The sequence below is a fragment of the Gopherus evgoodei genome, chromosome 9 (genome assembly GCF_007399415.2).
Source record: "Gopherus evgoodei ecotype Sinaloan lineage chromosome 9, rGopEvg1_v1.p, whole genome shotgun sequence".
Lineage (NCBI taxonomy): Eukaryota > Metazoa > Chordata > Testudines > Testudinidae > Gopherus > Gopherus evgoodei.
This window is the reverse complement of record NC_044330.1, coordinates 87,778,975-87,844,892: the sequence shown is the minus strand read 5'-3', so window position 1 is coordinate 87,844,892 and position 65,918 is coordinate 87,778,975. Positions and strand designations below refer to the sequence as shown.

At 44.4% G+C, this 65,918-nt stretch overlaps 1 protein-coding gene across 1 annotated transcript; it reads right to left on the bottom strand.

Moving 5' to 3' along the window:
- Positions 1–26,197: 26,197 nt before the first annotated feature.
- On the bottom strand, positions 26,198–31,300 carry LOC115658075 (G-protein coupled receptor 12-like). Its single transcript, XM_030576580.1, has 2 exons — positions 27,219–31,300; positions 26,198–26,933 (listed from the first exon to the last, which is right to left on the bottom strand). The coding sequence occupies exon 1, from the start codon at positions 30,630–30,632 to the stop codon at positions 29,547–29,549; it is 1,086 nt and encodes a 361-aa protein (XP_030432440.1). The 5' UTR covers positions 30,633–31,300; the 3' UTR covers positions 26,198–26,933; positions 27,219–29,546.
- Positions 31,301–65,918: the final 34,618 nt, after the last annotated feature.

Below are 65,918 nucleotides of genomic sequence, written 5' to 3'. Positions count from 1 at the left end.
ATCCATCACAGTCTAGTACAGTATACTTCAAGGGTCTGAATACTTGAGACCAGACTTTCAAAGGTGTTTAGGTGCCTTGCTTGCATGGGCGCATTATTTCCTTTCCAGGAGTGTTCATCATCATACTCACTGCTTGGAGTAATAGATTAGATGTAGAGCTAGCTATAGACTCAAAAGATCATAGGTTAATCTTTCCCTCCAAACGATATGAATATTTACACATGGCCAAAGATAAGAAAGTGAAAACCAGATTTCCAAAGGTATTCAAGTATCAGAGGGGTAGCCATGTGAGTCTGGATCTGTAAAAGCAGCAAAGAATCCTGTGGCACGTTATAGACTAACAGACGTTTTGGAGCATGAGCTTTCGTGGATGAATACCCACTACATGCACCTGACAAAGTGAGTATTCACCCACGAAAGCTCATGCTCCAAAACCTCTGTTAGTCTATAAGGTGCCACAGGATTCTTTGCTGCTTTTACAAAGGTATTCAGGCACTTAAAGATGCAGCTAGATGTCAAGTGGGATTTTCAAAAGCACCTAAGCAAGCAAGGCACATAACTACCTTGGAAAACCTGGTCCCAAGTGATAAAATCTGCTTGTTCAGTTACAGAAATGTGTTCCAGCAGTTTGACTACATCAGTGATTCTCAAACTTTTGTACTGGTGACCCCTTTCACTTAGCAAGTCTCTGAGTAAGACACCTCCACTCTTTATCAATTAAAAGCACTTTTTTATATATTTAACACCATTATAAATGCCGGAGGCAAAGCAGAGTTTGGGGTGGAGGCTGACAGCTCAAAACCCCCCACATAATAACCTCACGACCCCCTGAGGGTTCCCAGTTTGCGAACCCCTGGACTAGATGGACCAAGCACATCCTGCATGCCTGCTTCCCTACAGAACTTTCAGAAATGCCTAGTTAGGGGTTTCAGTGGCACACTCAATATATGAACTCCATTGGCATGGTTAATCCCTTCCTACTATGTTTTGCACTGTCTGCTTGGCGTATTGGGGTACTTTGTATAGTATATATAACTCTTAATGAAAAAGAACACTTTGTACATGAGATAATATAAGATAAATGTGGAGAAGAAACATAGTGTTCAGTGCAATTAAATACATGCTTTCTAGCTGGCTTTTTTTTTTTTTAATAAAATACACATATCATGTATTACACAGGCCAGGATTTGATCTCTCTCTCTCTATTTTTTTGGATGGTCAATAACATTAGTATGTTGTGCATGTATCCAGAACATGACCATTTAAATCACATGTTAATTTAATAATCTGAGGAAATTCAAGGATTGTCATGGTCGGATATGTTTAGCTTTTTGAGTCTGACCAGTTGGCTGCAGGATTTCACTCTATAGTTTCTAGACCTATAAATAATGATGATGATGCATTAAATGTATGCAGGGTTACCTATTAAGGTTGTATATCAAGAGGTGAGATTGGTTCTCACCGAGATTCTGTCTGTACATTCATGCTGTGTTCGGTTAGCTCGTAGGGAATGTTTCTCCTGGGGCATTACAGGTAAGGTCAGAGTTGTATATAGCTGACCTCTCATATCTTTATTTAAGATCCAGAAGGGTCTTTAGCCAGGTCTGATTTTCCTTCAGTGAGTTGTCTAGAATTGCCTGTCCAGATTGAGCTTTGCCCAAGTGACTGATCCTGCAGTCATTTGCTGAGGCAAAGTGTTTATTAGTTTTAATGGGCTGTTTTCCCTGAGTAAGCGCTAAAGACTCCAATAGCTTGAGGCTTCAGAGATTCTTCCAAAGTAAACAAGATGAGAGATGATTTGATCTTCCCTAATCGTCTCCTTCTGTGGTGTAGGAGGCTCTGATTGGAGAACCCAGGGCAGAGGAAAATGTGTCACAGGAAGGAAAGGAAGATGAACTGTCACTCCATGAAATATGTGGAGAAAATCTGGCCAGGCAGATGGAACGCAGCGCACCACAATGTCCCTGGGAGGCAAAACTGGCACATTAACTGGTCTAATCTCTTCTCTATTAGTCAGAGTTTCCACAGAGCTCTGAAGATGTAAAGTGTGAATTATTAGTAGATTAGTGAGTTCTCACCCTTTCCCACACAATGCACCTTTCCTTAAGATGGTCATTCTCTCATGGGTACCTTCCCCCAACTGGCCTCCCAGGACTGATACTAAACCTCCTTATGGAAACTTTTGGCAATTAATTGCATGAGAAATTATTAGAAAGACAGAAGTAAAGAGAGAAGATGAAAATACACTTGTCTAATGTATCAGTTTGGTTGCACGTCCTCCCATTTTGTATCTCTCCTTCTTAGTTCCTTTTCCTGGGCATGAAACTTTATATTTATTAGGTCCATATCTCGCTTTGGTGATTGCAACCATAGTCTCTCCCAGTGGCACTGCAGTTTGTTTCTGGCCTCCTTTGTGTTTGCTGCCCCTCTCTGGTTTTGATGTGTTCTGCAAATGTGATAAAGATTGACTTTACCCCCAAAGAAACACCCAACAAAGGAAGATCTGAAGCAGCTGCAGAGAAGTAGAGGTGCTTGGAGATTTTTTTTTTAATTTGATTGGAAATTTTTTTGGAAAGTGGTAGCCCAAAACCAGCGCTGGACGGGCTGCAGTTTGTGAAAAATGCTACCGCTTGGAGCACGAGAGGTCTTTTAATAGGGAGAAGGAAGCACTTCTGTGGACCACTTGGAAGTTCATCACAGACCATCCACAAATCACACTCTATTAGATTAAGGCTAACATTTTCAAAAGTGGCTGCTGATTTGGGGTGACTCAGAGTGGGGTGCCCGGTTTGAGAATTTTCAGCTTCATTTTCAGAAGTACTGAAGATCTGCAGCTCACACTGCCTTCAGCTAGAGATGTGAGTTCTCAGCACCTCTGAAAACCAAGTCTAGTATGTTCTCAAGTTGGCCATCCAAAAACTGGGCTCTCCTAATGAGTGGCCACTTTTGGGAATTGGGCTATAAATAATAGGGAAGCAAGAATTGAGGGAGTTGAGCAGAAACTGTGATTCAGGAGGAAATTCTGTCCATCACCGTGTTAGGAGATGTCTCACTATCTAGAGGCCCTGTTGGGGTTGAACGGTCTCAGTTCCCACTGAAGTTGATGAACACTAACTTTTTGGCCTGTAATCCATGCTAGCATGTACGTGACATCTGTGCTAGGTACTTTTGGTACAAAGAGAGACACTTTTGCCGCAAGACTATTCATAAAAGAACTGGACTAAAAACACTGACTAAGCCTAATGAAGTTACCATGACGGAAAACTGAGGGCATAAAGATTTCTTCTATGGAATGTGGTCTGGTTGTTCAGCAAATGACTGGGAGTCAGAATTCCAGGGTTCTAATTGTGGCTCTGCCACTGATTCACTTGATACTGTTGTAGCTGTAGGCAGCTCATTTCCCTGTGCCTCAGCTTACCCATCTGGAAAATGGGTCTAATGCTTACCTCTCTGACGGAAGTGTTATGAGGATTAATTAATCAATCTTTGAGGTGTTTTGAGATTCTTAGAAGAAAGGTGCTACACAAAGCTCCAAAGTTCTGACGTGAGAAACACTGCAGTATTAAATGCTACCCTTCCCCCCAGCACATTGAGGTAGGCAAAATCCTTTAATAAAGCCCAGCTATTTCTCTTGACTTTTTCTTCTATGCTCTCACAGTGGTGCGATAGCATTTCAGGAGCACTTTACATTTTGTTGTTTTACTACTGATTTTTAAAAAAATCTCTTTTTAATGAACATATTATTTTTCAAAGTGGATAAATACTCACATATGACCATGAGATCGTCAAAAGTTTCGTGCTGCTGCTGCAGCTACTTTGGGAGTAGGTGAGAGCTGGATGAATGAATGTTCAGAGGCAGGTTCCAAAAAAGTGAAACTCACACAAGTTCCTCTGCCCCACTTATGTCCTAGGTAGTCTTAAAAAGAGGGCTTAACTGAGAGTGAAGTGGTGCACAGACTTCATGAATTTCACCTAGTTCCTGCAGTTAGATCCATGCAGCTTTTATGCTGGCTCATCTTCAAAGGGGTAAATTTCATCTAGACCTTGCAATGAGATCCAGGCAAATAGACCCTTGAGCCCTTGTGAAACCCAGTTAAGACAATGGGGCTCCATTAAGGCACGGGGGTGAATTCCATTTCATAATCAGGCCATTGTAAGTAATTGTCCACAGAGAAAGAATGATGGGATTATAAATATGTGGGGAGTAAGTGTCCACCTTGCTTAGGGAAAACTTCCCAGAGCTTTGGGTGACAGGATGAGACCTGCATTGCCGGACAGAAAGGTCACTGTGTATTTGTTCAAGATAGTTTTTCTGAATGTAAGTGACTGAAGGCCTTTCCTTGTCATATAATCATGATTAAAGTAGTGTAAGGGGACAAGTTAATTATCTGCTATTGCAGCGTGTTGACGAGAGCTGTAATCATGAGACTTACTGGATTCCATCTGTGCTTAACTAGACTGAAATGTTTTTCACTGCTCCTTAAAAAAATGTCTTGGCAGCTCTCTCCACATCCTAGTAACTTTTGACCCAGAAACTGACAATTTCAGTGGCTAGGGGGAGAAAACTACACTGTGCTGGCACCAGTTACTACTAACAAGGGTTGATATAAACTGTAGAAAACCAATGGAGAGCGGAGAGCGAATCCAATGAAATGAAGGCAGGGAAACAATGTGAAGCTTTCAAGGCAATACTTGCAAATGATATGGCTCACACTTCCTCCACCTAGAATGAAACTGACAATAAGCTGCCTACATGTTTGACACCTTTGTTAAACGCAGTGTGATACAGCAGAATCCTTGGGTAGCAAGGAATATACGGAGTAAAAGTTTTTATCCCTTTTTCTTATCATGTCTGCATTTTTATGTAGTTATCTATCTCTGTGAGACTCTCACCGGGGTGGGGGAATACATGGTCAGTATCCATACTCCGGTCACTGCGGGTGAAATTCTTTCCTGTGCAGAAGCTCAGCCCAAGGAATCACTTATATCCCACTTCAGCCCAAAAGTTGGAGTTTAAGTGATGCACTAGGGATTGAGCCCTCCCTTTGCACAGGTGTGAAATCCAGCCTCCCTTCATATTTTCCCCAGGAGCATGGCAACAGGCACTCGGTTACATTTCTGTTTCTTGTTAATTCAGTGCTGGGCAGACGGCGGGTGTTTGCTGCTGGTGAGTGCACCTTTGGCACACAGCCTCAGTGTCACTGCAAATAATATCATTGCACTCGCTGGTTTTTTTCAGTAGTTATTTCTATATGGGGAAATTTAAGATTTTCATTCCATTCGGGTCAGATTCATCACGCTTTTTATTTGTCTTTGATTGGATATTAAAATAGCTAAAAACCTTTCCTTGAAACAATTTTTTTAGGAGTGATTTAGACTTCTGCAAGCTAATAACCTTTCTCCATTTTTAAGCAGCTTGATGTGCCCGTGGAGAATTTGGAATGATACACTCACACAGTGCTAGTTTGACCATACTATGAGACTTTTCCCCACTTCCTATTCACAGTATTGAGAGGTTTCACTGTGTGCTATATGTGGTTGCTAGAACTCTTGTTTTATATTCTTTTTGTAACAAGACATTGGAAATGCTGCGTTAGCAAAATTCATTATCAACACAAGTGCCTTTTATGGAAATTGACATTATGTTTCCATGGAGCACGGGGGGCTGAGGTGGGGAGGCGGGTTATATGAAATCATCAGTAACACACCGGACCAGGAAATGACATGCATACAAATAGCATTGTGGGGTTCTCAGCTAGTGTGGGAACTCCACACAGCACCAAGATAGACCCAACACAATCAGTCCAGATTAATTTTCTGCTTTCGCTACCGCAAGGGCTGCTTTTGACTATGCCTACATAGGAGCTCCTCATGCGACTCTTTAAGCAAATAGGAATTTTACCATTTATCTATCTAGTTCTGGGCCCCATCACCTGCCTTGAGCTCAGCTTGCCAGCCTCAGACTTCCTGTTGTTTTTGCTTTGCCCTGGGCCTGTCCCCTTTTGTCCCTGTTAAGCCAGGGTGATGACAGGAACAAACAGAAGCTGGTGGCTGCCTGCTGGCTACTACACAGGGGCCTGTTGGGGCTGGGAAAAGCACTCATTGCTGTGAAGGTGTCTGCAGTTCTGAGTAGGGTGCTGTGTTGCATTAGAAGAGCTGGATGGCTACATGTGGCGTTTGGGCTCTATTTTGATTGCTCCTCAATCTAGCCATTCAGCGTTAGCCCAGTGTAATGACGTCCCTGGATGGGTTGGCTGCAGGGATTGAATTTGGGGTCTCCCTATTTACTAGCATAAACCGTTACTGCTTACGCAAGAGGACCAAGACTCATAATCCATGGTTCATGGTCCAGCAAGTAAGAGTCACACTTTGCTGGTGAGGGTTACACCACAGTCCCCAGAAGCACTAAGATTTGTACCTAAGTGGTAACATTTTCATTTTTGTTTCCAGTGGTTGTTTTCCCAGGATTTAACCTTTCTTTCCAGTACAGACTCCAGGAAAGGGGTGGCTTGGGGGGAAGAAACAGCACCACAGATGGCAGTGAAACCTCAGCTCTCCCCCGCACAAAGAGATCTGTACCTCACAAACTACGACAACACAATATCAACCAGGATTCCGACTGCTCACTGAAAGTGGGTGTAGTTTCCCCCACCAGATGCATGTATATGGCACCAATGTAGCATTGCTCTAAGCCAGTGGTTCCCAAACTTGTTCCGATGCTTGTGCAGGGAAAGTCCCTGGTGGGCCAGGCCAGTTTGTTTACCTGCCACATCTGCAGGTTCGGCCGATCGCAGCTCTCAGTGGCCGCGGTTTGCTGCTCCAGGCCAATGGGAGCTGCTGGAAGTGGCGGCCAGAACGTCCCTTGGCCTGCACCGCTTCCAGCAGCTCCCATTGGCCTGGAGCAGCAAACAGACCGGACCGGCCCATCAGGGGCTTTCCCTACACAAGTGGCGGAACAAGTCTGGGAACCACTGATCTAAGCCTTTATTCTGGTTGTGGCCAACCCAAATCCCTCCCCATATACTCTTCCATCTTGAGGTGGGAATCTATTGCAGAGAGGACTGTGCACAGAGACCATTGTGCAGCTGGCGTGGCCACACATGTATATGCTTATAAGCATGTGTTCCGTGCCCCCTGTACTTTGGGCACACCTTGTTATGAACCTCCAGTATTCCTTTTTCAGCAGCCTTGTGGGGCTTTCTGTCTGCAGACAGTATTTTCAGGGGAGCCAGAAGGGAACCTGCCATCTTCCACTATGTGACTGATACGGATTTGGGCAGTGGTTTTCTGACAGGTGCCCATGCACAAGATGAGCCAGAATTCAGTCCGTGATATTAGTCTGGATTTCTACGTAACACATGCGGGTCCCAAATCAAGCCAATGAATCCATTCACAAATGTTGCTTAGTGCAAACAATTTCTTTCATTATTACTAATCAATGAATTGCGCTTTATGGTAACAAAATCAGAGCGATTAAAGGCAAACTGCAATTTTTTCTTTAGAAAAAAAAAAGTGAAAAATCTAGTAGAGTGTTTTGGCTGCTTAGTGACACACATGGTACGTGGGACAATATACAGACCTGGCTCTGCCCATGTGCTGGCGCCATCATTCCCAAACATCACTGTTCCAGTGAGATGAGTGTTTATGCACAACTATCCACCCACTGCACTTAATAACTACTCATAACATTGACACATCACAGGAATGATGCAGTGACCTCTGGCAACAAAGAGGTGATGACCATAGGCCTAGATGATGCTGCTACCCTTCTTTTCACAAGTAATCTCATTGCCATCTGTCAGGTTATTTGTGTGCCTAAGCACTGCTCAAGTGAGTACAGTCAGGCAGGATTGGGCCCACTAACTCTTCTGCTTCACGGGACAATCTCTTACTATATGCATGTACAATGCCTTGCACAGCGGGGCTGTGAGCTCAGCTGGGCCTGTTGGCACAGCTGTAACAAAACAATCAGTGAGACTAATTAGCTTCTCTGGGGAGGAGCTGGTAAAACCAAATGGGGACTGGCTAAAAAATGAGTAAGGGCCACTCCAGGACTGAACACTTGGAGGGATTCAGCAACTCTGGCAGCGAGACTGTATTTTTTACAGGTACACTGCAAAACTTCAGAAGAGAAGGAAAATCTCTGGTAAAGTCCCCAGATCAGTGCAGTTCTGTGTGTGCAGAGAGGCAAATCCCAAACAAAAGCATATTAACCAGGCCTCTTTCCTGGCCCTGCTTGGGCCCCATTCCCATTCCCCACTGCCCTCTGATGCCATTATGTGTGCACTGCTCTGCTCTGGGGTGTTGAGATGTCACCAGCCCTTGCAAGGGGAGATTGGCTCCTGAGTGGAGTATTTGGAGTGGGGGGTGTTACAGGAAATGACTTGCATGGGGTTTAGTTTCACACTGTAAGGTCACACTTACATCTGCAATCACTGGCTCTTCATGAATTGTTATTGAACACTTATACACAGTCCTCATTTGGGCCAAACTTCGACTGCTGTCGGAGGGAGCTTTCCCTGAGTCAGAGCTCCAATCTGGCCCTTAGTTACAGTCCAGTAGCTTGATCGCTAAGTCAGTTATTAAACTACTACTCTGAATGGTGAATAATGACATATCTTCTAGCTAGTCTGTGTCTCTCCCGGCCACATACTCAGAGACAGCAGAATTGGGAGCATTTCCAGACCTCTGGGCTCTGGAATATAATTCAAGAATCCCTTTTATCCTCTAAGAACTGCTACTAAGGGCTAAATTGTTCTAGTACGCTGGGCCCTGCAGAGGGGGCCAGTGCAAAAGTGCATTGCCGAAGAGGGAGCTCCTGGAGGCCTCAGCATATCCTGGGGCTGGGCGCATCATATGCCCTGTACCTCCTGTGAGAGAGGCTCCTGGCAGCTCAGAGAGGGGCAGGGAGCCTAGGATATATTTGGGGGAGCAGAAGGATGTCCATTGTAGCTGGTCCTTGTGAGGGTGTGCAAAGCGGGGTGGGGGCTTCTAATTGCTCTTCCTACCTCTTGTGCATCTGTGTACACAATGGATATTTGTTTAGCTTTGCCAGGGGAAGCTCAGCATGTAAGTGTGAGTTGTAGCCAAGCTGAATATGAAATGTGACTGTAGATTTTCCATCACAAGCAAGATGCTTCCCTTTTGTTCCATAAGAGTGGTTCTGGGTGGGATATCAGCAAGTTAAGGAATGGGATGGCAGCAAGTAAGGGATGTATTACACACCAGACCAGTGTGTGAGGAAGGCTTGTCTAACTTGACCCGTACAGTTGGCACACTGGTTCTGCAGACATTGGGTTATTGGGACATCCAATAGACTGAGCAAAATGAGAGATCCAGCACAATTATGTTGGCGGCTCGTGGGCTCACATATTGGTTTTTACTTTTTAAAACTTAAGTATTATTTTTTTTTAAATTGAATTTCCGTTTGGTAAAAGTGATTAACAGGAGAAACAGTTATCTCCAACTTGTGAGTTTGCACATGTTTCCAGATACGTCTTGATTACTGATTTGCATTATTATATAGTTGACATAAAAGAGAAGTTCACTGTCCAAAGGGGTCTTTTAACTATGTGCACTTAGTCAATAGCTCAGTATGTGTTGCTGCTTCTATCTATCTACCGTACATAGTGACTAAATGTAAGCAGGTGTATTTTTCCCAGTGTTGTGAATTCTACCTGTCTTGACACTATCAAAGAAAGGTATGAACCATATGGTTGCAAAATGAATTTTCTTCTGTACAATCTATAGAGGAAAACTGTAAAGATTTGAAACCTGCTTGTAACTACATTTGTTAAAAAATGTTGTACAACATAATCCCAGACTGTTGACACTTTATGCATGTGGTAATAAAAAGAAAATAAAGATTTTAAGAAGTTTATGGCTTGTCTGTTTGGGGCTATCTATTGTTTTCACATGCTTGGGTTCTTTCTGGTTGGAAAGAGATTTAAGAGTGTGTTTATTTCTGTTAAAAAATGGATGGATGAACATCTCTGGTGGCTTAAGTCCTCTGTATCCACAGAAAAGCTATGGAATGGGGAGCAAAAAGACATTATATCACCTTACCCCTTAAACAGAGGAACCCCTTTTAAAACATAGGTCTCTTTCCATATTCATTCAGTCCTCGGCCTCTCTGCTGAGAGTAACAGTGAGGTTGCCAATTGGTTCCAGTTGTGGTGGCATTTTAGCAATCTCGACATTTGTCCACTAGGAGACATACCAACTCATTCTGCATAGCCATCAAATAGCCTTCAGTGGCTGTTAGGGTGTGATCACCACCACCCTGATCTGGGATCGCAGCAACACTCTAAAAGCAAAGTGTTCCATAGTCAAACACTTTTATTACGAAAAATAATTTGGTAGCATTGTGGAGGTTTGGATCACATCAACAGAGCTAGGCAGAAAATAGTTTTGCAAAAAGTTTTGAAATGTCAAATTTGGTTTTGTTTCTAAGTGTTTGACGTGGAACCATTTTTTTGTTTTACTCATACCATTTTTGATAGAAATATTGAAAAAATAGTATCAAAATGATTACTGATGCTTTTTGTTCAGCCCGTTTTGGAGTAAATGGGATATTTAGATAACCACTTAGATAGTGGTTTTGATAATATTTTGTATCGAAGTATCAAAACAAAGGCATGGCGTTTTTATTTTATTTTTTGCAAAAAAGTAGAAAATGTCAACTATTTTGCAAAAAAAACCAAACACCACCAGAAAAAGGCCATTTTTTTAAAATGAAAAAAAACCTTCTTATCCTTAGCATTTTGACCAGCATATTAAATGGAGGATCAGACTAACCAATGGCTGAATTATGTTGAAGGCTCGCTAAGCAGAGCTGTGTTGAAGTGAAACATTTTGCAAAGATTTCCCAGAGTTGTCAATAGGCCTGATTTTGCCCCTTTCTGATGTGCATATGGAGTAACTCCACTGAAGTCAGTGGAGTTACCCTAGTGTCTCTCTGGTGCCCAGGAAGTGAGAGGAGAATCTAGCCCAGTCTGCCAAGAATAATATACTAGAGGCTCTTTGCTGCCTTTCTCTTTCATTGGAATTCCTTAGACACCTCTTGACAGTGATGCACATCTCTTCAAGGTAAAAGCACACTCTGCGCACATGCTCCTGGTCAGTGAATTTGCAAGTGAGGTGTACTATAGCCATCACTGGCATGATCCTTACATTGGCAGCATGTATGTCATAAACAGATAGTTAAGGGTTAATGTCTCGTTTACCTGTAAAGGGTTAACAAGCTCAGTGAACCTGGCTGACACCTGACCAGAGGACCAATCGGGGGACAAGATACTTTCAAATCTTGGTGGAGGGAAGTCTTTGTTTGTGCTTTTCGGGTTGTTCTTTGTTCTCTCTTGGGATTAAGAGGAGCCAGACATGCAACCAGTTTCTCCAATCTTTCTAAAACAGTCTCTCATGTTCTAAATAGTAAGTACTAGATAGAAGGTGAATTAGTCTTTATATTTGTTTTCTTGATTTGCAAATGTGTATTTTGCTGGAAGGATATTTTACCTCTGTTTGCTGTAACTTATACTTGGGCTAGGAGGGAGGGAATCCCTCTGGTCTATGTAAAGCTGAGACCCTGTAAATATTTTGCCATCTTGATTTTACAGAGATAATTTTTTACTTTTTTCTTTCTTTAATTAAAAGCTTTCTTTTTTAAGAATCTGATTGATTTTTTCCTTGTGTAAGACAAGGGGATTGAGTCCGAACTCACCAGGGATAGGTGGGGGGAAAGGAGGAGGGGGGAAGGTGAATTCCTCTCTGTTTTAAGATTTAAGGAGTTTGAATCACAGTGATCTCTCAGGATACCCCAGGGAGGGGACAGTCCGGGAGGGGGAAGGAGGGAGAATGGTTTATTCCTCTTTGTTTTAGACCCAAGGGGTTTGGGTCTTGGGTTCCCCAGGGAAGGTTTTTGGGGGACAGAAAGTGTACCAAACACTATATTTTGGTTGGTGGCATCATGATCAGATCTAAGCTAGGAATTAAGTTTAGAGGGGTACATGCAGGTCCCCACTTTCTGGATGCTAAAGTTCAAAGTGGGAATTAGACCTTGACAATGTACATTAACGTTTCATGCTGAACAAAGAATCCTCAAACCAGGCTCATCTCCCCAAGGTGAGGATATAAACCACAGAGGACCAAATTCACACCTGATGTAACTCAATTGACCTCGCTGGAGTTGCAGCAGGGATGAATGACCTAGCTGGAAACTGACACTCCTGTTAATTTGACCAATCAGGTCAGATTGTGATTATTGGCACCTAAAGGAATAAACCTAGATTAAGTTATGTGTTGGGGTAGAGCAGGATGAGTTATGAAACACACAGAGCAACTTACTTCAGGCCTTTCAGGAACTCCTCTGCCTGTTAATGTTAGGGAGCAGTGAATTAATGGGAAAACCACATCTATTTTATACTGGCCCACGCTGTCTTGTAATCGCACGGGCACTGAACAGAGCCCATTCATCTACTGCCCTCATTAAGGACCAAGAAAAAAGAAACCGAATAAAGCAGTGAGGAAGGCCAGGTGTTCTGTTTCTATGTATGAGTGACGGGGTGTGCGAGGTGTATGCAGAACCCGCTTAGTCAGAATGATAGCTGAGTAAAACTCACATAACACCTGCTTTGCAAAAGGATTGGGACCTATCTTTTAGCACCTTCCTCCTACCAGCCCAGACTTCGCTCTTGCTAAGTCCATTCACTCCCTGGCTTAGCTCGGAGCTCTCTCAAGGGACCCAGGGAAGCAGTGTCCAGCAGGATTAGCTCTTATTTTAAGCTAAAATTAACAAACAAATCAAAACCTTGCAAAAATAATAAGAGATATAACAATCTCCTAGAACTAGAAAGGTTATTGAGTCCTGCCTTCACTAGCAGGCCAATTTTTGCCTCAGGTCCCTAAGTGGTCCATTCAAGAATTGAACTCACAACCCCTGGGCTTAGTAGGCTAATGCTCAAACTGCTGAGCTATCCCAGCTGCCTTTTTTAAACTCTGTGCAGGCCATGTAGGCTCCTTCTCAGATATGTCTCTCCCACCAGTAACTTCAGCAACCAAACTTTCCTGGCTCTTACCTCAGAGCCTCCACACAGTCTCCCTTCTGGTTTCTGGCACAATTCGTCTCTGAAGCAGCTCCAATAGCTGTCCATTGGGAGCACAGCCCCATGCCCCTCAACTTTGTGGAGAGAGTTCTCCTGCCAATTCCTGCTGCCCTCTCTTTATAAGGGTCAGCTAACGAAGTTCCGGCTCTTTCTCAGGTGCAGTGCCAGCCAGCTGCAGGCCTCTGACCCCCGAAGAATGGTATCCCTTATGCCTTCACATGCTGCTGCTGCTTTTTTGACTACTACAATATAAAAGGATCAAGCTCTATTTATTTATGCTCAATCCCCTCGTCATGACACAATTGGAATAATAGAAACGGGGGTGGGAAAAGACCTGATCTATTTCACCCATCCTGTGACCAATTATCCTTTCATTCTCCATTGCTTTGCGTGTTCTAGTTTTAAGCATCTCAAGCACTTGGGCTTCTACCAGTTCGCTCGGATAACAGTCAAAAAGCAAACCCATTTGCAGTTTTTTCCTGTTGTTTGGCCAAATTGTTAATTTTCTTCCCGTATCTTCCTAATATTTTCCCATGCATCATCCTATGTATTCCTCTCCCTCCTTGGTGTTTTTGTTCCCACTTAGAGTATGTCTATACTGCAGTTAGACACCCGTGGCCAGCCTGTGCCAGCTGACTTGGGCTCGGGCTAAGAAGTTCTTTAATTGCAGTATAGACGTTTGGGCTTGGGCTGCAGCTTGAGCGCCGAGACCCTGCTACCTCACAGGATCATAGATCCCAGACTCCAGCCTGAGCCCAAACATCTACAATGCAATTAAACAGCCCCTTAGCCTGAGCCCCCTTAGCCTGAGTCAGCTGGCATGGGCTAACCACGGGTTTTTAATTACAGTGTAGACATACCCTTAGTAGCCAAATGAAATAGATTTGGCTCAGAACATAAGAACGGCTATACTGGGTCAGACCAAAGGTCCATCTAGCCCAGTATCCTGTCTTCAGACAATAGCCAATGCCAGAGGGAATGAACAGAACAGGTAATCAACAAGTGATCCCTCTCCTGTCGCCCGTTCCCAGCTTCTGGCAAGCAAAGGTTAGGGACACCATCCCTGCCCATTCTGGCTAATAGCCATTGATGGACCTATCCTCTATGAATTTGTCTATTTCTTTTTTGAACCCTGTTATAGTCTTGGCTTTTACAACTCCTCTGGCAAGGAGTTCCACAGGTTGACTGTGCATTGTGTGAAAAAATACTTCCTTTTGTTGTTTAAAACCTGCTATTAAATTCATTTGGTGGCCCCTAGTTCTTGTGTTATGAGAAGGAGTAAATAATACTTCCTTATTCACCTTCTCTACACCAGTCATGACTTTATAGACCTCTATCATATCCCCCCTTAGTCATCTCTTTTCCAAGCTGAAAAGTCCCAGCCTTATTAATCTCTCCTCATATGGCAGCTGTTCCATACCGCTAATCATTTTTGTTGCCCTTTTCTGAACTTTTTCCAATTACAATATATCTTTTTTTTTAGATGAGGCGACCACATCTGCACACAGTATTCAAGATGTGGGCGTACCATAGATTTATATAGAGGCAATATGATAGTTTCTGTTTTACTGTCTATCCATTTTTTAATGATTCCCAACATTATCTTCGCTTTTTTGACTGCCGCTGCACATCGAGTGGATGTTTTCAGAGAACTATCCACAATCTCTTCTGGACCCCATCATTTTATATGTATGTTTGGGATTATGTTTTCCAGTGTGCATTACTTTGCATTTAATCTTGACTTGTAAATCAGTCCTTTTATCATTTTGATTGCTCCCCTCTGAATTCCCTCCTCTTTGCAGAGCATCCCTTTCTACCACTGAGTAGGCAGAGAAAAGTCAAGACTAGCAAAATGGTGCTTAGATACCAAGGTGATGGACACCTTAGAAATCAGAGGACCTAATACTAAGGCCTTGCAAAGAGCAGAACACACCACTATGAATAGCCAACATGCCAATTTTAGAAAGAATCTTCAGAATTCAGAAACCATGGAGATGGATGCTATAGAAATGTGAAGATTAGAGCAAATCAAATGGCTTAATGGAAGACTGCCTGCTCACATTCTTTGCCACCTGCCAGCACCTTTCAGAAACCCACCAAAGTTGCATAGCAATAGCATATACCATTAGATTCTCTCAGGTACCTGGCAATAGATATCATACCTCCCACGCCTCCTCAAATGAATGCACATAGTGCAAAGCTGGTAATAATGTGCCCTGTATTCAGACTCCCTTCCCACAAGCCAGCTTTTCCAAGTCACAGTAAGAATAATCTGCATAGGCGTGTTGTATCCTAAATCACTGGGAATTTCTTAAAGCAGTGGTTCTCAAACTTTTCTATTTTAATATCAGTAGTCTTACCTTTCTAATGCAATGGATGTGCCCTCTCTCCCCCACCACAGCAGCCCCCGAGCTGGGGCTGGGAAGGAGGGGTGTCTTTTCCCCACCACAGCAGCTCCTGAGCTGAGGCTGGGAAGGAGGGCTGTCTCTCCCCGGCAGCTGCAGCCCTGGAGCTGGGGAAAGACGCTTCTTTCTCTGGCTACCACAGTCCTGCACATCCCAAATTCCTCCCACCCCTTCTTCTCATCGCACTACCCTCTGTTCCACCCAAGGTCACCACCTCACCTTACATGTGCATTTTCTCCAGGGTCCACGCACCTAATTAGTGGAGCCACGCCTACCATGTCAGGCCTCAATTGCTGTGACAGCACACCGAGCAACAGGTGGTTCTCTCAGGTAAGCAGGTCCTATAATATAGGCGGCTTTAAATATTGCAGGGAACACTCTGCAGTGTACTCACTGCGTGACAAGCATTTCCCAGGGTGTGCCCAGGTCAGACTTTCCTCTCATGGTAGTTACACCCACTCCATGCAGTGAAGCTAATGAGAAAGGTCTTTTCCTCTTTGTTATTCCTTTCCACTATCAAGGTTTCAAACACACATGGGTTGGCTCTCTGTTGAACCTATGATATCAATTAATATCAAAGTTCAGTACTGCCAACCTCAGACATTCAAAAACCATTCCCAGAATCAGGAGAATGACTTAAAAATCATGAGTTTTTTTAAATATATTGGATTCTTTTATTTGCTTTCTGTATGTCACATTTTTGAGCTTTTCTCCATAACTTTGAGGGCTAGAAACTTGCTTTTTTTTTTCTAATGGAAGCTGAGATTCTTACACAATCTCTTCAGTCCACAAACTGGTGCTTTCAGTAAAACATTTATTCCCAGACTCAGAATAAAATTGTGAGAGTTGGCAACATTGTCAGATTTATGACATGTCACACATGAAGTCTTGCTTAATGCAAAGTTGAATGTACAGTTTTGTCCAACAGCCATGCCTCCTCGGACTGGGATCTCCACTGAAGATGGGTCCTGGAAAATACTTGGCTAGAAGACCTCCCAGTAAAGATTGGTCCTAATGATGTGATTAAATGTCGGGTGTTCTTCCCTCAGTAGCAAACCTGCGCTGCAGAGGAGGGGTTAGGCAACACAGCTGCAAGTGTCTTTACAAAAACCCCATTGATCCTAACCATTTGTGAACACTGAAAACCTCACGGTCCTTGTGCCAAGAATAGTGGTGTTAGCCCCAGTGTTCAATCTAAATACTAGCTTGAGTTATTATCACTCTCTCGCTGGTATTTTAAGTACTACCTATTACTCTGGGCCAAGATTAAAAAAGAGAGAGAGAGAGAGAGAGAGAGAGAGAGAGAGAGAGGCTACGCACCTAAAAAAATGGCCAGTTTTACAAAAGTGCAGAGCTTCCAGCCTCAATGAGAGATTTTTAAGTACCCAGCACTTTAAAATCTCGCTACTTGCTTAGGTGCCTAAATGGGAGCTCTGGGTAGCTGAGCTCTTTTGAAAATCTGGCCCTAGGAGCCTAATTTTAGGCTTCCAATTCTGAAAAATCTTGGCCTTGATATCTAGGCATCTTCCAAAATCCCCCTGCACTTTCAAATGCATGCGGCATTCTTCTTCACTTTTTGACCTGGGTGCCCATGAAACAGCTGCTGCTCTCCATGCTAGAGGTGATGGCATCACTCCTTCAGAAACCAGAGGACTGAGGTAGAGGAATGGACTCTATGGGCCTGGGCAAGAGAAGCAGATCAGAAGAAGGAGAACTGGCTTTGACACAGTCCTCATCCTTGCTGGATCTGGTGGTGAGCTGGAGATAGGCTTCCCAGTGCAGCAGATAATGTCATGACATAGAATCATAGAATATCAGGGTTGGAAGGGACCGCAGGAGGTCATCTAGTCCAACCTCCAGCTCAAAGCAGGACCAACCCCCAACTAAATCATCCCAGCCAGGGCTTTGTCAAGCCTGACCTTAAAAACCTCTAAGGAAGGAGAGTCCACCACCTCCCTAGGTAACCCATTCCAGTGCGTCACCATCCTCCTAGTGAAAAAGTTTTTCCTAATATCCAACCTAAACCTCCCCCACTTTGACACTTTGACACCATTACTCCTTGTTCTTCCATCTGCTACCACTGAGAACAGTCTAGATCCATACTCTTTGGAGCCCCCTTTCAGGTAGTTGAAAGCAGCTATCAAATCCCCCCTCATCTCTTCTGCAGACTAAACAATCCCTGTTCCCTCAGGCTCTCTTCATAAGTCATGTGCTCCAGCCCCCTAATCATTTTTGTTGCCCTCCGCTGGACTCTTTCCAATTTTTCCACATCCTTCTTGTAATGTGGGGCCCAAAACTGGACACAGTACTCCAGATGAGGCCTTACCAATGTCAAATAGAGGGGAAAGATCACGTCCCTTTCTTGGTCCCTAGTCTGTAGCAGTGCATGGGATTCTTCCATCCTAAGTGCAGGACTCTACACTTGTCCTTGTTGAACCTCATCAGATTTCTTTTGGCCCAATCCTCTAATTTGTCTAGGTCCCTCTGTATTCCTATCCCAACCCTCCAGCATATCTACCACTCCTGCCAGTTTAGTGTCATCTGCAAACTTGCTGAGGGTGCAGTCCACCCCATCCTCTAGATCATTAATGAAGATATTGAATAATGATATTGAACATCCTTTGGTGTTGAGCAATGTTCATAGGCCTGAGCCACCCAGATCCATGCTGTCAAGGTTCCTCCCCTACTCTGAACTTTAGGGTACAGATGTGGGGACCTGCATAAACACTTCTAAGCTTAACTACCAGCTTCGATCTGGTTTCACTGCCACCATCCAGATTCCTCGGTCTGGAACACTCCCTTTCTTCTCAAAACCTTCCCCTCCCTGCGTAGCCTTGAGAGACTTTTTCACCAAGTTCCTGGTGAACACCGATCCAACCCCTTGGATCTTAACACAAGGAGAATTTAATCATCCCCCTCCTTTTCCCCACCAATTCCTGGTGAGTCCAGATCCAATCCCCTTGGATCTTAAAACAAGGAAAAATCAATCAGGTTCTTAAAAAGAAAGCTTTTAATTAAAGAAAGAAAGGTAAAAATCATCTCTGTAAAATCAGGATGGAAAATACTATACAGGGTAATCAGATTCATATAACCCAGAGGAGCCCCCTCTAGCCTTAGGTTCAAAGTTACAGCAAACAGAGGTAAAATCCTCTCAGCAAAAAGGAACATTTACAAGTTGAGAAAACAAAAATAAGACTAACACGCCTTGCCTGGCTGTTACTTACAAGTTTGAAATATGAGAGACTGGTTTAGAAAGATTTGGAGAGCCTGGATTGTTGTCTGGTCCCTCTTAGTCCCAAGAGCGAACAACCCCCAAAACAAAGAGCACAAACAAAAGATGTCCCCCCACCAGGATTTGAAAGTATCTTGTCCCCTTATTGGTCCTTTGGGTCAGGTGTCAGCCAGGTTACCTGAGCTTCTTAACCCTTCACAGGTAAAAGGATGTTGGTGTCTCTGGCCATGAGGGATTTTATAGTATAGTACACAGGAGGGCTGTTCCCTTCCCTTTACACATGCAGAGCTGGCTCAGAACTTCCCCAAAGTCCTGAGATGCTGAAATCCAGATAAGGTTTTGGATGGGCCCATTGGGCTTCATTTCAGTTGCTTTTAACATGTTCCTAGTCTTGCTCTTTCTATGTGAATTCACTGCTGGAGAAAGTCAGTGACTTGACAGTTCTGCAGGCTGAAATGCTCAATTCACTCCCTAATAGGTACAGCTCCAGGAATAACCGTGAAATGGCATTCAATTCCTCCCCACGCCCCCACATTCCTGACCTATCTGTCTGATCCCTGCCCTGGATGGATCACTTCTAGGGAGGAAAGTCTAGTTCAGATTCCATGCCCATTTAATTGTTTGGTTATTTAAAAAAAGGACTATGGTATCATTCAATAATGAGCCCAACCCCTAGGACATAGATTAAAGACACTGCCATATTTTGGACTACTACTATGGAATACTGTTGTGTTTGTTATATAGCGTTTTCTCTTTGGGGAGCCTGCCAAGATAGACAGATAGATAGAGTCTGATTTTCTAAGGCGCTGAACATACTCAGCTCCAGCTGAAGTCAATGGGAGTAGTGGATGCTCAGTATCTCTGAAAATCAGGCCCATAGTGCCCAATCTGGCAACCTTTACTCATTGACTAGAGTCCCAGCATTTCTCAAATGCAGCCACCAGGGGCTTTTCTTGAGGACACAGACTCCTCGGTGGTGATTGTGGGGAGGGGAGGGAAACAACAGGCCCTCCCCCAGGGCCACCAGCAAGGGTTGAGCCCTGTCCCCCTCTGGAGCCAGAAACACTGGAGGAGCGGGCAGCCAGTGTGAATTCCCCACCTTCCTGAGGCTGGTGGAGTTTGGGCTTCTGGCTTCAGCCCTGGGGTGGTGGGTTCTGGTCCCCAGCCACAGGGCTTTGGCCCAGACCCACTGGCCCCAACTCCCTCCCCCAGCCCATTGGCCCTGGCCACACTGCCTCCTCCACAGCCCTGGCCCCTGCTGCCTCGCTACCCACCTCCCCATCCAGGACTTAATTTGTCCTCCAGTTTGCCAGGACTTTGTAAATTTGCTGTGAAATGTGATATTTGTGTGTTTGTTAATATCATTTTTTACTGCCTCCCAGCTAGCTACCAAGTCTGCTGCTGGGAAAAGTGCTATTAACAAACATACAAATATCACTTTTCATAGCAGCAGACTTACTAGCTAGCAAGTCTTGAAAAAGCAACCAAAAAAGCAAAAGAAACAACAACAAAAGACAAGAACATGCAAAGCACCTTATTTTTGTTTCTATTCTGTTTAGGTCCAGTAAAGAACAGAGACAACTGTACATTATATGTACTATTGAATTTTTAAAAAAAAAACCCTTACATAAATAAATTACAATAATTTGGGCATGTCTCTGTGCATACATATTTGTTTTTCCTAAAGTTAATTAAGTATTTTAGGAAAAATTGTCAGCGCAGCCACCAGCAAGAGTTGGTGGCCACACTCTGAGGCCACCAAAAAAATTGTTGTGAGAATCCCTGGATTTAGGGTGACCAGACAACAAGTGTGAAAAATGGAGTGTGTGGGGGGGGGGGTTATAGGAACCTATATAAGAAAAAGACCCCCAGATTGGGACCCTCCCTATAAAATTGCGACATCTGGTCACCCTGCCTGGACTAAGACCTAGAGATTTCAGTGAGACTTCTCATGTAGGTAAATCCTACTTGAGTGAGCAGAGTTTGCAGAATCAGGCCAGTAGGTAGTCTGATCGCCACCAACTCAATTCACATAGGCCACTGAACAGCTGTTTTTAATACCATGCTATATAAGTGATCTTTTCTGGAATCATTTATCTGAAACAATAACACAGACACAAACAAAATGGCACATACCTGGGACAAGAGCCCAGATCTTAAAATGTTTTAATTTTGATTTTTTTTCCATTTTGGCTATTCTCTTGACAAATCACTTTAACATTTTTATTTACAGTAATAAAAATAAATTACTCTTAACCGATGCATGTATAATATACACACTAGAGATACAGTGCAATAACAGCATTGATTTATTGTCACTTGTTCATAAAGTGCATTGCAGGGGCTTTATTTAATCATAACTGAATGGGAGCGATGCACTTTCCTTTGCAATCAACTTACCCATTCAGATTAAAAGGATAATAAAAACAATTACATAAAAATAATTTGCTGTCCTGATTGTTCTGATTTTTTCCTAGTTCCCAGAATAAGGAAAATAGTTCTGAGACAATGTATGCGGCTCTGATCCCACAAGACTCTCTGTGTATGATATTTCCCTTGACTTCTCTGCACACAAAAGGCTTACATTATTGGGGTCTAGATCGGTCAAATGACTTTGGTCCTTCAGAAGGCTTCCCTTTTGTTCACTACTTTCACCAGCACTATACAGACAGACAGCATAAGGGCTAGCCACCAGCCAGGTCCCAGCAAAGCATTTAGGCACATACTTAAGTCCACATTCCTATTCAGCAAAGCACTTTAAGCACACGCTTAACTTTTAGCAAGTGGTTAGGAATGGGCTGCAAATTGGGTACTAGTCCTTCTGAGGGCTTCAGTGGGCCCCCTTAGCTGTGTATAAGCCATCCTCAGTCCAGGGATGACTTTCATGCACAGAGCCTGAACCTGCGTGCACTCGCACCACTCCCCGACTCCACTGGGTGCAGGCTGAAGCACGAAGAGCCCACTTGTGTGAGAGGCCAAGAACCCCCTTGCAAGGTGCTGAATGCCCTTAACCCACTCCTGAAGCCAATGGAATCTGAGGGCAACTCAGCACCTTGCAGGATGAGGCCAAACCCCTGGATCTGGAGCGATGCCCCTGTCTTAAAAAACAATGCGACTCAATCAGATGCTTAGGGCTACATTCTTCCCTAAATCCGTGCCTTTTCCATTGACGTCAGTGGCAGCTGCCGGTGCAGATTTGAGAGCAGAATTTGAATTTGGATCATTGACTTTTAGCTGGGATTGTCCGTGTGCTTCCAAAGGAAAATTTGGCCTTAAGGGCACAAACTGTCCAAAATATAATAAATACCACAAGCCAGATTCTGCTTTCAGTTACATAGTGGCTTAAATTCATTCTCTTCACGAGAGACTCCAGATTTTCACTGGTGTAGCAGAGCAGAATCCAGCCTGTATTTCTTAAATCTGGCTGAGCTTACCAATTTATCTTTAAAGGCTAGATGCACCTTCTGGTTCATAAACAAATCTCTTCTGATGCTGCTGCAGTTGTGCAGCTCCATCCACAAAGTAGAGCTGTTGTTAAAGCCTTATAGCCAGAAACCTGTCCCTGTCCCTCCAAGTTACAGTTGATCTCTATATGCAGGGCAATTTATTCTGCTAGGAGCCTGATTCTGATCTTATGTTGGTGTAAATCAGGAGTAGCTCCACTGATATTAACTGGTTTACACCAGTGTAAAACTGTTGTAGTGGAGAAGTGAAACAGGCCTCAGGTGCTGTCCTACACCAACTTTAAATCTAACATCTCCTTTGCCCATGTATGTCTGCATTCGCTTACAAATTTGTTCATTGCTGAAACTTTGCATTGGGATAAGAACTTTTTCTTAGGCAACCCAGATGTCTTATCACCTTGATCCTGCAATAAAATCATAATACTGCGTTGTGACTGATAATGTGCTGTCAGACATTCAGCCTCCTGACCACTGTAGGATGCATGGATTGTGAAGGGGAAAATCTTTGTCTAAAACACAATTATACTTGACATGAAGCAGAATTTATCAAGGCACCTGTTATTCTCCTTAATGTACCCAGTTAGTGAAAAAGCCGATCTCCTGCCTGATACTTAGCATGTAGCTTCACTTTAGCATTTCTCAAGTGGATCACAACACTTTCCATATTGTTTTTCCAGTTCTAGACTACACCAGTTGCAGCCAGAGATGGTTGGTTTTGAAAAATGTTGCCAGTAGGATTTGGTTTTGCAAAACCCATAGCCAGTTTGGCTCCAGAGCCCATTTTATCCACATCCCCAGAAGTCTGGGATAAAAGATGTTAGAACAGTGATTCTGGATTGTCTCCCCTAGTTATAGACTGTTCCATCTCTCTGCATAATTCACTGTATAGCATTTCAAAAAGTTTTCAACAGGAATTGCCTCTCTTCTCTAGGGTCATGAACAAAAACCAAGGCAACTGTATTAGTTATTTTGTAACAGGCAATTAACCCTTTATCATGATGATTCAAATGAATTTGTAAGAAGATCCCAGCGCTGCCACCTCACCAAGACAGAAAGACTGGCTTTAACGAGAAGAATTAGAGGCAAATACCGTATGCATCATACACTTATTCCTGACAGTTAATTAATGGTATACAAAATACATTTTTATTACTATACATTGATACAATTTAAGTAATTATGAACATCAAAGGCTTATTGTCAAGTAGAGTTAGACCCCAAAATTAGGTGTTTGTAAAAAAAAAAAAAAAAAGATGAACTTTCTAACAATGTGAACAGTAATGTTTTCATGGTTTTTATTCTAAATTCAATGAAAACTATTTGTTTGAGATGTAAAAATTGTCACTGCAGTGTTTTGATTGAGACCCCAAAGGTTGTAACATTCCTGCTAGTGAAGTGAAATTGGTTTGACATAGAAAGTGAAAATGACAAATACCGTTCCATGAACTAAACTGGGGGCCAGGGGAAATAAACAAAAAATAAATATATATATATAAAAAAAATTAAAATGTCAAAAATCTAAGGTATGGTTAGTAACACTGATAAAGGCATATTTTTAAACATATGAGACCAGATCTATTAAGTTCAATGCAGGTGCCCCCATTTGGCTTGTGACAGTGTCCCATTTAGCTGTGCTCCCAAGCTTTTCAAATACTGTGTGTATCTAAGGAATATTTTCCCTTCCCCTCTCCTTCACTTCCACCTCCCCTCCCACCCACCCACCTGCCTCTCAAAAAAAACAACAAAGAGCAACTTAATAAGTGCTTCCTACAACTATGCTGCTGGCTATCAAACATGTAGTTGGAAAGAAAAGGGCAAACAAGACACCCGGATGTGAAAAAACTAAAAAGCAGATTCATGTTTCTCTGGTCACTCTAAAGAACACTGGGGTGGGTTTTGGTGGTGCTAAATATTCTGTGCAATTGCTTGAGGCCAAATTCTTCACTTGCTTGCACTGGTGTAAATCTGGACTAACTCCATTGAAGTCACTGGGAGTTTTATTGGTGTAACTAAGATCAGGATCTGGCTCTTCATTGTCAGTAAAATGCCTTTTGCTTGCATGTGAGAACCTTGCTTTTCCAAGGGGGAGCAATGACTGAGGATCAAGGGTGTCTCAGCTAAAGACACTGGGGCCAATCCACTCTGCCACTTACAGTGGTGAAAGGAGAGGAAGCTGGCTGGAACTGGGCTGGGGCGACAAAGGGAAGATCAATACAGATGGCACTTGATCCGCAAGGAGACTATGTCCCTTTGGGATTTGCCATAGTGATGATGGTAAGTGAAGGGAGGAGCAATAGCTCCACATGGGGCTTCACAGCTTAGGAGAGGCTGGTGCTGGGGAAGTGGCTGCTGGGTGTGCCATGCTACCCATAAACATGGAGCAAAACTCCATGGTAAAATGCTACACAGGTTAGTGCTGATCTGAGTAGTGTTGACTCCCCACACTGAAAGATTTCATCCATGTAGAGGGCAGCAATATGCAGCAGCGGGGGGGGGGAGGAGGGGCAGGGCATAGAACCTGGCTCTGGCATGTCCCTGATTATGTATGTTGCCCATGTTTTCCTACCTGCACTTGGGTTTGCTGGCATTGTTCTTTTTCCTATTCCAAAAAGCAGCCAGCTCTGCTCCAGAGATGGGCATGGGGGCTCCTGCTCATCAGTGATCTTTGGTAGGTAAGTCAGTCACCCCACCCCAGGAGGGAATGACGGGGGGTCGTTTTCACCTATTGTTTCAACGAGACACGGTCCATCTGTCTAAAGCTGAATTAGTTCACTCTGAACAAGGTGGCAACCTAAACAACAGTCAAACAAAATCCATGTGCTACTCAATAAGTGGGAAGGGGGAAGCAAGGATTTGGTCCTAAGGAGAAATCAAAACCTTCCTGATAATAATCATTCGACCTTAATACACATAGCTCTGCAGTATGTTCTTTCTGATATGCAAAGATGCTGAAGATCACTGTTATTAGATGTTTAGTGGATAAATAATCTTGACTACATACTGAGTGGTCCCTCCAAAGTAAGTCAAATCTTCAGATGGTGTGAATCAGTTTAGGTCTGCTGAAGTCAAAGGATTTATGCCAGTTTGCACCAACTAAGGATCTGTCCTTTATGCTCTGTAAAGCTGCTGTTACCGACTTGTATTTTTATTAATATGACAATAATTACAGCAGACTCACTTCTCAATACCTCAGCATTTCAAACAGCTTATGTCAGTTTTGGTTTCTTTATCGGACCAAATCCAACAGGAGGATTCTTGCCAATAAACAATGGCCCACATTCCCCAGTGCACTCCAATTGCTTTGTGCAACTCCCATAATGCAAAGCAGCTGTAAATTTGGCTCAGCTGACTAGTTAAACTGTGTTCATAGCTGCTTGGCATCATTAGAGTGCTGCAAAGCATCCACTGATAAATCAGGCCCTATCTATCTCATATTCCTCTTCCACCAGATATTCTATATTGGTGTATCTTTACTGACTTCAGTGGACTTCTTCCTGATTTAATTGGTGTGAGAGTGAACAGAATCACGCCCAGTGTTCTGTAGCAAAGCATTCCATGGACTCAGCTTTGAAAGACAATAGAACATCAGTGTATCATCATCTTGCATACAGCTTTACTAACTTGGTAAATGTTTCCAATAATGAACCTAGCTCTCCTTAATAAATATTGACAAAGAGTGCTGCAATGTAGAGCTAGTCAGAATATTTAGTTTAAAACTTTTTCCAACAAAAATGGACTGTTTTCATACTGCAAATTTTTGAAGAAATGTTGTGATATTTCCACAACTCAATGAAAAACAAACTTGGAGGGGGGACTTCAGGTTTTTTTCCTTTTCTATCCTCCTTTTTCCTGTCCTTCCCTCGTTTTTTCATTTTTTCCATGGATAAAGGTGGGGTCAGGGAGGGAGAAAGAAAAAAAGGAGTGAAAAGGCAAAAACAAAACAAAACCCAAACCTGATTTTTTTAATTCAAAAATTGAAAACTATGAATTTGAAAACTTGAATTTTTCGGTGAATTTTCAAATGAAGAGTTTTAGAAAGTCTTCATGAAACATACTTAGCCCTTTTTGAACATCTCTTGTTGCTTCTCTGAGACAACCACAAGGAAAGAACTAGATTAAAATGTTTATCCAAAAGACCTGGGTCCAAATTTTCCTCAGGTGTAGTTTCATTGGGCCAGATCCTGATACCCTTATTCTCAAGGAATTGCACAGTGAATTCCATTCACCTATTCCATAATTAGCACCACTGATGCAGGGTAAGATACTATTTAATGTGAGCATCTGAATTTCGTCAAGTGATTTCAGTGGAGTTACACCCGAAATAGATTTGGCCAGGTAACAGTATTTTAGAGGACATGCTCATATAATCTCTGACTTTTACATGACAGTTTATAATCAGTAACTTCCTCATTTTAGCTAATCACATCCCAATGTAACACTCCTCCTTTGAGTGTCTGACACTGAGGGCCATAAAAGAACATTACTTTGCTTTGATTGCTATGCACCTATGTCATATTTAATACACAGATCCCTGGAAAGTGAGTAAATTTCATTCACACCATTAAACGCCTTATGAGGAAAATTCTGAAATCAAAATCCTATATAAAAGGGAATCAGTCGGAAATCCAACAAAATGCAAGATGTTCATTTTAGCTGTATGCCTAGAGCAAACGTTTAAATGCTACATTTGACTTAAAAATACAAAATGAGCTGCCCAGAGAAACAAAAATACCTGCCCTCTAGATCAAGTCGTATAAAAACATTATTTCAAAATGTTTTTAATTAACTCTGCATTGAGTCTTCACATTTAGGAACTGCAGGAGGTTGTCTGCAACCATGGAAACAGAATAATAAATAAATGAACAGCAAAAACCTTAAATAAAATTGTAAAAATATTGACTAGAATTTGTGCATGTTGGACGTTGCTCCTTGTAAAAAAACTGAAAAGCTGGAACACCGTTAGGAGCTAGAAAAGAAGTCCAGGCCCAAAGCACGCATTTGAGAGTCACAAAAATACCTGCCCTCTAGATCAAGTCGTATAAAAACATTATTTCAAAATGTTTTTAATTAACTCTGCATTGAGTCTTCACATTTAGGAACTGCAGGAGGTTGTCTGCAACCATGGAAACAGAATAATAAATAAATGAACAGCAAAAACCTTAAATAAAATTGTAAAAATATTGACTAGAATTTGTGCATGTTGGACGTTGCTCCTTGTAAAAAAACTGAAAAGCTGGAACACCGTTAGGAGCTAGAAAAGAAGTCCAGGCCCAAAGCACGCATTTGAGAGTCACAGTTTGTCATGTGCACTGAACTTTGCTGAACTAGAAAGAGATCTTCATTGCACAGCTCTATAGAGAAATGATTGGTTCACCTGTATTCAGACATAAATGCGAACACTTTGTCCTTCATGGAAATATATTTACAGGTGATGTTCTCTCTTTTGTTGTTATTTTTTATATAATATAAACCTAGGCCAGGTTTTGCAACTGATACTGCCGGAATGGGCTATTGTTTGAAAGAGGGATATGTCTGGCGTTGTAGCACAGATTTCTTTCTAAGGGAAAGCAACACATTTGGAGCATCGATCTCACAGCAAAGCAATTTCCTCGCAGGGCTTTGCGAGAATAGGTGGTAAGACAACCCTCCACCCCCACCTAAGAGGCAACCCTGGACATTTCCCCTATAGAACAGACTCCCTGTCTATCTCTGAAGGCTATTTTGTTTTTAAAGGAATGCACTAGTCCACTTCTTGGCCCAAATAAAGCACAAGATGAAGGACACTTCATCATTTTCTCACTAATACCACAAAGCATGTGATAGAGTAGAGGAGTGTGAGGCTAGTGTAGCTTCTCTATTGAAGCAAATTAATCTAGTAGTTTCGGGAACAAGACGTGTGATGATGTAGGCTTCCCTTTAGAAGAACCAACCACGTGCAGAATATCAGTCTTTGGATCATATACCTCTACCTCACCCCCAGTATAAGAGATCAGCATACTATATTAACAATACTGCTAAAGACAATGTGTTATACCTGCACTGGAATAAGTGAAAGATTAACCTAGGTTTTGATGTCAAAAAAACCTCATCTCTTTCTTTGACTGCTTTCATTGACCTGGCAGGGGGATTAACTAGATAAACTAAAAGGTCCTTTCCTCCCACCTTTAGATTTGATGATGCACCGTAAACAAATATCTTTCAGCAAAGAGTTCTCTTTACTCTCACATTATAATAATAAACAATAATCATACCTTAAAGTGCCTTTCATCTTGCAGGTTCTCAAAGTGCTTCACAGACAAACGAGATATAAATATACAGGCATCACTTCACCCACCACTGAAATGCAGCCTCCTCTGAGGTGCAATCCAGCAGCTGAACAGCACATAGCAACACTATACAATTGTTTAGGACAGCAAGTGAAGGGGAATGGCCTTCATTTGTTCCTGACTCGGGATCGTATTTCCTTTCCCCAGCTTAAAGGGGCCAATGTAAATCTTTGACTTCCATGTGCTTTTTTACAAAAATAAACATAAAATCGTAAGACAGACCACTTGTGCTCCTACCACTGCCCACGGAGCTGTCCAAACCTCGTGATGCTGAACCGGTCTACCATGAAAAATATTGGCAGGTTACCACATCTCACAATGTCCCTTTTATTATTGCATAGCAGAGCAAAACCTGATTATAGTTTTAAAAAAATCACCACCACCACCACCAAAAACCCCTAACCCACCTTTCAGGCAGTGAATCCCCCTTGGATATGGTCATTTTTTTAACCATTCCAAACAAACCCAGACTACCAGCAAGCAATATCGTACACGTTTTTCTCGAGCTTGCCCTGAGCCCTCAGCATCAGAGCTGTGCTCGGCTCTAAACACGTCCCAGGCCTGACTTTCCCCCGCACTTGATAGGAGTTTGACTTGGGGTGACCCCCAGTGACTTCAGTTGTGTGGGGCTGAGGGAGCGCTGGCCCCAGGTTTTTCCCCGTTCCTAACCGGGACCTTCCCAACTGCCTGCCCCTCGCTAGGAGGCTTCAGAAATAAGTAAAGAGTTGCCGTGCTGCTCTCCCTTTCAATTACACCGAGATGAGAAAAAGCATCAGGCGCTGATCATTTTTTTGGTCTTTTGTTTTGTTTTTAAATTAAAAATAAATAAAATGTGTAGGAAAATAAGCATTTTTTAAAGGAGACCACTCTTGGTGGTTGGTTGTGTTTTTTTTCTTGTTGACATCTTTTCCAGGAAAGGAGACGCGTGGGTCTGGGATTCCTCTTGCTGGTGGTAATACATCATAACAACGCGGAGTATGAGCATGAAACCATTTGACAATCCGGGCGGCCAACCACCCTTATACGTCACTGGATGTCCTGGGTCTGGAGGAGAAGGTGGAGGGGATGCACCCGCAGCAGGCCAGCCACAGGGACTTCTGGATGTCCGGGTTTCTGAAGGCATAAATGACCGGGTTGATGAGTGAGTTACAAGCGGCCGGCAGAGCCAGGGAGTAGGTGTAGACGGCGGGGTAGCTGGAATCCGCCACCAGCGAGTAGATGGCGAACGGGATCCAGCAGAGGGCGAAGGTGCCCAGGATGAAGGAGAGGGTGGAGAGCCCCTTGCGGGTGGAGGTGGCCTGCGCCGTGGCGATGAACTGGTGCTGCACGGCGATCTGCTGCGCGTGCCGGAAGGCGATCCGGCAGATCTGCAGGTAGAGCTGCAGCATCAGGGCGAAGAGCAGCAGGAACGTGACCGCCAGCACCGCCGCGTTGTCCTTGGTCACCGGCCGCAGCACGCTGCAGGTGGCCTGGTCCCGCAGGCAGTTCCAGCCCAGCAGGGGCAGCAGCCCCACGCCCAGGCAGAGCAGCCACATGAGCAGCAGCATGGCGCAGGTGAAGCTCAGCGTGCGCTCCGTGTGGTAGGTGAGCGCGTTGTACAGCGACAGGTAGCGGTCGATGGTGATGGCCAGCAGGCTGCAGACCGAGGCGGAGAAGGCGGTGAGCAGCAGCCCGGCGGCGCTGAGCGCCACGGCCGCGTTGGGCGGCTGCAGCAGGTACTGCACGGTGAAGTTGACGACGAGCCCCAGGCCGGCCAGCAGGTCGGCCAGCGCCAGGCTGCCGATGAGCAGGAACATGGGGGCGCGCAGGCTGGGCGTGTAGAAGAGCACGGCCAGCACCAGCGCGTTCTCGCAGGCCACCGCCGTGCCCGTGGCGCACAGGGCGATGTCCCAGGGGCTGACCGCTCCGCCTCCTCCGCCCGCCGCCTCGCCGCCGCCCGCCGCAGCCGCCGCCGTGACCGGCTCCGAGGCAGAGGAGTTGGACGGCCAGATGCTGCTGCTGCTGCTGGGCGAGGGCCTGGAGGAGGCATTGAGGAGGACCCGTAGCTGCTGCTGCCGCAGCTGCTCCTCCATGGCGGCCGCAGCTGCTGCGGGATTGTGGAGCATCGCTAGAGAGGAGGCACAAGGGACACAAGAGAGGAGACAAGGGTGAAAGCAGCATGGAAAGAGCCTGGACTGTCCACCTCCGAGCGCGGGGCCGCAAAAGACACGACCGGACCCGCTGTCCCAGCCTGGCCCCCAGGCAGGCCCCAGTGTCCCCAATGCCAGTTGCACTGGGGACTGATCTGACCCAAACAGGATTAAAACCCCAATACCCTGCCTGGGCCACTCCCCGGTGTCACACTCCCCACCCGCCTCTGGGAGCTGAGCGCCAACGCAGCTGCAGGAACCCCCCTCCCGCCCCAAACCGGTCCATTTTATTTTTAAAAATCAGGCTCGATCTTTGAATAAAATTATTTTCCTCTCCATCTTGGCTGTTCCCTTCCCTTCCCCTGAATGAACAGATGGAGCTTCGTCTGATCCCGAGTTCCTTCCAAAAAGCTGAAGGTGAGCAAAACCGAGTGTCAAATAATTCACCCGTCACAATGCTCTTTGCATTCGTCCCCATTAAAAGGGAGACGGTTGCGGAGCCTGTTACATCAGGCACACGTACAGAGCTGCAGATGCATAGCCTGGGCAGCACGGTTCCAACGCTAACACTTGGGCAAGAGCAAACTGTGGGTTAAACAGAGTAATGGTTGTATCTTCTTGTACCTTGTTTAAAATGTATCTTTCTGACCAAAATAATGTTGCTAGTAATAAATAAAAAATATATTATTTGTGGCCAGGCAAGCCTCGTACTTAAGCGACCCTTCTGGTTAAATTAGAACCCAGTGAAGGCTACAGACTAGAAATATCCTACATTAACTTTGCTTGTTTTTAATACTGGTGCGCTCAGGGGCTGCTGGCTGCAAACAACTGCAGAATCTCAGCTGCATTAAACATGGTCTTGCATAGTAAACCCCTTGCACTAAGTAGGAACCCTTTAACCCCCGCTCCATCACATCACCTCCAACGCCTTGTATATATCGTCTCACATTTCATTGTTATGAAAACAAAAGTTGCAAAGGTCACAAATGGTTTAGTCCGGAATCTCTTCGTCAAGGTTTTTGCTGCTGCTGCTGCTGCCGCCGCTAGTGCTGTTCATAATGCAATTAACCAGAGCGCTAGGATTAAAATATTGAAAGGGCCACCTTCTAACCAGCTTGCTTTCCAAGCTCAGCTCAATACAACGCAAACACCCTTCCCCTTCCTTAGCCCGCAGAAGAGAAGTCAAACACATGCAACAACATAGGCAAACATGTATTTATGTTGTTTTACCTTTGTTTGAGTCTTGCTGATCAGCTTTCCCCTTTTTTTCGTGCTAGTCCTTCCAGTCCTTGGGATTACGCTTCATTCCTTGGTTAACATTGCTAATAACGTTGGCAGATTGCTGGCATTGACTTGCACTTAATATTCTTGCCCCATTGGGTCTGCTGATATATCTCAACTCTGACGTCAAAGTCTTCACTTATATTCATGATCAGCTCCAAGTCTGTGAATCAGGGAAGCTGTGATCAGAATAACAACTAGTCTCCCTCCCTTGTTCCATATACACACGCATACACGAGGAGATACACACATACACATACACAGCGAGAGAGGCACACACACATACAATCCTCTGGAATTTCATTCATAAGATTTCAAAGACACTAGCACACACCTCCCCCAAGGTCAAATCTTTCACACCTGCATCTTGCGGATGTAGATTGGGTTACAGCTTGCTATGCCTGCCTAGGCATCTGGGGCAAGATAAAGACAAAACAAAGGGGAAAGATATATTTTTACTGCTGATTCTGATGAAAATATTTGTGTTGGCTGATGGGCAGTGACTATACTGTGCACCTATCTGTTCTGTAATTTGACCAAGTGCAATGCCCTTCAGACCATTTTTCCCAGAGAGCAATTCAAAGGCAATTCAAAAACCCAAACCAAACCCAAAACAATTTAGTAGCAAGCTATTCAAAAATGTATTCTGGACATTGCTGAAGAAAGAAATTATTATGGATTGTCATCTGGCTGACAAAAATTGATTTCTGAATATACAGTGGATATGAAACCTAAAAGCATATGTAGCTGTGCCTGTGCTTATATGTGTGTGTGTGCGCGTTTGCATATGTATATATGTGTGTGTGTGTAAGAGAGTGGGTTTACTATGCCTTGTATAAGCCAGTCCCAAAAAATCAGTGCTACACCAGCCACAATTATCTATATGTGCAACACATTTGCTCAAAAAGCCTATACATACAGATGCAGATTTGTTTTATTACATAGATAGTAAAAGCTTCAGCCAAGAGCTCAGAAATATGCCTATTTCCTCCCCACCCCCTTTGAGATGGATTGTATTTAAAGTCTAATATTTTTGTGCATGGACAAGAAAGAATGCTGTCAAATTTGACATGCCGCAGTCTGCCACCCTTAGTGCGAGGGAACCTGCAAATGATATTGATGGGCTACAATGACAGATGCATTGTAACGGAGAAATACTATAAGAATATTTACTGTTGCATTTGCTTTTACTGCTCCATTGTATTCCAACCTTATAACCTGGAGGGGTGGGGGATGGGGAAGGAGAGGATGTGATATACTACAACTGCAGTGTCCTCCCTACAAAATATGGCTTCATATCACCGCACTGCTACAATGGAAGGTATAAACAAATTTCCTACCTAGATATTCTATTTGGATGGTACTCATCCTAGAAAGAACACTCCAAAAGGTATAATGATTTTCAATAACATGAGAGGTTTCATAGTCCATAGAGTAGGTAGTATTATTAAAATAGGAATGCCAAATCAACAATATAAGATGAAACAATTCCTTAATATGTTAATGTCACAAATAAAAATCTGGGCTCATTTATGTATATTTTTAAAAGTAACCATACTGAATAAACTAAAATAATAATCATTATTAACAATAGTAATAGTTACTATTATTTACTTACTTACTAATATATTACTATTATTAACAATAGTAAGAAATACTGGTTACCTAACACTTCTTAGTTTTCAAAATAATGCTGATTAACTCTATATAATCAATTAAATGAATACTAAGTGGGATTTACAGTAAATTCCTATTTAGGGCAGATATTTAGGGCTCTTTTTGATCAGGTTCATGGCAGTATTATGATCTGAATTTAATTGGGGCCGGATTTGTCTTCACCTAGGAGAATCATTTTATGCATCGAGGTTCTCATGCCAGGCCTATCTCTGGAGTATCTGAGATAGATTTAATAGTCTCCTGTCTGGAGTTTTTTGCTTATGTGATTACATGGCTGGTGTGTGGCGAGAGAGAGGGAACATGAAAAAGAGAGTGGGAAATCAAAATGAGCAAGCTGAATGAATACACTCACACTAACAGTAATTATACTGTAACACTGGAAGGGCAAGACGTAAAAGAATATTTGACAGACCTTGCAACTACAGCCTTGTATGATAAGATAATGGTCCGAATTGCACTGCTATACTGATCTTTGCTGTAATTGCATTTAGAGGCCTTGATTGGTGTTCAGGACCCCATTGTGTGAAGCCTTGTACAAATCCATAACAAAAAGACAGTACCTACCCCACGACTTTACAGTCTATTCAATCTCAGTCCCACTGAAATCATTAGGTCCCGTTGTGGGAGTAAGGCAAGCACCATTTGGCTGAAGAAAGAGTGGATGATTTTAAAGTGGCATGAGTACAATTCTCCCTCCCCCAGGATAAACACATGCGGGGAACTGCTTCATCTACAGAACTTCCCATCTTGTGGAAGGAGTGGGTATCACCAGTTGGGGAGGGCTTGGCAAGGGAGCTAGAGGGGGATTCGGGCGCCCCAACACTATGGAGGAAGCACCCCAGGTCTGTGCACAAAGGCCTTTTTTCCTCTAGCAGATCTTGTGGGCGAGCTACCAGTTCTGGTGGGCAAACCCTCTCCTTCTCTCACAGGGAGAACTCAGAGGAAACTCCATGAGGAGAACTGCAGAGAACTTCCTCCTTCCCCCTCCCCCCTCAGCCCGCCCATAGATTTGTCTGTGGGAGGGGAGACCTGGACCACAATATGGAGTCTGCTTCTAAATGTCATGCAGAAGCTCCTAGAGATATGAAAGGATTGTTTTAAAGTGCTGAGTTCCCACTTTAAACATACAGGGGCAAAACTTGAAGCCTTAACTCAGGCAAACCTCCACATGGATTTGATTGGGATTGAATAAGGACTCGGAGTTTGGCCTCCAGCAACATGCCATTACATGCGTTGGTTTGTTTGAGGGGAGACATCTTCATTCCTATAATTGTAAAGTCACATCACCTGCATTCTTGGATGAACTTTTCAGAGGTAATGGCTTTGTTTTTATATTTAGATTGAGTATCAAATTCTGTAAAATAATCAAAGAACAGTTAAAAATGATCACTCAAATCCAGGTGCATCCATCAGACTGCCCCAGGGCAGTGCTAACAAGTGTGATTGGGTCTGACATGGCTCATGCACCCCCAGGTTCCCAGCGACATTGGCAGCACTGCAAGGAAATCTTTACATAAGGAAAAACGATTCTTGAGTAATGTCTCCAATACAAGCTGAACCCAGAGATGAGCAACTCCTGGGAAATGATGAACTTGCTCATCTGCTATTGACTACAGTGGAAGATGAAGGTGCTTAGCACTTGGCAGACAGACTCATGGCCAATTAGAAGCAAAAACCCCCAACATGCTTTCCCTTCAATGTTAGACATTCATAACCTCTGGTGTGTGTGTGTATTATATATATATATTATATTATATTATATTATATATAATTCTTGCCTACTTTACAGGGTTCTTGTCAGGCCATTTTCATTAGTGTATATAAGAGAGAGGACAATTAGATCTTTGATTTATCTACCATTTATACCATCCTCACCACTATGTTGTCTAACTATAGTATTATGCACCAAGCAATGCTATATATATATAAAGAGAGAGCACAATTAGATCTTTGATTTATCTACAATTATACCATCCTCACCACTATGTTGTCTAACTATAGTATTATGCACCAAGCAATGCTAATCATAATATTCTATTGCACTTCTCTATGACTTCCATCTGAAGGTTTGAAAGCACTTTATAAACACTAATGAAAATGGCCTGACAAGAACCCTGTAAAGTAGGCAAGAATTATGAGCCCTGCTTAGAAACTAGATGGGTCTGATAGAAAACCCTAGAACAGAGAGACAGATGGAATAGTCAGTGAAACTGAACTACAGAGACAGGATGTGACTGGCCTGAGGCTGCAGAAGAAGTCTCCAACAATGCTGGGAAGAGAACCCAGAACTCCTGAGTCCCACTTTAGGCGTAAGATCATCGTTAATCCATTTATCTCTGAGTTCTCCAAAGCCCCTCATTCCTTATTAGACTAAGTCAGGATCTTGTCCCACACAATTTTTTTTTCTTTCTAGGATCTGCCTTCCCCTATTCAGTGGAGCTGAGTAATTATACTGTTGCAGTTCCTTCTCTTGGGAATTCAGTGAATTTCCTCTTTGTAATAGCTAACATTTATCTAGCAGCTTTAATCCCAAAGTGCTTTGTAAACTATCCATCCACCTATTCTACCTACACAGGGCTTTAAAATCTGCTGCGCTGGCTGGTGAAGAAATGGGGAGCGGAGACTCTGCTGGTTGCATTCTCTGCAGAAAGGAAACCTAGAATTCCTCTAGGGGGATAAGGTACGTTTAGTCAAGTGCATTGTGCTGCTCCTTTGCGTAGGTGCCAACTGTGCCCTGGATAGTGCCTGATGTAGAGTGCAGCATATGCATTAGCCAGCTGGAGGGTAAGTAATAGACTAGACATGACCCTTACCTGTAGGCCACACAGGTATATGAGCTGTGGCTCTACTGAGACTGCCATGCAGATGACATGGGGTGCAGATAGGGCTCCTTATACCTTCTCTCCCCACTTGCAAACCAGCCTGGCTTAGGGCAAGGGTTATCCCCAAAGGGGGAATCACTTTGCTCACATCTCAGGCTGAAGATCCAGGTACTGTGCTTTGCCCCATGGCTTGAGAGTATGCAATGGCCAGCTGAAATATCAGCAAATGGGGAGGAAGAGTGGCATCAGGGGCATCACCATGATCAGAATATGCTGAGGTTCTTAACACTCAGGAGTGTCCAGGTAATCCGATAGCAAGGTGATGAAGGCAGTATAAATGCCTAGATAAATAGCTAGTTGCCACCACTGTAAGACACACGTTACAATATTTAACAGCAATGGCCAAATCACAGGAGTAATACTAGTGCAATCTATAGGTTCAGGACAATTAATGTAGAATAGTTCTACTAATAACCATTGGCAATAAATAAGAGGGTGTACTGTGTACTGATAGCTATTTACTGCTGAATAATGGTGTTGTCTATGTCTTTAATAAGACTTGAGACATTCCCTGATAGTGTCCCCTGAAACATAGGAGAATCTCCGGCCCATATTTGAAATTAGTGCTCAGTTACATGAACTTGCGGATTCTGGTTGCAGCAGCTTCTTTTTTATATATATTTTGCTGAGAAAGGATGCAGCCAGTCTACTGAAAGGAAATGTGGGGAATGACAAAATATGAATATGTAATAATATAAAGCGAGACCAGAGCCCTGGCTTTTGAGTTAAGTAAAATAGCTAATCAGCAAAGCCCAAGCACCTGTTCATAGTGAGATCTAATTTCCAAACCAGATCATTCAAACAATCCAATCCCCCATACACTCTGCGTGCTTCTCTAGCTGGTTATCTTCCCTTTGAAAACACTTGATTGAATTATTAGAGTTTGACTGAGGGGGAAAAAATTACAACCATCAATCTAACGATCAATATATTGGACAGTGACTGGTGTATCAGTAATTTGTCAATGTATAAATACCATGCAAATGCACCAGGCTAAATCCTGACATTACACCCACTGGCATAGCCTCCTGTCCTGGGCAGTAGGCAAACTAAATGATGACCTAGTATTATGCACAACACAACTGTCCCCAAGTCCTCTCCCTTGTTTGTCCCAGCTGCCAGGTTTACTAGATCATCACTTATTTTGTTACCCAATTCAGTTCATTGCAGATCTTCAGTGTGCGTCAGATTTTTGCATTGAAACCCATGACTGCCCTACAGAAGTTGTCATGTTTTGATAGCTGCATAGGGGACTGCTGGAACTTCTGGCTCACAGGAGGATGTGACAATTGTCTTTGCCAACTAGGAGGTAGTTAAAATGGTTGGCTCTGGAGAGAAGATGCATCTCTTCTCTCCCTTCCCTAGGGTAAAGGCAGAGATGAGTTTAAACTTGGGGGTGAGGGGCTGAATTCCTCACTCCCCGGCTTAGCAAACCTGGATACAACAGTATGTCCTACTGCCCCTTGTCCCAATATCAGCTCCTGCATCCAACAACGATGGAAAAAGATTCATTAGCAGAATGTTTCTGCTAAAATGGTCAGGAGGAAACAGTTAACATCAGTGACATTTTAAGTTTCCTCATTAGGCTGCCAAGGTAGCGTCTCATTGTAATAAATAGGGGAAATCTAGTCTGCTCTCAAAACCATTCTGACTGCAGAGTCCAGCAGGCATCCCAGCCTGCTTTGCATTGGTTTAACATTTTGAAGGCTATCTTCCCAGCCCTAAGGTTTAGCAGCTTAATTTTTTTCTTAGGCCTGCTCTACACTTTTGCTGCCTTAGCTATGTCAGGTGTGGTGCGGAGAAAAACTACCTCACTTGCTGACATAGCTATGCCAGCGAAAGCCCTAGCGTAGACACAGTGATACTGGCAAAAGGTCCAGGACAGCTTATTTTGTTTAGGGAACTGGTAGAAATTATACTAGCAAAGAACTCTTTGGCTAGTGCAAGCTGCATCCTCACTAGGAGGGCTTGCCTTTGATATAACTATAACTATGTTGGTAACCTCTTCTCAGTGTAGACAAGGCCTTAAAAGAACACTTGGATTCTGGAGCATGATTATGAAACAGATCCCCAAATGGACGATCATTTAGAAGTTCATGCAGTCACCTAATTGCATTAAGCACAGAGCTCTGCCCATTGGTGACTTCAGTGGAGTTGCCAGTTGGCCAACCTATTCATCCACTATTATCTTGCTCGAAGTAATCTCACAATCTCCCCATGCAGACCTGCCATTGTAGATGGTAGGCCAAAGTAATCCATGGTGTAAGTCCAGGACTAACAGCAGGATGTGTATGCCCTAGTATGATCACTAACACTGTGGATGCAGCTAGAGATCTCAGCAGTATGTTAATCAAAGGCTTGTTGAATACCGAACAATAAACAAATGAAGCCCTGTCAGCCACCCTAAGAAAAGTTGTTCCCAAGAAATTAATACCATTATGCTGCTGTGCGTGTGGCATTTGCCAACTACACACATAGCAGACTTGCAGCTGTGCAGATCTGGCGTTTAATTTTGTCAACTAGCCAGCTAGTCTACAGACTTTTTTGGGGGGAAGCGCGGGAGAAAACGGAGGGCAGCTGTTCCATGGAAGAGGCAGGAAAGGTAGCCTATATACTGGGAATCAATTCAATTGACCATACTGCTACCCTCGGGTCCCCCATTAGCTTTGGTGCTGCAGACGAAAGTCTCAGGGTGAACTCCTGGCCTCACTGAAGTCGACGGTAAAATGTCAGTGGGGCTGGAATTTCCCTGTTGACATAGAAGATGAATTTTAGGTGCAGGGATTAGCCTCTGTTATTTTTGCTCTTTGCTACATTAATGTTCATTTGACATACACTCCTCCTCACAGGAGGCAGTTTGAGAAAAACACTTCTGAGGACTGGGTCCTGTCCCACCCCCTTCCGCTCGACCCGACAAGTGAACCCTTGTGAGCTGCTGTCGAGTTTGCCAGTTGCCATCCTGTCTCTGTGAGCAGGTGGGGGATTGTTTTGACTGTCTCTAGCTGGGCCTAGACACTACGAACTGAGGCTTCCACTTTTGACACTTACAGATTTGGTCATTCTTCTCATATTGACAACTGGCCATGGCCATATTCCAGCTCGACTAGTGGGGGGGGAGGAGAAGGGGAAGTGTCGGCGACGCCCTGTGTTTTACCTGCCTTACTTAACTCGGCAGCCGACACGAGCATCACATAGAGCTTTCTGAGCTGAGCTTGCAGTGGGCAGTGCCCCAGTGAGCAGCAGCACCAGCATTAGCAGAGGTAGCGTACCACGTTCATCCAGTGTGAGCCGATGAGCCAGGGTCACCTGGGAAGGGAGAGCCAGACTCAGTCACAGCTGTTTCCTCTCAGGAGTTTACCTTTTGTTTTATGTTTAATAGATGGTGAATTGAAAAACCGGGGCTAAGCTGAGAGAAAAGCCAGCTGAACAACGAACAACAGCACTGATGTGATGATTTTATCTGTATAGCAACAGTGCCCAGAGTGCTCAGTCAAAGATCAGGGCCCATGAGCTATGCATTGTACGGACATAAATTAGAAGATGGTCCCTGCCCCATGGAGCTTCCAACCTATTATTTATTTGCAAATATTCAATGAAAAACAGCAAATACCCTCATGAATGTTCATCACAGCTTGTTATCCGAGCCGTTCTACAGCCATGCAGACATCAGAGCTGGCTGAATAATGAAAATGTTCATCAACAAGTAATTAGCTGATAATATGTTTTGCTAACATTCACAATAAATATTATTTCCCATTGGATTATTCACGTGGTTTCAGCTGGGAGCACGGGCTTGGGGGAGGTTGTTGTAATCTGGTTAAGTCATAATGAATTCACTCCCATGTTACCATTGTGTCATCAGAACACTTCAGGTATGTAGAAAGCCTGCCTCTCTCTCTCTCTCTCTCTCTCTCTCTCTCTCTCTCTCTCACACACACACACACACACACACACACACACACACACACACACACACACACACACACACACAGTTCAAGATTCACAGTTTGGACCTGGATTTTTGAATACCCCAAAGTTCAGGATTAGTAGAGAAATAAAAGGTCAGTGGATGTTTTTGGTTCAGCTGAGGGCTTGTATTTCAACCCCAATGCTTGGAGTGTTCAGATCTGGAGTGCTGCTTTGTGTCCCTACATACACACTTACAAAGCACCATGCACAGTACTTGTGCAACAGTTTCTTTGTCTGCAATCCTCTTTGTACCTCCAAGAAAGATGATTTCCGTATGATATTGCTCCGCTGGGAAGTTCCTAGGACTATTATTTGTGATTCTATTAATCTCACAGGAACTCACAACTTTTCCTTCCTTCTAGGAAGTCTGCATGTATCCAGGAGATTTATGATTCTTTAGGTTGCCAAACACAACTGTGACTTCTCTTAGCAAAAATCTCCCCTCCCATTCTTCCTCTTCCCTGCTGTCAGTCCCAGCATGGTTCCAAAATGTTTCTTAGAGGGATGTCAAAGACCAGAAGTTGTCCATGCAGTTCCATGATTCAAGGTGATATTCTTGCTAACACAAAAGCCACATCATATTGTCTTGTCCGTAATCAGCTGTCAGAGCACTCTGTAAAAGAAAGTCTGTCCTCATGTTGTAAGATTCCAGATGTCTCTTCAGCCAATCTCACTGATCAGATTGCTATGGTAAAGGACTTTTGCTTTGGTTCTTCAGCCCTCATTTCAATTGGCCTGTCAGCACGGTTCCACCTTGAGGCCAGAGAGTGTAGTATCATAATGCACGGGCAAGCTTTCATCTGAGACATTAAACCTGAGTTCCTTCTGTCTGCCTGTGCTGGACTGTCCAGCTGAATGGCATTTTAGAAAATTCTTAAGTACTATGGTAAGGGGAGCTGGGAGTAGTAGGATGATAATACCCAGAAGGCCCTGTCTGTGCTAGGCAAAGTACATGCAAAAAGGAAAGCATGGACCCTGGAGAGCTTACAATCTAAAATGCTGTGCAGCGTAAGAAGTGTTTTCCCAAACAGTCTTACGCTGTGACAGCACTCCAGCTACACACACCCATCCTGGCTACACCATTTCGGGATTCCCCCATGCAGATGGAATTGCAAAGTAGCAAGTTATGTCAGCTATAAGGTTGCTTTGAGCCACTGAAGACTGGGCCTCAAGTCTGGTGTTTTCTTAATGCTCTGATGACAGCAATCAGATTATCTGACCTCTTTCAATAGACTCATAATCATGCTAACAAAGCACCATAATAACCAGCTATAATTCCAATGTCACTGTACCTTTCTGGATGGACCATTGTTAGCCACTCTCTCTTGTGCCGGGTGAGTGTATGTTTTTAGATATGTCATAAGTACTGGGCTTCTCTGAAATGAATATTTTACAGTGTAGTAAATATCCTTTATCTGAATTCCAATTACAGAATCTGTAGCAAAAGTCTCAGCTAATAGATGTTACAAATGAATGCACAACTACATAATTAGGTGTTGGGGGCGATTAGTATCATTTGTCAACCAGGACAAGTTCTTTCAATCTTATGCTTTTAATTCAGCGTTTTCATATTTAGGAGCTTAAAAATGACCACAAAGGAACAGATCAACAGTTTGTCTAATCTATTGTCCTTCCTCTGGGACTCTCCAGTGTAGGGTGCTTCAGTACAATATGTACGTGTAAAGTATGTCCAAGGTCATTAGAACATGGTTAAGGGCTTGTCTGCAATGGGAAATGCAACCATAGTAGCTCTCCCAGCATGTTTGTGTGTGTGTCTGTGTGTGTGTCTGTGTGTGAGAGAGAGAAAGAGAAAGAGAGCAAGAAAGATGTGGCCCGGATATTTGATGCCAATTTTGCTGCTACCATGTTTAAGCATAGAGTAGAAAGGACCTTTAAAATTTCTTATATAAGCTATTGAAATGAGGCTGAAATTCCAGGTATTTACCCTACATTTTATACTGGAGACTGTCTTTTATGAAGCAAATAGATGCAGCCTCATTTTGACTGGCTGTGATATTTTCTATTACTCCAATGGTGCTTGAAATTATAAGAAGTTAAGCATGGTTATAATTAGCAGTGCTGAATAATCAGTGGGAAACAACGGTACAGTGCCTGCAGTCTTTCCCAAATGGGAGCTTTCAGGTGTGCTTGTTTTCAGCTGTAGATTGTGGAAAGTTCTATGTTAAAAGGCTTTGCATAATCTACACAGAGACAGCACTAAAAAGAAGGCCACATTACTGCCGCAGGAATCTCTGGAGAGGACTGGGGAGGCTCTTTTGTGACCAGTGTCATTTGAGTTAAATGTCTCAGCTCAATCCAATGAGATGATGAAGAAATAAGGTTTTCTTACTGGGTTTTTAGGATACAAATGACTACGCTTATGCAAACACCCAGGCTGGTAACAGAGAAGCATAGGAATTACCAGATCCCAACTAGTCACGAATCCCGTCTCTGACAGTGGCCTGCAGTAGATGCTTCAGAGGAAGGTGCAAGATTCTGTGTAATGGACAATTAGTGAGGTTTTTAAAGGCCCAATTTCCAGATGTGGTTGCTGTTTTTGCACTAAAAACATCACAGGGAATAAGCGTAGGAACATTTTTGTAGCTCTTAGACAAATGTGCACTTGGCGGTTGTTATTTATTTTGTATGGCAGTAGAGCCTAGAGGCCCGGATCCTGGATCAGGGCCTCATTGTACTGGGCACTGGGCACACATGAAAGGTGGGCCCTACCCCAAAGAGCTCACAATGTAAGCATATATAAGAAACAACACATGGCTACATCAGCCAGATGGTGGGAAAGCACAAGGTGACATTGAGAATTACAATTAGACACACAACTGCTGTAAAATGGTCCCACATTCAATTGTGCTCTCAATTATTTGCAGGCGCAAAATCGAAGCGTGAACATTCACAACTTGAATTCCAAGTGCTCGCAAAAAATCTGTCTGGGGATTGGTCCTCCTCTGAGCAGGGACTAGATGACCTCCTAAGAGGTCAGGTTCCTTCCAACCCTGATATTCTATGATTCTATGAAAGAACTACTCATGCATTGTCCACTGAGAATGTATACGTTATTTGGCAAATCACTTTGAATAACTAACAAACTGGAGCAAATTGTAATTAGCATGCAGACAATTTGTGATCAGTAAAAGAGAGAAAATTAGTCAGTTCCATTATTCACTCATCTCTAGCCATCAATGCCATTTGGGTTTTGATATTTGCAAGCTAGCTTCCTAAAGACCATAGTGAGTTTCTGAGCAACTAACTCATTAATATGATGGTAGTGGCAGTGGCAGCTCCAGGTGAAACTTTTCAGAGTGTGCTTAGTAATTAATGCATCTTTCAAAGTGCACCCCAGTGCTCTTCTGTGTCTGTAATGCTGCTCAACTGAGTCCTGCTGCTGCTTTGGAGCACCCTATGGAAAGTAAATACACCTCTACCCCGATATAATGCTGTCCTTGGGTGCCAAAAAATCTTACCACGTTATAGGTGAAACCGCCTTATATTGAACTTACTTTGATCTGCTGGAGCACGCAGCCCCGCCTCCCCAGAGTACTGCTTTACCGCATTATATCTGAATTCGTGTTAGATCGAGTTGTATTATAGCAGGGTAGATGTGTATGTATTGAAGGCCTCATTGGAATAAGTACACATAGACCAGGGGTCGGCAACCTTTCAGAAATGGTGTGCCAAGTCTTCATTTATTCACTCTAATTTAAGGTTTCGCGTGCCAGTAATACATTTTAACGTTTCTAGAAGGTCTCTTTCTATAAGTCTATAATATATAACTAAACTGTTGTATGTAAAGTAAATAAGTTTTTTTAAATGTTTAAGAAGCTTCATTTAAAATTAAATTAAAATGCAGAGCCCCCCGGACTGGTGGCCAGGACCCGGGCAGTGTGAGTTCCACTGAAAATCAGCTCACGTGCTGCCTTTGGCACTCGTGCCATAGGCTGCCTACCCCTGACATAGACAATGCAGGGCTGGCATAAACCAGGAGTAACTCCATTGACTTCTGTGGATTACACAGCTGCAAAACATACCTGTGAGATGAGAATCGGGCCCTGTATTTTCAAAGTTACACCTGAAAATACCTGATTTCTCACTCCTATTTCTAGACAAACCTCATCTAAAACAGCTGAAGATGTTCTTACTTTTACTCCACTTGATTGAAATAATTTGGTCCAAAGAGTTTTGCTCCAGATTATTATGGTCTTTTGAGCCAAAAGAATACAAAGATTTGTAGACCTGCACTTCCTCTGCAGTTAGTTCATTCAGACTTTGCAATCATCTTTTGGTGCAAGCTTTAAGAGCTGAAGCCCCATCTGCACTGCACCGATATTAAAATTCCCAAAGTAAATTTTTGGAAGAGATGGGGTTTGTCCCAGTTTCCTAGGCTAAAATTCCTCCTCTCCCATTGCTGTTCAGCAGTCTGTGCATACGCTGGCTGCTGCACTCCACCCTAGAGGTGGCTGCATTTTAGTTGTGCTTTAGTGCACATAGCTATAAAATGCTTTGGGCTCCTTCAGGATGAAAAGCAATATATGTAAATAAATTATTACCAGGAATAATAATTTGATTCACTTTCGGTGACAAGGTAGTGAGACAATTTAGAAAAAATGAACCTCAGTAAAGAACCTCCTTTAGGCACCTCAGTCTCTTTGAAAATCAATAAGACAGGCTCCTAAGTGCCTAAGTCACTTTGGAAAATGGGACTCAGGCTCCTACATCATATACAGTGACTAGCATGCTGTGGGATAGAGAAGAGACAAGACTTTGTTGTGCTGAATATAAAGCAGCTTCTTTACTGAAGCTCCTGAACACAGACAGGACACTGTATTTCTCCTTGTCTTTTTATCTGCTAGACTTACTGGGCTCTGGCAGGGCTCCCTCCTATTACCAAACAGCATTTCCTTAAGTTCAGGCCTGGACTAAGCAGTCATGGAAGCAATCGTTACTTACATTGAGTTATATAGAAGAGTTTGGGATTTCTAGATGGGTCTTTGCCCATTTGCTCCCTATGCAATGAGATACTAATCCAAAGAATTATTATTATGTAATAAAGTTATCTGAACATGAATATAAAATCAGAAGCTAATTATGAATGATAAATGCTAAACCATAAGCTTCTGCAAACAACTGTAGGTGGTTTTATTTCCCCGTTACCGAGTACCGACACAAAGACTGAAATGTGTACTCATATTGAGCAACTATTTCAGAAACCGTCTGGTCTTGGTAGTGGAGTTTTCACTGTCATTCAGCTCGGGCACAATTTGGCACCCTGCAGCTTGGCACAGTCCAACGTAACTGACAGTCTTTGCTATGGATGGATAAGGACTGGAATAGCTGGGAAGGTCAGCAGAGCAAAGCTGCAGATCAGCATCGAGTTGCATTATGAGCTGAGCTGTATGGGAGCCTGAATCTAGAATGGCATGGAATGCTGTGGGCCAGGAGTGAAATGTATTGGCAGAGCTACAGTAGGTGGGGAGACATTTGGGCAGTTCCTGCCCATGCTGTGCCTGAGTCAGATCTGCCCTAATAATCCTTCTTTCACGAGTGCTACATTCACTCACAAATAAACAGGCTTGTGTGGTGTTCAGTGAAACCAACAATCAATCCATCCCCAGGAGAACAATGCTTTATAATACAAGGTCAGAGATGATGTCAGGTATCTCAGAGAGAATGAGGCCTTTAAGTAATTGATTCTTGGAGAGAGTCATCAAATCCACTGTGTAGCGGCAAAATCTTACAATGTGCTGCTGATTCATCAAATCAAAGCACTGACCTATGAACTCAGAGGTGAAGGAAGCTGGAGTGCCAGGCTTTCAGTGAACCCACCGTGTTTGCAGTGAAGGCAGCAGAATCACTGTTTCATATGATATGATCTCTCACAGTTCTCAGAACAGCAGCTCATTCCTGAGAGTGGAAATTTCCATTTGTTAATTACCTTACTTTGAAAAATAGACCCGCCTCTGTATGACCTGCCTGGCTCCAGTTCAATGAGAGAAGAGCTACTAAGGCAAAAGAAGGTTGTATTTTTCAGAAAAGCTATTGTGCAACTCAGGCTTTCAGCACCGCTTCCCTCTGAGTCCTCACTGGGAGTTTCTTTTTCCTTAACTACTTTTCAGTAAGCATTGCGTGCAAACACACATTAGAGTAAATGGAAGATGTAATAACAATAATCTGTGGTAATTTGGGCAGTTTTATCTTTGAAAATAGAATAGGGTAATAACACATATCCATTCCTATTAGTGTAAAGGTAATGCACATTTATACACTCATATGTATCCTACATTTTCAAAAGTGATTAGTGAGTTTGAATGGCCAGCTGGAGATGTTTTAAAGGAGTAGGTGCTCCAGTCTCTCAAAGGTGTCTCAAGTTGGGCACCGAAAAAATGGGAACACTGAAAATCACTAGGCACTTGAAAAAATGTAGGCCATACATTGTTAAAGGGAGGGAGGCAGGTTGGGTAACTGAGTCCCTGGGACAGAGTCACTGTTCCATTATGCTCTGCAGGTGACATCTAAAGGGAGGAATGTAGAAATAATGAAGAACAGATCACAAAAGAAAAGGAAGATCTGTTTGAATAAGCAATCTTATACTGTGATCCCACTACAACAAAATTACAAAGGTTCTCGGTCATCTGCATATAGGCTGATCATCATCTAGGGGCAGGAAGGAATGTCTGCCTGTGTTGTAACATTACCCCACAGGTGTAATTGCATATAAGTGCATTTCATGGACTGTATGAAGCATTTGGCCACTGTCAGAGCCAGGATACCATACTGTCAGCAGTTGGGTCAATATAAGATTCTCTGCTCCAGGAGTGGCTGACCACCAAGGGCACTGGGCTTCCTCTGCTAGGTGTGCCATCACAGAATAGGATGTGAGGAGCTATTTCATAAAGCCTCCCAGAATTGATGGCTCTGGTATTGTGCCCTGTGTCAGTCACTTAGAATGCAAGCACTACATCCCCATGTGGCAAGTGATAACGGGAGGAAGGGAGAAAGCCATCATTTGCATTCTCCGTATGCTACTCTTACGATCCAAAGTAACAATGGTATTTTACAGGATGCTTGTAAACTTTAGCTATCAAACCCCCTCAACATCCAGCTTGACATATGGAAGAATCAGTATCTCCACTTCTTGATGGGAAAGATCAGAGCCAGGATCAGATCTTGAGAGTAGGGCTCCTAGTCCAGTGCTCAGACCCCAAACCACAAATCTCTTTCTCTCTCATGTGATCAAATGGGGCATCTCATGAGACATAGTATTAACTCTGTCCTTCCCAGTATGATATGCACACACAGTACATGTGCTATATTTACAATTACCCCAGAGTATTTAGGTAGCAGGATGCATTGCTACGTCTACTCACTATGGTTTCTGAGTTCCCACCTGTCAAAAGGCTCCCTTTCCCATATCGGAAGTGAATGACAAATGCCCCGTGCAGGACCCAAAGGATGTTCAGTAAATTCTGAGTACCCATAGTACGTAGCAGGGATAGTACAACAACATGGTTCCAGCAACACCTGAGGCAGTGAATGGGATGGAAAAGCTTCATCTGCCAGGTCTCTTACAGATATTAGTTAGTCCTGTCTGAGATAATTAATTCCAGTAGCATTACATGCTAGATCAGCCAGGTTGCATGTATCAGCAATTGCTGCATTATGTCTAATTTGGACTGAGACTTCGGTGGCAGGGACCACCAGCCTGCCCACATCTAACACTCTGATATTCTGAAATTTTGCAGAGATGAGTAGATGAAAAACACAAATCAAGTTTACATTCCAGTCCCGATAGAGATTTCAAGACTGTCCTTACGGCACTGCTCAGCACAGGGGACAGCAGTAATATTTTAAGGCACAGGCACATTTCCCAAAACAAAGAGGGATGCAGAGGAATCAGTCCTATGCAGGACTATCACTTTCCATACATTTAGTGCTGTGAGCCCTCAGATGGAGAGACAGCAGGGGGTAGCTTTGCATTGTGACAGAGGAAAGCTTCAGGCTGGATCTGCTCAGCGTGTAGAGTCAACATGAAGTGGCAGCAAGAGAACCTCAAACCTACATTTCCTGCCTGGCACTATTGGAGATCTTGCTTTAATAAACAACAGAGTGAATTCTCTGCTTTGAGGCCAAACAAGACAATAACAGAAGAATCTCACCTAATCCAAGGACAGTTTAGTCTTTCTATTTATCTTAAAACCAGGAGTTCTGACATGTAGACAGGAACTGCAGCAAATCAAAGACCTTCCCTGCCCCAGATTCTGTTCTGTGTATCTGTCTAGTGTGTGTATGGCTTTTTTTTTTTTGAAGTGCCCATTAGCCAGCAATTAATAAATAATAATAATAATATCATGGGAGAACCATCCTACATGATCATAGATTGACCCAGCTCTGTTTCCCCTCATATGGTTAACAAAAGACTAAACTGAAACCCACATCAAACACCTATGCCTCAAAATTCACACCCAAAGCCCAGCCTCCCAGTTTGCACTAAACCCCTCCAGTGTTAGCGACTAGGCCACTTTTATAGGCTACCTTAATAGGCCAGCTGAAAGATAACAAGGCCACCTGCCCTGAGCAGATGAAACTCAGCTGCTTTTCCTCAGCCAGACAAGCTGGAGAGAAAAGGAGTTCACACACAGCCACTCCTCAGGAGTGTCACTCCCAACACCTGCATTCTGGCTAGGACCGGGTCACAATTGTATATGGACTTTGTGCCAGCCTGCTGTAGGACCTAGATCCACAAAGAGATGCAAGGCCTAAGTCTCATTCTTATTTGCTGCTGCCATCTCCAACCCCCCTGCTTAGCTGCCACCTAATTATAGGTGCCTATATTTTGGCTGTAAAAGTTCCCTAGGCACCTAAGTTTCTGCCTCTAGGCATGTCCACTGCTGCCTCCATCTAGATAATCCAGTGCAATCCACAAACCAGATGTTTGCTCATTTATCTTGGGTTTGGGGCCCAATCCAGTAGGTGGTCTCATGCTGATTGATTTGGGTCCCATTCAAAATCTGGCTGCCAGAGGCAACAGCAGCTCCTGTATAACTATTAGCCCTGTGAGCAGGGCACTCACATAGGGTGTGGAATACCTAGGTTCAATTCCCCTCACTCCCTGATGGGGAGAAAAAATTTGAACAAGGTCTCCTGCATCCCAGTTGAGGTGCTCTAGATCCTGGGTTAAACAGTCACCTGCTTCTGGTGTTTTGCATGGAGTGAGGCAGGTGCCTAACTCATTCTCACAAGAAACAGCTTAGGCACCTATGCCACGTGGCTCCAAGAGAGCGGTTCCCAGCTGCGGATCACAAGCAGCGATAGGTGCCTCACCCTATGAGAGGGGCAAGGCTTAGGACACACCCCTTTCATCGCATCTCCCATTGGCTAGTTTAGCATGCAGGCTTTTTTGGATCTCATTCTTAGGCCATGGCTACACTGGAGAGTTGCAGCGCTGGTGATGGGGTTACAGCGCTGCAACTCATTCTGTGTCCACACTTGCAAAGCACAGCCAGCGCTGCAACTCCCTGGTTGCAGCGCTGGCTGTACATCTGGTCTGCCTGGGGTGTAGCGACCAACAGCACTTTTATTGGCCTCCAGGGTATTAGGAGGTATCCCAGCATACCTTTTCAGCCACTCTGCTCATCGTTTCACACTCCGCTGCCCTGGGCTCAGCTGACCCCCCTTTAAATGCCCCGGGAATTTTAAAAATCCCCTTCCTGTTTGCTCAGCCAGGTGTGGAGTGCAATCAATCAATCAATCAATCAGTGACCATGCCTCCATGCCCCAAACGAGCCCCAGCACGGAACACTTCCGAGCTGCAGGACCTCATCAATGTTTGGGGTGAGGAAGCTGTGCAATCACAGCTGCGCTCCAGCCGGAGAAATTATGATACCTATGGGCAGATATCAAAGTCCTTGCTGCTAAGGGGCCATGAACGGGACGCATTGCAGTGCAGGGTAAAAGTAAAGGAGCTGCGCAGTGCCTATTGCAAAGCCCGTGAGGGAAACCGCCACTCAGGAGCTGCCTCTAGGACCTGCTGTTTTTACAAGGAGCTGGATGCCATACTTGGGTGTGACCCCACTGCCAATCCGAGGAGCACGATGGAGAGTTAAGAGCAGGGAGAAGTGGGGGAGGGTGTAGAGGAAGCGGAGAGTGAGGCTACTGGGGTGGAGGGAGACACCCCGGAGTCCTAGGAGGCATGCAGTCAGGAGCTCTTCTCAAGCCAGGAGGAGGCTAGCCAGTCGCAGCAGCTGGAACTTGTTGGTGAAGAGGAAGCAGAGGAGCGTGTTCCCGGTAAGCAGATTTTATTTTTAGGATGGCAATGTTTTGTGAGAGGAGGGTGGAGGTTATGGCTGCCTGCCTGCATGCATGCCTAAATGTGGAATAGCCCATAGATTTGGTCTATCACGTCTCTGTAATCGGCCTCAGTAATCTCTTCAAAAGTTGCAGCCAGAGCGTGGGCAATGTGCTTGCGCAAGTTTATAGGGAGATCCACCGTGGTCCTTGTCCTGGTCAGGCTAACGCGTCCGTGCCACTGTGCCGCGAGGGGTGGGGGGACCATTGCTGCACACAGGCAAGCTGCATAGGATCCAGGGCGGAATCCACATTGCTGTAGAAGACCCTCCCTCTCTTGCCAGGTAACACGCAGCAGTGAGATATCTGGCAGTAGAAAATCCTGTTGAAAATGTAGTGATGATTGTTCAGTGCAGGTCTCCAACTATCTGCAATCTGCTTTCCCCATTGCTGCTCCCCAACTGTCTGCCCTCTGCTTTCCCCACTGCAGGTCCCCAACTGTCTGCCCTCTGCTTTCCCCACTGCTGCTCCCCAACTGTCTGCCCTCTGCTTTCCCCACTGCTGCTCCCCAGCTGTCTGCCCTCTGCTTTCCCCAATGCACAGAAACCCCAGCCCTCTGGCAGTTCCCCTTCCCAGATGAAGTCGCGGCAGAAACACTCACCTCATTGCTAGACATGCCTATGCCTTTGCTGCCATGGCCTCTCTGTGCTATGTTAGGTATGTGGGAATGATGCTACAAAAAGTCTACAAACTCCTTCACTGTGATAATAAACAATGTAGCCTCTGTATTAAATGTTTCTATTTATGTTTTTTAAATGACCTTGAATAATCCAGCCCTATCACCGCCTGCCCGAAGGTTACAGAACTTGAGGAAAAATCCTAGAAAATCAAAAGAGGATTTGATCAAAGCAGTTATGAATCAGTACGCCAGAGACAGTAAGAGGCTGCAGGACTGAAGAGAGAAAATGCATGAGTGGAGACAAACACAGAGCAGGAGAAAGGAATTGGCTACCAAGAAAAGCACAAAGCAGCTGATAAGCCTCCTGGCTCGCCAAACTGACTGTATGCAGTCTCTCGTAGCCATGCAGGCAGATCAGTACCGTGGTAACCCCCACCCTTCCCAAAGCTCTCTCCCTTGTTCTCCAGTATTTGCACAAAACACCTTTCTCCAGCAGCCTGGTTCTTACCAGCACCAGCTGCCCCCAACACCTGTACGATCATCTACCAGCCCTGATAACTACAAACCTTACCCTATGCACTCAACCCCCATCACGATGCAGCATATTAATCCTGAAGTGCAGCAGGCATTGAACAGCAATCCAAGCAGGACATATTCAAACCTCTGAATGTACAGTCCACCGCCCTGCCCTTTTATGTACTGTATTTTGAATAAATGATTTCATGGCTTTTAAAACATTTTTTATTATTGAAGAAAGTGATAAATACTGTACCCCAACCAGTCCTGATAACTGCAACCCTTACCCTGTGCACTCAGCCCCCATCACGATGCAGCATATTAATCCTGAAGTGCAGCAGGCATTGAACAGCAATCCAAGCAGGACATATTCATACCTCTGAATGTACAGTCCACCACCCTACTCCCCTGCCCTTTTATGTACTGTATTTTGAATAAATGATTTCTTGGCTTATAAAACATTTTTTATTATTGAAGAAAGTGATAAATATTGTACCCCAAGGGAAAAACGAGCACAGCAAAGGCACCAAACATTACTGTTGGCTTTCAGCCTCAAATTGCTCCCTTAAGGCATCCCTAATCCTTGAAGCCCTTTGCTGGGTCTATCTAGTAGCCCTGCTCTCTGGCTGTGCAAATTCAGCCTCTAGGTGTCGAACCTCGGAGGCCCATTCCTCACTGAATCTTTCACCCTTCCCTTCACAAATATTATGGAGGGTACAGCATGTGGATATAACAGCAGAGATGCTGCTTTCCCCCAAATCTAGCTTCCTGTAGAGACACCTCCAGCGCGCCTTTAAACGGCCAAAAGCACACTCCACAGTCATTCTGCACCGGCTCAGCCTGTAGTTGAACCGGTCCTTGCTCCTGTCAAGCTTCCCTGTATACGGTTTCATGAGCCATGGCATTAAGGGGTAAGCGGGGTCTCCAAGGATCACAATGGGCATTTCAATGTCCCCTACTGTGATCTTGCGGTCTGGGAAAAAACTCCCGGCCATCAGCTTCCTGAACAGGGCACTGTTCCGAAAGATGCGTGCATCATGCACCTTTCCAGGCCATCCTGAGTAAATGTCAGTGAAATGCCCACGGTGATCCACAAGCGCTTGGAGAACCACAGAGAAATACCCCTTGCGATTAATGTACTCTGATGCCAGGTAGGGTGGTGCCAGAATAGGAATATGTGTCCCATCTATTGTCCCTCCACAGTTAGGGAAACCCATTTGTGCAAAGCCTTCCACAATGTCCTGCATGTTCCCCAGAGTCACGGTTCTTCTTAGCAGGGTGCGATTAATGGCTGTGCAAACTTGCATCAACACTATTCCAACGGTGACTTTCCCACTCCAGACTGGTTCGCCACCGATCGGTAGCTGTCTGGAGTTGCCAGCTTCCAGATTGCAATAGCCACCCGCTTCTCTACTGGCAGGGCAGCTCTCAATCTCGTGTCCTTGTGCCACAGGGTGGGAGCGAGCTCCTCACACAGTCCCATGAAAGTGGCTTTTCTCGTCCGAAAGTTCTGCAGCCACTGCTCATCATCCCAGGATTGCAGGACGATGTGATCCCACCACTCAGTGCTCGTTTCCCGAGCCCAAATGCAGCGTTCCACGGCGCTGAGCACGTCTGTTACTGCCACAAGCAATTTAGTGTCTTGCACGTCAGGCGAATCAATATCATCGTCTGACTCCTCACTGTCACTTTGGAGCTGAAGGAATAGCTCCACTGCCAGGCGTGATGTGCTGGCAACATTCATCAGCAAGGTCCTCAGCAGCTCGGGCTCCATTTGTAACAGAAATCGCGCTGCAGACTCACAATGGCGCCAAACTGCTTGGAATATGTAGCAAAGCACCATGGGGCGTTGGAACAGAAAGCGGAAAGACCCGCACCCTTCCGTCCCCTTCCCACAAGCCACAGTGCCAAAATGGGATGAGGTGCTCTGTGGGATAGCTGCCCACAATGCACCACTCCCAACAGCGCTGCAAATGCTGCAGATGTGGCCACACTGCAGCGCTGGTAGCTGTCAGTGTGGCCACACTGCAGCGCTGGCCCTACACAGCTGTACGGACACAGCTGTAACTCCCAGCGCTGCACAAATGTAAGTGTAGCCATATCCTTAGGCATCTGTCTCTCCCCAGTCATTGTAGAGAGAGCCTAGGTGCTTAACCCAGGCTTTGTGGATCTCACTGTTGTTCCAGTGATTTTTCTAGGCACCTAAGTCTCTTTGTGGATCCGGGCCTAGATGGCTTTCCTAGGCAGCTCCCGGTGGCCTGTAAATATCCTGGCATCTTGTTCAATGCTTCTGGTGGTTTAAACAGGTGTTGAAAACGGGGGCAGGTTGCTTTTGGCTCCAGGAGGTTTCCTCTGAGGAGCCCTGCAGGATCTGTACATTCAGTTATTACAAAAGCTAGCACCAGAATGAAAAGACCTGTGGCAGCTCTAGGGTTAGGTGCATCGGCACATCTGAGTATCTGCACAGATGTCTGCATAGATGTCTGTGCAGGTTTGCATGCATGTCCTTGCAAGTCTGTTGCACATACATGTTATATGTATTCCTTAAAGAAAACCTAGTAGGTAGAAGTCATTACAAATAAAAATGGGGTTTGTACGCTCTATGTGGAGGGCATAATTGTAGAATAATTGCTAAAACACCCTGTAATGCTCCCGGCTACTACTGCAATGGAAGATACAAATGAGTTCATCCATAAATAACATCAATATATTCTCATTTAGGGATAATCCTACCAGGGAAAAGCTAGGGGAAAGTGGGGGATATAGATCTTCATACTGATTCTTACCTTAAGACTAAGTATTTTCTTGGCACCCAGATATCATGGTGATGGGTGCCAATGAGATGAGATTAGACACCCAAAGGAACACGTGCAGTTGCAGCAGAGTTATTGTTGACTTTTCTTCACAATGTCATCATCTTGGTTCTTACGTCAAGACAAGCAGACTTGTTGAATACAGCTCTCACTCTCCCTGAGAGGGCATGTGGTTGTCTGGGCAGCAGAAAGATTGTTTGCTTTAAAATCAGGTACTCGGTCAATGGCACAGCAGGGAGATGCAGCTATTCTGATGGAAAATGCAGTCTGGTTTTTAAGGTTCTTTTTAGAAACGAGGCATTTCTGTCCCCTGGCCAACTACTCCCTTGTCAAAACAGCACCACTGCAGGTTAACTGGCACTTGCACAGATGCACCGAAGATGTTGCTAACTACCTGTTGACAGTGATGGTTTCCAGCATATTATCACTGTATCACATGTATGTAGCTCATATTCCCATGTCATGCTGCTGTTTATAATTAAACACAAAACACTACACTGAAGAATATTAGGTCTGCAATGTCAAGCACTCAGAAGTTAGAAAAGGCCAGAATTAAGGTTGCTTGTGCATGTGCATTACAATACAGTCTTTAATTACATAGATCATGTAAATATTTTTCTACATGGCCCCAGCCAGCCCGAGTGTCTCTTTCCAAGCTCCTCATCCAATTCCTCCCTCTCTCTTTCCTTGGGGCACTGTCCCAGTCTCTTTGCCCAGCCAGCCCCAGTTCTCCCACCACATCTCAACTTCATGTCAGGTAAGTCTCCTCTCCATCTTTTAGCCCATTTCCTCCTACACTGGTTCCTAGTCCCAGTCTCCTTGCCCAGGCAGTCTGTTTCCCTAGCTCCCCCTAGCTCCTTGTCTGATCTTAGCATTTTCCCCATTGGGATCCCCTCCGAGATCTTCTCCACTCAGCTTATCCAGAACCCCTTGTCCCGATTTGGGAGAACACTTTCTCCAGTTCTCTGGGATCCAAAAACTCATTCGACTCCAACTCGTCACGCAGGTTACTTGGATAGGCACGTAACAGCCCTATGCCCTCGCGGGCTAGGCCCAGAGGCAGGGGACTTAGGTACACCACAATTCCAAATCACGTCACACACTACACAGTTTATGGACATTCTTCCTAGCTGCTAACTTCCGTACTTCTTGAATCTTGGACATCGCACAGATTGTGTAAGGACCAATCGCTTACGTCCTCACCTTGTCCACATTTCAAGCGTATCAGTTCGCAGCGTGTCCGCTTACCTCAGCCAGCCCCAAAACACCATCTCCAGCCTGTCACTCCTTTGCTTGCAGTTTAACCTTGCCCTCAGATCACGAATGCCCAGCAAGAGCTATGCCTACACCCCCCAAATAACTGGCTCCCAGTCCCCCATTTCCCTCACCAGCTCCCAGTCCCTGTCTCCTTCCCCAAACAGTTTCACTCTCCCCCTCCCACTGGGTCTCAGTCCCAGTCTCTGTGCCCAATCAGTCCCCGTCTCCCTCTGCCCGCTCTTCTGACTCCCCATCCTGTTCTCCTTACTCGACTAGCCTGCCCTTCCACCCCTTCCTGCCTTCCAGTCAGTTTCTCTTCCCCCCTCCAAACCCAGTCTTACTAGACTCCTTGTCCCAGTCTACTCCTGTGCTCCACCCTATGCCCGTTCTGGCTTTTGTCCCGGCTACATTTGACTCAGCCAGCTTTCTGCTCCACATTGCCTGAGTGCCAGCCAGGGAGGTCATTCAGACAAGCTCTCTGCTCTCGGCACTAGTGCCCAGCCTGGAGCGACTGACAGCAACCATTAGTCCAGCTTTGCCTCAGTCGTCCTAGGCTGGAGCATGCTCAGTTGCTCCGATAGCAGTCTGGTTAGCTTAGGAATTGGGAGAGGCTTGAGCATGTTCAGGGAGGACAGACTCTTCAGAGGTTTTGGCTGCAAACATGGAAAAAGTCTCAACTGTGATTTTTCAAAGGCTTATAACTTGGTCAAATTTGGGTAGTTTAGGGACAGCAAAAGGCACATCTTTGACACAAAGTTCACCTCCCTGCCAAATGTTAACTCCTGTTCAAAGACCTGGGGTCATTATAGCTTCCCAAAGAAAAGGTGACCAGAATTTTTCCCTTGTCTCATTCTTGGAAACAGATAAAAAAAAATCTTCCAAAATGGGTTAACATCAAGCCTCAGGCAGACATCCAGCATGGAAAACTTCAGTTATAAGCAACTGAAAACAGGACCTTGCAATGGGAAGTGTCAGGCAACCCTATAAGGTACTAGTGTTAAATACTGAGGCCTTGATCCTACAATGAGTTCCCCATGGATGGACCCCGGAACCCACGAAGAGTCCCACTGAAATCAATGGAATACTGCACAGACATAAGAGTTTCACCCACAAAGAACTCATTTTAAGACTGGACACTAAGATCTTACAGCCATCATCCCTTGGGCAGGAATACACTTCATAGCAACATGCACAAAAGTTAACATACCCCAAATCATTCCTTCAGCCCAGGTTTTCCAGGACTGTGATGACTGCACTTATTGTGTATGCTTCCTGTTGCCTAATTACTGACAATATCAAGCATCCTGTCTCCCCTGAGCGAGAGTCATCCTGAAAACTCATGGGACATGCCTGACTTTCCCAGGTCCTGCAATGTAAACTCATGGAGCTGTTTAATGTCTTTTGGACATTGTGATACAGCATTACTGGCTGAAGTTGCTGTGATCAGAAGTCATGCTGCAATGATGAGATTACAGAAACCATTACTAAACCAAACCAGAGACACTGGTCACTTAGGACACACAGTATTTTGTGCTTATATAGTGCAGGGAAAGAGAAATAATGGACAGGACAGATCACTTGAGCTGGATTCTGTAGCACTTACCCACATGAGTAGCTCCACTAAAATCAAGTGGACTAGTCACATGAGTAGGGGGCTGTAAATTCAGGTCCTTTACTTCCAGCAGATAACATGCATTCTTATAAATAAAGTACAGTTTTAACAGATAAATAGATAGATAGATAGAATGCATGGAATTAATATTTCAGGGAACTGGTAATAGGACACGGAGACTTTCACCTCTAAGCCACAGGTTCAAATATAGTTTAGGTCAGTTGCAGCCAAAGCTCATGTTATCAGATGGCCTCTGTGAAATGAATTTGGAGGATCTCAGTCTACTTTCTAGTGGACAAATGTCCCCCATGGCAATTTTAGGTAGGAGTTCTACAATCAGGCTCAAGCTAATCACAATATTTTGCAAAAGGAGTGGATTTTATCCAGTGCAGTGAGGCTATTTCCAGAAGCCTGAACATGCAGCCTGAGCAGAGTGCTGTGCTGTACAATGTTCTGCGCCTTCTCTCCTAACAAGCCTGACCTGTGAGTGTTTGCTTAACAATACATTATGCACGGGACACAGTGTGTATATTGTTCACCTTTGCTGCACTCTGCCCACTAATCCATCTCAGCTTGGGCTACCTGCACCATTCTAGACCTCTAAACAGCTTCAAACAGCGGCCATTTTTAAAATCGGCCTGTCAAGGAAACATTTCCTACTTTCCCATCCAGTTATGGAATTTGTCTTCTAAATTTCACAGGCCTCAGACTTAGGATGATCTCAGTCCTAGCTCAGTGACTCCTCAGGGCCAGAAATAGGAGCTTTATAGCAGGGGTTACCAAGGATAAAGCTTTGGCCTCTAGCCCTGGTGGATGGTGAGATATTTACCTTTGAATCATGACATTACTGTGGATTATTAGCTCTGAGGCTTGTATTTATGGTACAAAGGCAGCCATAGGGACAGGACAAATATCACCAGTGAATATCTTTAAAATCCTACCTATCTGTTTTATAGCCACACATAAGGCCTTTCAAGTGGAGTCTGAATTACAAAGGAAGCTTTAAAAGCATTTTCTTTTAAAATGCAAGGTGTATCATGTACAAAAAGCATGATTCAGTGGAGTGGCACAAAGGCTGTATTGGCTCTTGGTGGGGATAAGCTGCATCACTCACTCTTGGCTTCATCACAGATGAGTAATGTAGGATTCCAAACTCAAGCAAATAAAGCTGAAGCCAGCTGCTTTGCTCTCTATCTATTTATGTGTCTGTCTTTCTGTTTATCAATCCTGAAATACAGGAGCAGAATTAAGTGGGTTTTATGATGTTAGAACCTGTAGAATATTTGCCCTTTAATTAAAAGACTCTAAATATGGCCTTCTCCTGGCCAGAGAAGGAGAGACACCCCTGTCAATAGCTATTGATCTGATCACATTTTCTGTAGCCACTTTTGTGCTGTTTTTTTGGCAAAAAGGTCAGCTCTGTTGTCAGAGATACATGTCACAATCATCTTCATGGATATCCGTGTACTTGTGTTTGATGACTCACTTGTTTAACAGGAACAGACTGCTTGTTGCTATAGCAATTCTTCAGTGAATTCTCCTTGGAGGGAGAGAGAATACCTTAATTACAGTAATGGCTCTTTGTCATGAGAAAACAACCACCAACAATTATAATCCTGATGAGTTGTGAACTAAACTCTAATTCGCTGTAACTTTTAAAGAGGAGTTTTACATTTAACCAATTTTAGCAGATGTCACTTTATTTACTTGCAGCAGCTGCCAAGGAGGGCTCTATTCAATCTTACAGCTAAGGAGATGGAGCATGCAAGAAACCCTTTGAGTGCAGAATGCTCTTCGACTTCAGTGGGAGTTCCTTGCACAGGAGGCTGATGGGAGCAAGAGTTTTCTATCTGTACTGAAGGCCTTTCAAAGGGAGTTTTGAGGAGGATGAAGCTGTAAGCCCAGATCCTCAAAGGCATTTAGGCTCCTACTCTTTCAATGGAAGTTAGGAGACTAAATATCTTTGAGGATCTGGACCATATAATTGGGAAGAGTCTTGGAGCTAGTTCTCAGCTGTGGATTGATTGCAGGTGTAGCGAGGAGGCTTGGCTTCCCTCAGAGGCAGATGCAGAGGGAATGCCGCAAGCCACCTGGTGGTCGGAGCCAGGGGGACCACACCCCACATGCCGGAAGCAGAAGGGTGGGACAGGAAGAGGAAGTACAAAAGGCAAGTCCTGCAGCTCAGTTGGGAGGGAGCTGCTGAAGGAGACAGGTGCATCTTCCCTGCTGCTGGAGCAGGATGCCAAGGATCGCACTGCCTGCCTTGAGGGCCTGCACGAGCTTCCCGAGACCCCTGCCACTCCTGATGCTGAGGAGCTACTACCTCTACCCTTGGCAGTATATCCTGAGGAGACAGAGGATGACCCTGGGATGCAGGTACATCTGAGGGTGAGAATAGGAAGGAGCTGCTGAATGGGTTCAGTCTTGTCCAGCATCACAGCATCAAAATTTGCTGCCTGGGGAGACAGCAGTTCAGCTCCCAAGAAAATACCTGAGTGGCCTAATTTGCAAAAGACATGAGCTCCCGAAGCCTCATTGGTTTCAGTGAGCGCTGAGAATATTCAGACCCTTTGGAAATTAGGCCACTGTGTCATAGAAGTTAGAGCTGGGAAACACTTGTGGGTGGTCAGTAGGCATTCAAAGCCAAGGAGTCTGGCATTACACCTGGTTCCAGCTGGCTCTTACCAGAGCCTCTTAAAGATACAGTTCCCCACAACACTCAGAGAGTCATCTAGGCTACTCTCTTGCCAGTGCCTGACTGCTTTCTACCATGTGTTGTCCACTGCTTTATACAGTCTAGTTTTAATAATCTCAGGTGGAATTCATCACTCCCCAGATCTTCTGATGTTCAGTTGACATTTTCCTCTCCTTTATTTCATCCTAGTTCACTGAGTTTTGCCTCTCTTGTTTTCCCCAAATGCATGGAATCATTCATTTAGCTAAGATACTGCAGTAGTGTCCTGCTCATTTTCAGATTGGATCTGAACTTCGTTTTTTAATCAGATTTCTGGTTGCACATGGGTCAGATCCTATCTCTGTGGCTCCAAATGCCTCCTAGGTTCTCACATACAGATGTTTCAGTCTTTTGAGATCCTGTCTCTGCAAATAGGCCCTTTTCCCTCTTCTGGGGAAACCTTAATTGTATAGTTCTTAATTAGAGAAATGGTAATTATCACCATTGTTCATCGATGTCTTTTAACCATTGTGCAATTGTTTTGCATAGACATTCTAACTTTAGCTTGAGCGCTTATTCAGGTTAATTGCTTCAGAGAAACTAAACACATGTGATCATTCTTTACGTTCTAGTCAGCTGAATTCAGTCCTTCTATTACTCAGTAGGGGCTGACTTTTCTTAACCCCAGCTTGTTTACCGTGCTATCTTCCCACCTCTCTGAACTGTGGATAGACATTACTGGGGCAGTCCTGCAAGCCCACACTAGCTTTTTGCTTAGGTTTAGAATGGTCCTGTAATATTTAGTCTTGATGTTAGGAGATATTTCTGTTTGTTCTCATCTTATACTAGCTCAGTTTTAACAACTATTGTAACTGACTAAAAATCGGGAGGAGGGGCTGGAAAGTCTCATCCTTTTATTTGATAAGTTCTAAAGTAGTAAAAATAAAAACAAACAGTGGAGCATGACAGTGAATTGGGCATCAATATCAATACATTATTCAATTTCATTACTATTATTCTTTTCTTCTTGTGGATGCAGAGAATCTCAGCAACCAATACTCGTATGTAACAATTACATCAACACCATAATGGATGAAACTGGACTTGGAGAACCCCTTAACTTTGTCTCTCTTTCTAGCCTCCTTCCTGTTAGATACTTTTTTTCATTTGCAAAGAGTGAAGCAGAATGTAGGTTAAGCTGAACAAATGGAACTTTATTAACCCTGTGCACTGCTCTGGCTATGCAGCTGCATTGCTTCTGACCTTACTCTCCACATTCCCTGTTTTCCTGATGTCCCATCAATAACAGCCCCTCCAGTGATGTGGACCCTTTGACTCTAGTTCCACTGATCATGATACAGCCTCTCCATTTGATAAACATCATAATATAAAGAATTAATTGATGCCCCACTCCATGTCCTTTGTTTAGAGGTTGTTAGCACATAGCTGAGTTGGCGTCTTGTCTTTACCATAGACTCAGCTGGTTTACAAGGTCTTTGATACAGTTTGGTCTCAACAGGTGACCACATGGGGAGTTACCGAGCTCTGTCTCCCCACCTCCTGTCTCTGACTCTAGCAAATGATCTCTGTGCAGCCTCCTCCATTCCTGTGGGCTTAGCCTCTGAATGATTCTGTCTCTTTGTTCTTTGATGATCTCCGTAGGCTGTCTCTGGCTTTGTCTGATGGCTGGTGTCTTCTGTTCCTTCAGATCACTTGTCCCTCTTGTGTAGTCATCTCAAATGACCTGGGTGACACTGCATGCCTCATGACTCCTTTTGTCCATTACTTCTGGTGTCTCTCTAATGGCTGTATCTTCACAAGAGAGCCAGTCTCCAGGGCCAGCTGGTCCTTGGCTGACCTGTCATACTCTAGTATCTGCTTTCTCTGATTGTTGACCATCTCCTCTTGATAGAGTCTCCCCCGTTCTGGCTGCAACTGGTCTTCCCTCACTGGTAGCAGGGTTTTGGTCCCTCATCCCATCAGTGCCTGTACTGGACTGTTTGACATGCCTGTGAAGATGTAATTCCCATGTGCCAAAATGCTAGCAAAGGGTCTGAACTAGAAGAAACAGCCGTATGTAAAAGTCTCTTGGCTGTTTTCACAGCAGATTCCACTTTACCATTACTTTGTGAGTATGCTGCAGATAGGGTTGCCAGGTGTCTGATTTTTGACCAGAACACCCAGTCGAAAAGGGACCCTGGTGGCTCCAGTCAGCACTGCTGACTGGGCCATTAAAAGTCCAGTCAGCGGCACAGCGGGGCTAAGGCAGGCTCCCTGGCTGCCATGGCTCCGCGCAGCTCCCAGAAGCAGTGGCATGTCTTCCCTCCATCTCCTATGCAAAGGGGCAGCTATAGGGCTCCGCACACTGCCCCTACCCAAGCTCTGGCTCTGCAGCTCCAATTGGATGGGAACCACAGCCAATGGGAGCTGTGGGGTGGCACCTGCAGATGGGGCAGCGTGCAGAGCTGCCTAGCCTCGCTTCTCTGCTGCTTCCAGGAGCTGCTTGAGGTAAGTGCCACCCAGAGTCTGCACCCCTGACCCCTTCCCATGACCCAACCCCTTGCCCCCATCCTGATCCCCCTCCCACCCTCTGAACACCTCAATCTCAACCCAGAGTACCCCCTGGGACCCCAAACCTCTCATCCCCATCCCAGAGCCCTCACCCACCCGCACCTCAACCTCCTGCCTGAGCCCTGATCCTCCCTCCTGCTCTCAGAACCCCTTGGTCCCGGCCCAGAGCACCCTCCTACACCCCAAACTGCTCCAGGGGCCCCAAAAAACTCTCGTGGGGGCTCCTGCGGGGCTCAGGACCTGGGGCAAATTGCCCCCCTTGCCCCCCCCCAAGCGGCCCTGCCCTTAAATAGGATTTGCAATCATTTGTTTCCTAGTTTGGACACCACCCAGCTTCTCCTGGAAAAGTACAGAATTCAAGATGGGTTCCAATATCAGGTGACATGGTCATATGCCTCTGTAGGGCTCCTGTAGCCATTCTTCACAGGCTGACCCACACAGTCACAGGAGGACTACGCTCTTTCACAGTCTGTTGTCTCTTGCTGATGGGCCATCAGCACTGTCGGGCTTTTTCATTATTGTACCTGAAGTGTTAGCAGTGGGCGTCACCCAAAGTAACATGGCTGAAATACAGATACATAGTCAATATTCCTGATTTCAGATACACAAATGATACATGCATACAAATAGAATAATCATATTCAGTAAATTATAACCTTTCCAATGATACCTTACAAGAGTTATCTTGCATACAGCATATCTTAGTTATGTCATATTCCTACCACAAGCATATTTTCATAAATAATATGGAGTATAATGTCACAGTGTGGTGGTCAAACTCCCATTTGCATGTAAATTCCTTGAATTTTCCAAGACAAACTGGGGTCCACTGGTGGTGAATACAGTGTCTGGAATGCCATATCTCACAAAATGGGCCTTCAGTTTGCCATTCACAGATTTGCTTCTTGTATCAGCCAGGGTATTGACATCCCAAAAATATGACTAGTAGTCCACTGTAATCAAGGACTGCTTTTCCTTGAAGGTAAATAAACCCACTCTCACCTTTTCCCATGGGCAGGCGGGCAACTCAAGTGGTCTCTTCTGCTGGCAGATATCACACGACCGGCAGGTGTCAGACTCTTCTATAAAGAAGTGGAGTTGTGTATTCAATTGCAGCCAGTAAACATACTCTTGAGCCCATCTCAGACAAATGTCAATGCCCAGGAGCAACGCATGTATTTGTTTGCATGACATCTCTATGTAATGTTTCTGCAGCACTATAGAAAAGCTTGTAGTTTTCTGTCATGGTGTCATTCAGCTTCTGTATCATCACTCCCTTCACCTACAAGACTCATATCGTCTGCAGTTATTTTCGCCCTGGTCAGTCCTTTCAGCATCTGAGTGAATCTGCCCTGAAACACTTCTGGTCCTGGCCTTATGCCCACTGGCATACACAGCCAGCTGTAGAGACCAAATGGTGCTGCAAAGGTTGTCAGCATGCTGGTCTCTTAATCCACATGTATGTGCTAAAACCTGTTCTTCAGATCACAGACCATAAAGAGTATGGCTTTGTAGAGTTCTGGCATCAGTTGTGGGCGGTGGATAATGGTATCTTTTCAATGCCCAGTTTAGTGGCTTTGGACTATACAGATGTGTAATTGCCTGATGCCTTCTCTGCTACCACCATGTTGCTGATTCAAGTTGTTCTGCCTCTATGAGTGCTATGCTATCCCTGCTCTGCAGAGGCTTTCAAGATCCTTGCGTACTGGATTATGCAATGCCACTGGAATTTTCCTTCCTGTAAGCATACAGGTTCCACTGTAGGGTCCACTGTAGGGTCTACTTCCAGTTGCAGCTTTCCTTTAAGGCCTTTGAAAACACTCCCATATGCTTTTAAAATTGTCGCCATTGTCCCTGGGATACCCCAGGCCCTTTTGCTTCTTGCACTGAAGCTATAAAATTCTGATGCTGCATCCTGATCAGATCCATGGCTTGTATGGCCATATTTCCCCAGAGGGGTCTGTGGTGCTTACCATCCACCATCACAAACTTCAGTTGGTACCATCTGTTCTCTTTTGGGATAGTTACTATGAGGTCTCATTTTCCTGTTGGTTTCATTATAGTCTCATTGTACATTATTGGATTGCAACTGCTCTTTGTAATGGGTGTGTGCGAGTCCAATTCACCTTGAGGAAACACACACTGAAGGAGGCCCTGCTATCCAGCTGAAATCGCATGACCTTTCCCTATCGACATTGTTTGCATGCATGGAGGTTGGTATTGCCCCTTGTTGCTTTCCTGCCTTGACAGCCTGAACTTGATATGCTGTGGGACTCAAGGAGAGAGTCATGGTGTTATCACCACTGTCTGATGCGCCATCCCCCTTTTGTACAATCTGAATCTTCCTGACAGCCTCTTCTGCTCTTACACACATTGCTGAAATGGTCCAATTTGCCACATTGCAATGCTCTCCTAGTGCAGGGCTCTTCTCTTTACTCACTCACACTGTCTATGAGAGTAAATGCATCTCATTATGGGCACGGAACACTGCTCTCCTTTGCTGTCATCTCACTGCGTGTACTTCTGGGGGTGTTGTGCCCACTATGGCTTTCACCATTTCTCTTGAGGCTTCTGCTGCACACCCCATGTCTAGGCATGTGTCCAGTGTGAGATCACCTTCCTGGAGCAGCCCGTGCTGTAGGGGGTGTTCCCAAATGCCACAGACAAACTCCCCCAAATTGGAGGATCTGTGAGGTCTCCAAAATTGTAGCAGGTGCTGTGCGTAAGGCAGTAACCTAGGGTCCCTTCCCTTCAGATTAATCTCTAGTGAAAAGCCTGTGTCGCTTCACAGATTCATTCTGCTTTGGGGACCAACAGGTCCCCAGGGCTCCTTGGACTGCTGTGATGAACTTCTGTGGTGGTGAGCTTCAGAGTGTTGCTGACCTCTCTGCCTGGCTCCCCAGTAAGGTGAACTAACAGTTTTACTTTCCTGCTGTTGTCATCCTCCTGCATGACCAGGTCTGGGTACAGCTTGAACTTCTCCTTCCTCTGGGTCAACCCTTGGCTAGATTTGGTGTTTGCAAACCCAGGGCTCT

Excerpts from the sequence above, each read along its gene's own strand:
- LOC115658075 (XM_030576580.1), bottom strand. The coding sequence starts at position 30,632 with ATGCTCCACAATCCCGCAGCAGCTGCGGCCGCCATGGAGGAGCAGCTG.